The sequence below is a fragment of the Carcharodon carcharias genome, chromosome 1 (assembly GCF_017639515.1).
Source record: "Carcharodon carcharias isolate sCarCar2 chromosome 1, sCarCar2.pri, whole genome shotgun sequence".
Classification (NCBI taxonomy): domain Eukaryota; kingdom Metazoa; phylum Chordata; class Chondrichthyes; order Lamniformes; family Lamnidae; genus Carcharodon; species Carcharodon carcharias.
The window spans coordinates 112,385,165-112,457,253 of record NC_054467.1 but is presented as its reverse complement, the minus strand read 5'-3'; the positions used below and the strand labels follow the sequence as shown (position 1 = coordinate 112,457,253).

Sequence of the window (72,089 nt, the reverse complement as noted above, 5' to 3'; positions counted from 1 at the left end):
CTGAACTCAGCAGCATGAGGGACCACTCCCCCACCCCGCTGCCCCCACCAACACTATTAAACAGCCTCATCATCTAACTTGTAGGTTAGTTGCTTATTACTTTCTGTGTTCTCTGAGTTTCTGGAGGTACTGGGTATTTTGAGTAGTTGCTTAAAGATGATGCAAACTGCAGGAAGTATTGCTGCGTGTGGAACAGGCATTCATTGATACCATAAGGAGATCTTGCATAAGAATATCATGGATTTCTCCTTGGGTTGCAACATGAGAAAGAGATAGTACAGAAGCAGCAAAGAAGAGAACAAGCTGCTTGCAGAGGGAGGGTGGGAAGTGCTCTCAGCAAGGAGCTCTTATTCACCTGGAGTCTTTTGGGAGCACTTCACCTACCTCCACCTCAACCAAATGCGGTTGATTCACCAAGGAGATGTTCATCAAACTCTGCCACCTCTTGGAATCACACCTGTCACCTCAGAACCATGCAAGTATAGTGCTGCTAGTGGCAATGAAGGTCACATGGCACTCAAATTCTTTGTGTCAGGATGCTTCCAGGTTGGAATGAACAATATAACTACCTTCTCACAGTCTGCCATCCATCATTGCATTTAACAGCTCTGTATGCCAGGAGAGGGGACTTATGTGTTCTCTCTGAGCAGAGAGAAGAAGGCAATGCATGTGTGATAAAAGCAAAAAACTGCAGATGCTGGAAATCCAAAACAAAAACAAAAATACTTGGAAAAACTCAGCAGGTCTGACAGCATCTGCGGAGAGGAATACAGTTAACATTTCGAGTCCATATGACTTCAACAAAACTAAGGAAAAATAGAAAAGAGGTGAAATATAAGCTGGTTTAAGCGGGGATGGGACAGTAGAGCTGGATAGAGGGCCAGTGATAGGTGGAAATAACCAAAAGGACAAAGAGTTGTTGAAAGTGGTGATATTATCTAAGGAATGTGCTAATGATAACATTAAGGGTAGAAAGCAGGACGAGCAAGGTACAGTTGGCCCTAGTGGGGGTGGGGTGGGGGGAAGGGATCAAAATAGGCTAAAAAATAGATGGAAATACACTTAAAAATAATGGAAATAGGTGGGAAAAGAAAAATCTATATAAATTATGGGAAAAGGGGGGGATCAGAAAGGGGGCGGGGATGGAGGAGAGAGTTCATGATCTAAAATTATTGAAATCAATATTCAGTCCAGAAGGTTATAAAGTGCCTAGTCGGAAGATGAGGTGCTGTTCCTCCAGTTTGCGTTGAGCTTCACTGGAACATTGCAGCAGGCCAAGGACGGACATGTGGACATGAGAGCAAGGTGAAGTGTTGAAATGGCAAGCGACAGGGAGGTCTGGGTCATGCTTGCAGACCAAGCAGCATTTCACTTCCACTTCCCTCAGTTTAGTCTATTGTATTTGCTGCTCCCAATGCGGTTTCCTCTACATTGGGGAGACCAAATGCAGACTGGGTGACCGCTTTGCGGAACACCTTCAGTCTGTCCGCAAGCATGACCCAGACCTCCCTGTGGCTTGCCATTTCAACACTCTACCCTGCTCTCATGCCCACATGTCCATCCTTGGCCTGCTGCATTGTTCCAGTGAAGCTTAACGCAAACTGGAGGAACAGCACCTCATCTTCTGACTAGGCACTTTACAGCCTTCTGGACTGAATATTGAGTTCAACAATTTTAGATCATGAACTCTCTCCTCCATCCCCACCCCCTTTCCTATCCCCCTTTTTTCCAATAATTTATATAGATTTTTCTTTTCCCACCTATTTCCATTATTTTTAAATGTATTTCCATCCATTGTTTTATCTCTACCTTTTAGCCTATTTCGATCCCTTCCCCCTACCCCACCTCCACTAGCGCTATCTGTACCTTGCTCGTCCTGCTTTCTATCCTTAATGTCACCTATTAGCACATTCCTTAGATAATATCACCACCTTCAACACCTCTTTGTCCTTTTGTCTATGACATCTTTTGGTTATCTCCACCTATCACTGGCCCTCTATCCAGCTCTACCTCTCCCCCCACCCCTTAAACTAGCTTATATTTCACCTCTTTTCTATTTTTCCTTAGTTCTGTTGAAGAGTCATACAGACTCAAAACATTAACTGTGTTCCTCTCCGCAGATGCTGTCAGACCTGCTGAGTTTTTCAAGTCAATGCATGTACATAGATTTGCCAGAATAGTGGACATCCCCATGGGGCAGGAAGCCATTGGCTACATACATATGGCTTTGTGGATGCCACAGCTCAAAGGTGAGATCTACCATCTCCACCATTTGCTCAATGGGCAGTTTGTGTGCAATTATACTCAGCACCTCACACTGGTCAATGTCCACTACTCTTTTTTGTTATTATTCATTCATGTGATATGGGTGTCACTGGCTAGGCCCAGCACTTCTTGCCCATCCCTAACTGCTTTTGTTCAGGGGGCATTGAAGAGTCAACCACATTGCTGTGGGTCTGGAGTCACATGTAGGCCAGACTAGGTAAGGACAGCAGATTTCCTTCATCAGTGAACCAGATGGGTTTTTGCAACAATTGGCAATGATTTCACGATCAATGGACTTTTAATTCCCTCCCCACCTGCAACCTTCTAATAGATTTTTATTGAATTGAAATTTCACCATCTGCCATGGTGGGATTTGAACCAAGGTCCTCAGAGCTTTACCCTGGGTCTACTGGAATACTAGTTACTACAGTGCCACTGCTTCTCCTGACAGCAGTTATGGTGCATTCATCCTATATCAGTCCACTGTTCTATCAATCTTTCAGCCACCACCAGAGGGTGACTGCTGGACAAAAAAGGCTATCAGCTCAACACCTGCCTCATGACTCCTCTTCACAACCCAACCACTTGTGGCCAGCTCTCATATAATAAGGATCATGCTTCCTCACGAAGCCACTGAGCGAACAATTGAGATACTGAAGCAATGGTGCCACAACTCAACTTCTCTGAAGGAGCCAAGCAGTTCTTGCCAGTGCGTGTGTCCAGATTCATGATGGTTTATTGCATTACCCACAATCTGGCCCTCATGAGGGCACAAACCTTGTCACCACAGATTCAGCAACAACCTCAGGAGGAAGAGGATGAGGGAGAGAGGGAGGAGCAGGAGGAGGGAGGAGGCAACCATTCATCCATTTTCCGAACAAACTTTCCTTTAGTGCCTAATTCGACTCCAGTTCCCTTGAATACAACTCCAAATCCACATTGACCAAAAGTCTCGCACCTTACCACCTCTCAGTTGCAGTCTCAAAACCTCATCCTCTTGGCCAAATTCCTGAAATAAAAGCCACCACAACACAGCCACTATATACCAAATTTATGCAACAAAACATCCAATTATCCATACAAAACTGACTGTCTTGCAGGTGCCATGGCCTGTCTTAGTGCTGCTATACAGTGCTGCCCCAGTGGCTGCAGCATGGCTGGTGGAAAGCTGCTGACTTTAATTGAGGGGAGGCTACAGGCAGCCTAGTCAATGATCAAGCAGATCTGGTGCTAGAATACCAAGTTTCTGGCATCTCATAATGACCACCTGAGGTCAATGCCCCTGTGATGGATTGCAGGTCCGAGCGCAAGCCCAGGAACCCCTGATCCTGTCCCTGGAGCTGCCTCTCCATGAGAGGTACCACTCTCTCCATGGAGGAAGCTTGGCGCTCAGCCATGAGACTCAATGCATCAGCTATGGTCTGTGTAGACTCCTCCACCACTGACACCAAGCCAAACAGAGCCTCAGGTATCTCCAACAAATGGTCCCAAACACCCGACCATATCTCACGAGTTGGCTGCATCACGGACGACCCCAGAGGCTCATCATCAGCCACAGACTGAGTATGTGCTTGGGCCCCTACAGTCCTCTGACTGCTGGCACCATCAGCTCTCTCTGTTTCCGCCAGCTCCTCAAGCGACTGTGAAGTGCCCTCACTGCTGTGCCCCAGGACACTAGCCAAAGATCTGATGCCCATTGAGTTGCCAGTATCTGTGCTGGTGCCTGCCTGGCAGAGATGGTGCGATGCTTCTGGTGTTGTAACTTCATGCCCCTCAGGTGTCAGAGGGGGCCCCTGCTGCTCTGGCTCCCGGCCCTGCACCGAGTACGCTGAAAGGAAGAGTAAGGAAATTTGATCAGTTAGCCTGCGGGCAATGTCAGTGTACATGCCTGTCCCCTGGCTCATCACACGCTCATCATTCCACACACAATGGGCAAGCCATGTTGCTTACATCGCTCACTCAACAATCAGCACTGCCATAGCTGTTGGGAGACTACTGGTGATGTAAGTGCTGGCCACACGTACCTGCCTATGGAACCCCAGCCTCTCCGGTTCCGGTGGACCTGGCACATGGCGCCTCTCCAGGTCAAGGGCCCCCTGATCAAAGCAGCTAAGCTGTAAAACGTGGGCTGGCTCACCGCCAGTCCTCAGCCGCTTGGCAGTGTTGTGAGAATTCTCCTCCTGGAAATGAGAAAAGTGCATTGATAAGTGATATTAGCACCGTCAATATCCTTGCGGCCGGCCCACCCCAAGCCCAGTTAGCCATTGCAGGGATGCAGTGCTTCCTTACCCCGTTGCTGGCCAGCACTCAGACAAATATGCCAGGTGTGTCCTTCCACCACGCAACCCCCCCCCCCCCCCCCCCCCACCCCCCCCACCCCTTAGCCACCTGCTGCCTTCATCACACTTTGGAGCACACAGTTTAACCTGCCATTGCAAGGAGGCACAATGATGTGGAGCACAGAGGGCAGCACATCCATCTGTGCCACGCCACCTTGAAGATCCCCTCCCTCCATGTCATCACCCTGACTTCCACATGTCCTGGAGTTTGAGCACTGTGCCTGGGTGCAGATCCTCCAGGTTGCCCCCGTCTACAGTCATGTGGGTCTCAGTCCACAACATGTTGCAGGTGCAGAACCTATCTCATCACAATCCTCTCAGGCTGACCAACGCATACGGAATATCTGCTGGCCGGCCAGCAAAGGACACATGCCATCGATGACTCACTGCATTCAGGCCAGTTAGACATGGGTGGGGTGCCAGAGGCAGGAGAAGCCTACGTGAAGGGTGAAGTGAAGGATGCCAACATTCTACTCGCCCTTCCCCTGTGCAGCAGCTCATTGAAGCGCTTGCAGCACTGGATCCATGAGCGCCGCACCATGTCATGGGAGCTCACAACCTCTGCTACATCCTCCCACGCACATTTGGTCAAATGGGGCATCCTCCTCCACCCGTCCTGGGGGACGAGGACCTCCCACCGTGCTGCCCTCGAGGAGGGCAGCAAGGCACTCGTCTGAAAACCTTGACGCATATTGACCACTCATCCCACCCTCCTGTATGGCCAGCCTGGTTATGCCTTGGCCCTGACCTCTAGCCATGTACAGCAGCCTTGGAGCAACTGCAACTTGGCCTTTAAACAGGCCACTGGGTCGCCATTGGACCTGGTGGCGATTGCCAATCCACCACCGCCTGCCCGCTCCCGCTGTCCCCAGCAGCTGGCAAACAAGCTGGGCGGGCCTTAATTCGCCGACCCACGTAAAATGGTAGCATGGTCCTGATCGCCAACAGCGACGGGTCAGCGACTGCCCGCGCCCGCTCCCACACAGCCCGCCCGACATGAGGAAAATTCTCCCCAGTGTTAAGTCTGGAAGGCTGTAAAGTGTCTGATCGGAAGATGAGGTGCTGTTCCTCCAGTTTGCATTAGGCTTCACTGGAACATTGCAGCAGGCCAAGAATGGACATGTGGGCATGAGAGCAAGATGGTTTGTTGAAAGGGCAAGCAACAGGAAGACCTGAGTCATGCTTGCAGACTGAACGAAGGTGTTCCGCAAAGTGGTCACCCCAGTCTGTGTTTAGTCTCTCCAATGTAGTGGGCATTTCGCTGCATTGGGAGCACGAATAACGTAGAGCAAATTGACGGAGGTGCAAGTGAAGAACTGCCTCACTTGAAAGGAGCGTTAGGAGCCTTAGACGATGAGGAGGAAGGAGGTAAAGGGGCAGGTATTGCATCTTCTGCGATTGTTTGGGAAGATGCCATGGGAAGGGGTTGAGGAGTTGGGGGTGATGGAGGAGTGGACCAGGGTGTCCCAGAGGAATGCTGACAGGTGCAGTGAGGGGAAGATGTGTTTGGTAGTGGCATCATGCTGGAGTTGGCGGAAATGGCAGAGAATGATCCTTTGAATGTGGAGGCTGGTGGGGTGAAAAGTGAAGACGAGAGGGATCATATGGTTCTGAGAGGAAGGGGAAGGGGTGCGGGCGATGGGTCAGACCACAGTTGAGGGCCCTGTCAACCACAGTGGGGGGGGGGGGTCCCTCGGTTAAAGAAAAAGGAATACTTTGACCTCTCTGTCTCCGTTTCTGGTGATAGACTGTCTACCAATATTCAAAACAACTCCCACAGCTACCTTGACTACAGTTCCTCACACCCTGCTTCCTGTAAGGACTCCATCCCATTCTCTCAGTTCCTTCGCCTCCATTGCATCTGTTCTGATGATGATACCTTCCTAAACGGCACTTATAACATGTCTTCCTTCTTCCTGAGCCAAGGCTTCCCCTCCACTGTGGTTATTTTTATTTCAGATTTCCAGCATCTGCAGTATTTTGCTTTTATCTTAGCATTCAGATGTTGGTTGACTTCTGCCTTTGTTGCAATGAAAGCTGACACATTGGCCAATGAAAGCTGACACATGGTCAGGCCAAAAGTGTTTGCATGCACTGCCACTCTGGAACAGCTGGGCTCCAAGGTCTTGGGATAAGTTCGACGCCGACTCTTTCATGCTTCTTGACAGTGACAGCAGGTTTTCCAGCAGGCCTGCCATGCACCAAGCATTTCAGTGTGCAGGCTCTTTTCCTGTGTGTTTTCCTATTGAAGTCCTCATCTGAATCCTCTGCAGCAGAATCCGTGTGCAACCTCGACTCCCAAGGAGCTGGCACCCACGCTACCCTTTCCCACTGGTCCTGCCACAGCCTATTTGTGCTTGGTGACTCAGCGGGGGAGTTTATGGGGCTTCATATATGGAATACATGGCAAGGTGACCAAATTAGGCTGGAGTTGAAATTTTGTTTTTCCCAACAATGGGTTCAGATTTAGAGATTAATTGAGCAGCATATTTGTGGTGGGTCAAGCCTCACGTCGTCCTGCAGCAGGTTCCTACTAATAATACATTTGCAGGCCATGAATACTCATTGTATTAAAACGTTTTGTAATTCCATCCAACCTTCATGCTAAATTCAGCGGCACATGAGAATCTCGTTACATCCGGTTCATGTTTTCGGCATGCAATAGCTGCCTTTGTGCAGTTATGTCTGAGGTCAGCAGTTTGCCTTGTTGAACTCTGCAGCACAAGGGAGGAAAGCAGGAGAATGGCAGCTTGCATGGAGGCTGGTGACCAACAAGAGCAAGTCATTGGTGGGCGTGGTGTGGAGTGGGTTGGATGGCATGGAGGAGAGGAAGAGGGATCCAAGGGAGGAAAGAGGATGGGGTCAGGAGCATAGAGGAGTGGAAGAGGTAATAGCTTACCAACTAATGCTCTAATTGGGCAGGAGGCAAGTTTTAGTGCCCAAATGGTGACACTGAGCATCTCCAGGAGGTAGAAGCTGCCTTCCTGGCAACAGCAGCAAAGGCAAGGGAGATAGAGCAGGCAGCTCCTTTCAGGACCGAGGTCAAATGCAGTGGAAATTGGCCATTGGACTAAACATTAAGGTGCAACATTCCAGTTGCTCTAGGGGCTCTAGTTGGCCCCTCAAATTTGATTTTAAAATAGAAACAACCTTATGATGAACATGGCAATTGTGTATTAATGAACACGAGACTGTTTGGGATAGCCAGAAAAAGCATTGAAAACAGCATTTGTGAATGCATAGGTCCCTTAACAAGCTCCTTAAAAAACCTAAGGGACCATTAATTGGTTGTGAGTTCATTTTCCATTCTATTCTCCTAGCTGGCCTTTGAAAATTCAAAACTGTCCTGGAGATGCCGGGGTTCAGAGACGATTTTAAATTCCCACCCGTTCTGGTTTCTGGCTCTGCGACCCTTTGAAAATCCGGCTCATTGTGTTCATCCCGCCTTTTCCCCTAACCCTGCGATTTCTTTCTCTTCAGGTATTTATCCAGTTATACTTTGAAGACCTCAATTGTATCTGGCTCCACTACACTCAGTTCATTCAAGATCCTAAGCATGAAATACATAAAAAAAGATTTTCCTCATGTCATGTTGCTTCTTTTGCCAATCACCTTCAATCAGTGTCCTCTGATTCTCAATGTTTCCACCAATGGAAACAGTTTATCCCTATCTACTCTGTGCAGACCCTCATGATTTTGAACATTTCTATCAAATCTCCTCTTAATCTTCTTGTCTCCAAGAAGAACAGCCCCAGATTCTCCAATCTATCCAGGTAACTGAAGTTCCTCATCTCTGGGACCATTCTCGTAAATCTTTTCTGCACCCTCTTTGATGCCTTTACATCCTTTGGGCCACTTTATCCTGCAAGAGAGAACAGAATTTGTCAATTAATCTGTTGCATTGTGTTGGGCGATGTGCCCATCACAGTTGAATAGCTGGCAGCATGTGCAGATTGAGGGCTGTGACTGTGTGTGGCTGGCTGCAGTGCAATGTGTTTAAGAGTAAGATGAGTTTATGAATGTGAAACTTGAATCACGGTTGACAGAGATTGGGGGTAGACAAGTTAATGGAACAATGTGTGAGGTTAATGGAGCGGATGGTGGGATATGACATTTGAGGATGCATTCACTGACCTTGCCACTCATGTGAGGTCATTAGACTTCTTTCGGCGCTGCATCCTTGGGGTAAACAGCTGGCATTCACCACAATGGTTACCCTCTCCCAATACCTTCTCAGTACTGGTCTGGATGGCTCCTGGGCTGAGAGGACCTCTCTGCTCCTGTGTGCCTCCTCTGTCAAGATCTCTAGCACTGCATCAGAGAACCCTGCAACATGCTCTCTAGCCTGTTGCATCATTTCTGTAATTTCTTGCTTTCCTTCAAGTCTTCTGTAATCACTTCCAGTCCCTGGTGTAGACAGAAAGTCTTTAAGACATTTTAAGTGGTGTAGGCCTTGCATGAACTTGCGGTCTCCTACTGAGTCATGCAGTCATGCAGCAGCCTACTCAATACTGGGCTGCACAACGCAATCATTATAGCCGATGTTGTGTCCTGCCTGTATCATATCCATCAGATGGGGGAGTAATCTACATTGTAACCCCTATGCCTGAAGTTAGGGGCTATCCAATTTAGCCACGAGGGTTGTTTTTTTCTGTTATGTGCTGGCAGAGATGGACTGTTGAGTAGATTCAACCTTCTGAAGTAGCTGTTCCACCAAATCCAAACTCCAGATGACTGTTTCTATGGTAACTGCTGCCTATAAATCCACTGCTGAAAATTGGTTAGGGCCTGAGTTGATATGAGAAAGATTAAGTTTGAAGTGCATGAATACCATTTAAAAGCGATTAATGAGTGAATGCTTTCCTTTTTAAAATGAAATTTTGTTCTAAAGCTAACAATATCATTGTATCCACTGTTTTATAAAATTTAGTAGGACACATGTAAAATGTGATTTATTTTCAAAGTGTAGTGGAATGTTTGTGTTGAATGTCATGACAGCTGCCCGGGATATGAGACATGTTTCACTTGGGAGTGAAGGGACCCAATAACCCTTTCCATCTTCAGACAGACAGTTTACTGATTTCAGTGCATGTTACTCTTGATTTATTCAGATTGTTGGAATGGTTTAAGATCCATTGCAGAATTTCAATATTAAGTTGTGAACTTTCCAGCATACCAATGTGAAAATAACGAAAATAAAAATAAGCTATCAATGCATGCAACCATTACCGATTTGCATCAATGAATTCAGTGGCCAGCCCCTTGCCTTTTCCTATGTTTTAGCATGTCATGCTCACTTTAGCAGTCAGCACCTCAGCTAAAATCTATCAAAAACATTTACTTTCTTCACTAATGTCCAAATGGACAAACAAGTGCCGTGGCTACCAGGAAGGTCAGAGGCTAGGAATCCTGTGGCAAGTAATTCACATCTTGACCATCCTGTTCCCCCAACAACCCATAAAGCCTACCCACCCCCTACAAGGCACAAGTTAGGAGTGTGATGGAATACTCTCCACTTGCCTGGATGAGTGCAGCTCTAACAACACTCAAGGAGCTTGACACCATCCAGGACAAAGCAACACGCTTCATTGGCACCACATTCACAAACATTCACTCCCTCCACCACTGATGCACAGTGGCAGCAGTGTGTACTACCTACAAGATGCACTGCAGGAACTCACCAAGCCTCCTTAGACAGCACCTTCCAAACCCACAACCTCTGCCATCTAGGACAAGGGCAACAGATACATGAGAACACCACCACCAGCAAGTTCCCCTCCAAGCCACACACCATCCTGACTTGGAAATATATCGCTGTTCCTTCACCGTCACTGAGTCAAAATCCAGGAACTCCCTAACAGCACCGTGGGTGTGCCTACACCACATGGACTGCAGAGATTCAAGAAGGCAGTTCACCACCACCTTTACAAGAGCAATTAGGGATGGGAAATAAATGCTGGCCTAGCCAGTGATGCCCACATCCCATGAATGAATATTAAAAATATTCTACTAATTATTACGAGGGAATGGATGAACTTATTGTAACAGATTAGCGAAAATTCAGTGTCAAAGTAACAAATTAACCAATTTTACAGATTTAAAGAGGCCTAAAAGATTCAGTCCTGATCCACACTGATAAGTACTTTTTGTACAACACTTAGCAACAATAGTAATTTGTACTTTAACATAAAAAGAAATCTCAGGGCCCTTGACAACAAGTAACAGTTTCAAACAAAAGGGCCTGAACTTTCACTCCCATGTTGGGAGCCCAGAATCGGGACATCTCTCAACTCTGCAAACCCGACCTGGGGAAAAGTGCCCCAGAAATTTGGATTTTCAGTCCAGGGGTGCAACTGAAAACAGAAGTCATGGCAACCCCGGAAAGTGTTTGGAGACTGTCATATGCGAAGGCAGGCTGGGCCAAGGGCCGGCCTCAGTCTATCCACAAGCTGTATTGCAGGAATTCACCAAAGCTCCTTCAGCAGCACCTTCCAAACCCACAGCCACTACCACCTAGAAGGACAAGGGCAGGAGACACATGGTACAGCACCACCTGGAAGTTCCCCTCCAAGTCACTCACCCTCCTGACTTGGAAATATATCTCCGTTCCTTCACTGTCGCTGGGTCAAAATCCTGGAACTCCCTTTCTAACAGCACTGTGGGTGTACCTACACCACATGGACTGCAGCGGTTCAAGAAGACCTCTCACTCCCACCTTCTCAAGTGCATCTATGGATGGGCAATAAATGCTAGCCCAGCCAGCGAAGCCCACATCCCGTGGATGAATTTTCAAAAAGTGCTCCGACACTTTGTCAAAGATATGAAAAAATTAATAAAACAAAAAACAGCCCTCCAGCCCTCCCCCTCAAACCCCTCTCACCTCTTATACACTCATCATGCCCCATCCATGCTAACCCATGTCACCTCATGCTTCCTGCCCACCTCCCATGGCCCTTCATACCATCCATGCCAATCTATGCTTCCACCTACCTCCCCCATGGCTCTTTACAGCCACAATGCCAAAGTATGTCCTTCTACGCACTCCCATGACCCTGTATAGCCCCTATGCTATCTCATGCCCCTCTACCCAGCCCTCATGGCCCTGTATGTTGACTTAGTGCCAACTCATTCCAACCTATGCCCCAAGCCACCACCCTTTGCCCTTAATCTACCATCCAACTTACCCACTATTCAGCATAGGCAGGCCTCAGGAGCCATGCTGATATGAAATTAAGTGCTTAAGTGTCCATTAATGAACTCACTATTTCAAAACAAGAAAAACTCTGATTGATGAAAACCCCTTGACGATATTTAACTTCCTTTTATCCCTTATAAAAACAAGCATTTGTATTCACTGTCCCACTTCAAATACTTTATAAGCACTTGGAGCTGTCAATCAAACTGTGGACTGACAGGCATGCCAGTGTGATAACGAAAGGCTGTGAAATCAGTCATGCAACACTAATCTTGTAATGATAACCCTTCGGCTTATGTCAACAGAGAGAATGAAATAGCAAGCACTGATTTTTATTTAACAATGTCGGTAATATTCAAATTTTTAGTACAGGAGCTTTAAATCTTTTGACAGCTTGACAGTTTTCTTGACAGTTCCAATGAGTTTATGTACTTTTTATGCACATTCATGTCTAATTTTAACAACCCCAAAGGGCAACTTACCTCTCCCAAAGGGCAGCTAACCTCTCCTAAATCCTGATCCCATACCCTACCTCTCCAAAGAACTCCAGTAGTACTGAAGGCCATGGAAACATGTGCTCTTGTGCTTACAGAGGCATTCAAAGCCCACTTATCATGATCCAAATCAGAGTAACATGTAATGTTAACAGAAAGCCAACAAGGCAGCAGCCCCTTTGAGGAACCAGGCTGGAATTTTCTCATAAAGGGGGAAGAGAGAGGCAATCCTGAAGGGGGAGGGGAGGGGGGGTGGTGGTTCACAGGGGATCCTTTTAGAGGTAGTAAGATTTTTGTAAGACCAGAGGGAACATTCATGCTTCCTCCTCCTGGCCCTACAAAAACCATGCGGAACATTTTTAGTGAACGCTTTTTTAAGCAGAATTGGAAATTCTTTATGATTGCCAATTTTGCCACTTTACACTCAGTTTCACTGCGTAGAGCACACAAACTCTGCCCTATGGAAGATCAAAAATCAATTGGTATCCTAAACATGTACGAAGATCCCAATTGAAACATATTAACGAAGGGAGCGCCTGCTGCAGGTGAGAACACCATCCCCCAAGATCATGTTGCACCTTAATATTGCACCAGGCAGGCCTCAGGTACTAAAGAATAATAAATCTTTACAATTATATTTTCACTATGCTACTGCCCCAATGCATTGAAAAACAAAGAGCTATTGAGACAAATATGGTCCCGAGTATGTTTATATTGTTAAGCTGGGAGGTTTTGTGGTTCAGTCAGTAGCACCCCCCCCTGCCTCTGAGTCAGGAGCTCTGGGTTCAAGTCCCACTCCAGGACTTGATAGTCACTGTTCAATATGTGGGACAAAAGGTTGATAATCAGCCTGCTAATCCTTCCAACATTTCCCCACTATTCCCCAAGCTGGTGTTAGGCAGGGGGAAGGAGAAGAGAGAAGCTTTATTGATGGACAAGACCAGAGTTACATTTCATTGAGATACATTTAGGAAATTAAGGAAAACCCCACTCAGTTGATCATGACAATGGAGAACAATAGAGAGCTCAGTGGGTACATACATCTTGTGGTGTGGTAATGGAGCATAAAGTCCTAGATACTGTTGATTCCTTAGTTGGTACACATTGAATTAGTTGACCTTAGCCAAGGCAGTGGAAGGGATGCAACAAGAAAAATTATTGAGAGACTGGATTGCAGAAAGGCAAATGGATGGTCAGTAGGGAGGTAGCAATACAACAACAACATGCATTTAAATAGCATCTTTGACATAGAAAAGCATCCCAAGGTACTTCAGAGGGGCAGTATCAAACAAAATTAGACACCAAGTAACATAAGGAGATAGGAACCTCGAGTATCTGCTATCGACTAACTCAGAAATGAAATTACTAAATACTACAAGATGAAGAGAAAATAATTAGAAACTGACAGCACAGATTTCAGAAAGGAAGATCATGCTTGACAAACATGATAGAGTTATTTAAGGAGGTGACAAACATTGGGAAAAGGCAGTGGGTGTAGTGAACATGGACTCTCAAAGAGCTTTTGTCAAGGCATCACACCGGAAACTACTCGGGAAGATTAAGAAGTATGGGAGTAGGGTGAGAGAAGAAAGCTGAATTGGTTAGAGGGGAGGAAACTGAAAGCAGGCAGAATTTCAGAGCAGTTGGAAGTAGCTGGCAGTGTTCTGTCTTGGCACCATTTCTATTCACTATGTATATTAACGAATTACATGCTTACATGTCTTTCTTAAATTCATAACCTTATAGCTCAAAGGCAAGAATGCGATCACTGAATCAAGGCCGACACTTAAGACGTGAGGCAAACAGAAAGTTTATATGGGTAGATTTCTCAGTACTTTGGTTTGCAGACTCAAATATTTGCTCCTATACATGTCAAACACCAAGCTGACAGGCAAAGATTCACCAAGGAAAAATACACCAAGAAATTTCACCAAGGAAAGAATAACAAAAGAAAGTGACAGTAAAAGTGAAAAGTAAAGATTTGTCCCCATCAAACAATGTAATCAAAGAGAGAATAAGTGATTAAGATTGAGAGATTGGTTTCACTATGAGAAAACTGCTAACGCCTTTTAGCACCAGATATTTTTGTGAAGAAAGTAACTGACTAGAATTACATTTGCACAGTGAAATTAAACTTCAAAACAGCATTTATTACTTAAATAACTAATTCAAATTGGAAGAATATTGGAAAACAGCTAACCTGATTGATTCAGTCACCGAGAAATAAGTAGAATTTTAACATTATAAATTGAAACTGAAATTAAATATCTTCCAGTGTCTAATATATACTCAGCTCAAACTGTGATTTATTGCATTAGCACAAGGTGGCCTATAGAGAATTAAAGAAAACTCAATTTTCTCAAAAAAAAAGATTTGCAGATAAAATGGAAAGCTTTCTTATCACTCCTTTCTTATTTGATATGTTATCACACAAAAAATAAAACATGCACATTCTAAGAAATGTAGTTCTCTAGGCACAGGCTTTCAATATGAATCAATGTCAAAACCAGGAAGAGTTACAATGCTTTACAGATCCAATTTTACTGGTAAACAAAGTACACAACAAAATCTAAACATAAACCACCTTGGGTTGAAATTACTTTACTGGACTGAAATCATTTACAATTGAAATTGTGATATAGATATACTGAAATAAGCAATACCCAAGTCCTGTATGACCAAATGACTATTTATATAGATATACATAGTTACTTCAAACACTCTCTAACTCACATTATAGTATAACCTGACTTCTAGATAATGATTTAATGTGGATTTTTGATTTTGTTGGACCGTTGTTTGAACCACATTAATGAATAATTTCCAGACTTCCTAACTGCAACATGTTTGACATATCTACTAGAACAAAAAACAAAATAGTTAGGGAATATTGAAATGTTTTATTCAGTATTTTTAAAAAGTGTAACATTGAGTCTCAGTGATTCTCAGGAAGAACATTTTTTATTGCATATCTTGCTCTACATCAAAAAAACACCTCTCTATTTAACAGCTTTGGGTTTAAGGTTTGTGTTGTCTTAAAAATTCTCAGCAGTTTTAGTGCTCTTGCATTATGGAAATTACAATGCAATGCAGAAGGCAGCCATTTGACTCATTTCTTCTCTCCTGGCGCTATTTTCACGGGAGAGATTAGGTAGGTACTAATGAATACTTAACATTGTGTTTTTGCACTTCAACCATTTTTTTCCCTCTACAGACTCTTTCTGTTTCTTTATCTAATTCAGATATAGGATTTTTTTTACACAGAATGTCTGGGATTCTGATTATTTACGACTATCTTTCTGCAACTAGAGAAGACACTATTAATATGCTTTAATATATATTTCGATATACTATGCTTTCTAAATAACATCTCTCATAATAGAGTGCATAGAAATATAATCCATGTATGTGCTGTGTCATGATGCCACAATGATAAAGGCATACCAATCCAATCTTTTGTATTTAATTGTTTTCAGTTACAATGGTAAAATACAGCATCAGTTTTCCCAATTAGATTTGTTGTTCTTAGATTGTGCAGCAGTGGGACTTTTATAATTACCCTGGAACAGGGTAGGATAAACAATACATTATCAAAAAGAAGAATGGCCTACTTCAACTGGTAATGTGCTTAGAGAAGTAGAGACATTGGCCTCAGAGGCGGACAGTGAAAATTCCAGTCCAGCAGATTTTCACCACTTTTCTCATCAGCTTTGCTATGTGATTAATGCTGCCAGATGTTTGCAATGGAATATGTGCCATCTGGGCAAAACTCTAAGCTACATGGGTATAAAAGTCTCCGAGTTCAAGGGCATACTAATGTTAAAACTCCAATATTACTTGTTATTGTTGTGCTCTTAATTTAATGGATGGTTTAATCTATTTATCACAAAGATACTTGAACATGGTTAGCTAATCCTGTCTTGTGTAAAGGTGCGTGACATAAAATTTAATAAAGAAATTCTATTTGTTGAGAAATTTTATTTGCTGCCTTCTGCTTAAATGGAACCCTTCAGTTGTTGAAAGGCTTGAGAGACATTGGCTGTAGCTTGATCCTGAAATGGAGCTTTGAGAATTTAAGCACCAAAACCATCAGATTTGTTGCCTCTCTGGGATCATGTTTTTGAAGAAAATTTTTGACTTTTTTCATCATTGGTAACTATTGTAATTTCCCTTCAAACTTAATGCTCCTTAGCTTCTGAATTCCCAGTTTTCTGAGCTATAAGGTTCTTCGGTTTAAACTTTCTTTTATCAAAATGGCATAGGCACATGGAAACAGAGCTGAGTCATTCAGCCTCTTGAGTCTGTTCTGCCATTCAAAAAAATCATGTTAGATCTAAGATCTCTGGCCTAACTTCATTCATCTGCCTTCATTCCATATTCTTTAGTATCTTTGGCTAGCAAAAATTTATCGATCACAGATTTTAACTTATTATTTGGCAGCTACTGTAACTTTGTGGAAAAGAGTTCCACACTTCCGACCCATTACATGAAGAACTGTTTATTAACATTTCTCCAGAATGACCTGGTTCTGTGGTTATGTTCACTTGTCCTAAGCTCCCTCATCAGCAGAAAATTTTTCCATTTACCTTATGAATTCCTTTCAAAATCCTAAAAACCTGAATCAAATCCCACTTAATCTTCTATATTCCACGAAATACAAGCCTGGTTAATGCCATTTCTTCTTATAATCTAATACATACCATTCTGGTGAATCTTTGATGCATTAATTTCAAAGCCAATATATCATTTTTAAAATCTGATGCCGAGAACTGTATACAGTATTCCAGATGTAGTCTAAGCAGCACTTTGTATAGCTGCAGAAAATTTCTTCCTTTTTATGGTTTAGCCACGGAGTTATAAAAACTAACATTCCATTAGATCCTGTGATCAATTTTTGTATCTATCTCTTACATATCAGTGATCTGGGTACATGAATCTATTTGCATCCCCATTGTTCTTAGTTTTTCAACATTATGCTCAGTTATACTCTTTTTTGGTCCAAAATGGCCCCTCGGTATTTCTAGATTGGCCATATCCCTGCATTATTTCTGCTTGGGTTGTAGCTTTGCTGTTTCATTGTCTGTTTCTTAAATGTAGCTTCTGATTTCTGACCAACGCTCTTTGTTCCTTTGTTTGCTCACTCAATGTAATTCTGCATTTCTCTGAAGACAAGACAAGCTAATGATTCTAGCTCCAACCCAGATGCCTTTAATCAACAAGTGGCCTTTTGTAAATTGGGATATTGCCTAAAAGACTCACGCTAACCTTTTATGAAGTATGCTGCCTGCAATTTTATTTGGACACTCATTATTTAGTAGGGGATGACCTTAATGGGTCTATTTTGAGTCCATTCATAAATAACCAGTTTCTTGAACGGAGGTGAATTTGGAGGGATAAAGGAAATCAGAATCTTGAAAAAGAATCAGAAATATGAAGAGGGGAGGCAGTGCTCCAGTGGTATTATCACTGGATTAATAACCCAGAGACCCAGGGTAATGCTTTGGGGATCTGGGTTTGAATCCCACCATGGTAAAATTTGAATTCAGTAAAAATCTGGAATTCAGAGCGGATTGGGCGGGGGCAGTCGGGAAGCCGACCACTGTTCACAATTGGCAGTGCACCACAATTTTACACTGGCGGGCCAACTAAGGCCCGCCTATTGTGAAACGCAGCTTGTGAATGGGTGGGCAGGGGCATGATGACCGCCGGGTCCAATGGCGACCCGGCGGCCGATTCAAAAGGGCCTCAGCAGCCCTTGGAGGGCTGACATGGAAGAACGCTGAAGTTTGCACAATGAAATCCATTGCAGGTGGACATGGCATAGAGGAGGACAGGTCAGCGGGGCAGACGGCCCCACGTTTCTCGGATGAGTGCCTCCTGGAGGAGGTGGTAGTGAGGAGAGAAACCGTTGTCCCCAGAGATGGGAGTAGGAGCCCCCCCCAACAACCCACTGAAAAGGCCTGAGAGGAGGTGGCATCCAGGGTCAGAAGCCATGATGTGCTGAGGCACACATGGGTGCAGTGCCAGAAGCGCTTCAACAATCTCCTACGATCAGGAAGGGTGAATAACCTGTTGGCATGGGTCACTTTGCAGAACAGCTAATAGCTGCCCATCCCCCTGTGGACCTCAGACATGTTAGAGTGTGAGTGGCAAATGTCAATGAGGCAGGATCTGGCCAAGTGGGTGAGCCCTGGCTGCTTAGACTGAGAACCTTACAGCTCCAGGGTCATGAATCGCTGAGCCCTGCAAGGTGTTCCTCGGTGTGATTGGCCAGGCTGCAATGGTGCTGCAGGTAGAGAGTGGACTAATCAATGCTCCTCTATCCTTTCAGGAGAAAACATCCTATAACAATGTTGAGAGGTCACGGACTGGTGGGACCCCCACACATCCTCATCCTCAGGCGGTATGGACAGGAGACCCTGGAGTGGAGAGGCGCCATGCACCTTAGTCCATCAGTGACTCAAGCAGGGGTTCCCGGGGATGCGCTCAGGCCTGCAAGCCTTCTCACCGGCAATGACCTCAGCTGGTCAGTGTCAGTGTGGGAAATGGATTGGGTATCCAGTATCCCAGCTATGTGCCCATCCATCAATGGTGAGCAGCAAGGTCCAGAGCGACCTCTCGTTGGTGCGCGAGTTACCTGTCATCGCTGTTCCTCTCAGGATATTCCAGATTATGGCAGCAGCTCCTCCACACCTCTGCCAGTGACCATGGCATCTAATAAGGCTGCAGTGACTGGGGAGATGCCAGCCATGGCAGTAGCTGCTCCCTCCCAGGCGGGGCCGGCACAGGCTCCACAAGCCAGAGGACGTCCGCCAAGGTAATCAAGGTCAACAAGACAGCAGAGTGAGCAGGCTGTCTCCAATGCCGGTGCCAGAGAGGGGGGAGCACCTAGATGTAGCACCTGCAAACAAAAACTGAAAGCACTGAATGGCCTTATTGCCGGTGATATCTTGTTCCCCCATTTTTCTTTACATTTTTTCATGGTGTGATTGGAAACACCAGTTAATGTTAATTTCAGCAATCTTTATCATTCACAAGTAAATGAGGTGTTATTTTGTGCAATTGACCTCTGTTATGCTTCATTTGTTTTGTAGGTGCAGGGTAGGCCATGATGATATGATGGAGTCTCCTGAAACTTTATTGCAAAGGCACGTAGTGGATGTTGTTGACCTAAAAACTGGTCCTTTCAGATATCAAGTATGGGACCTGCGGCCCTGACATGTGGTGGTGGTTCTTATTTGGTAGGATAACTGAAGGGGCGTCGGATCAAAGCTTCCCGGATGTACCTGCCTCCCTCAAGGTTACCCAGGTCAGCGGTCGTGCCCTCAGTGTTCTCCTCACCATGCTCGTCCTCATCATCTGTTGTCTGTGCAGCTGCATCAAGATCTTCTTCCCCCACTGCGTCCTCCCCTTTCCAGCGCCAGATTGTAGATAGCAGAGCGTGCAACCACTATCAGTGACACCTGATTTGGGGGTTTTGGAGTGCACCCCTTGAACAGTCCAGGCATCTTGAGAATACCTGTGGTTCTCTCTACCACTGCCCTTGTGGAGGCATGCTCCTGTTGTACCTCTGCTCGGCCTCTGTTATTGGGTGGTGGAGAGGCATCATGAGCCAACTCTTCAACGGATAGCCCTTGTCACCTAGCAGCCATCCATGCAGCCGGGCTGCAGCACTGAAGAGCCTTGGCACCTGGGAGTGCCTCAGGATGTAAGCATCATGGGAGCTGCCAGATACCTTGCATAGACTTGCAGAATCTGCCTGAACAGAGCTTCTGTCACTAGCTTTACATAACTGTGGACAGCTGATTGGGAGACTTCACATAGATCCCCAACTGAGCCCTGGAAAGAGCCAGAGGCATAGAAGTTGAGGGCCACTGTGACCTTCAACACCACTGGCATGGGCTGTCCACCCACATAGTCAGAACTGTCTCAGGGCTGATCCTCTGACAAATGGAGGTCACTGTCTCCCTTGAGAGACAGAGCCCCCTTTGGCATTGCACCTCGGACCTATTGAGGTAGCTGCATCACCGCCTGTAAATCCTGGCAGCAGGATAATCTGCAGCCCCTTCCACCTTACACTTCTTGTTGGCCCTGCTCCCCTTGTACCTGCGCCTCTCCTCCCACAGGTCCCAGCTGGAAGCTGCATTGCGACAACTGGCCTCCTCCCCCTTCTGGCCCTCTCTTCCTCAGAGGAGGAGGTTCCTCCAGCAGAGACCACAATCCCCATTGCCAGGGTAAGGGAAGGCTGATACCTGGAAGAGCCCACGCGGTGTGAATCTTCCGGGGGCCTGGAAAGGAACACTGAGTCCTGAACTGAAGCCTCAAAATTCTCTGAATGCAGCCCCGAAGCAAGATAAAGCTGTCCCGTTCACAGAAACAACCAGCAGCAAGTGATATCCTGCAGTCCTCACTAATCGCTTTGACAAGGCCACTGACCCCTCTTATTCTGCCCGTAGATGAGGTTTTGCAAATTGTGACCTGCCTCTCTGCCCGTTCTGCCAGTAATTAATACTAAATGTTTGGATAGGTCTTACCCAAAGGGTATGATCTCAAAAATGTTATCTATTAATTGGTTAGAAGAGCAAAGACAATTGGGATTTATTTTTTCAAAGTGCTCCCAGCGTTAAATTGCTGCAGGGCAGAAGTTGAGATTGTGGCCAAGCTCCCCACTGACATCTTAGTCAGCGCCCTGTAAAATCCAGCCCTTGGATAAGGAGAACGGCACACCTGCTATGGACTTGTCCATTCATTTAATCGGAAGGAATGTCAACTGGGTTCTGTTGGGCACACACAATTCTCCTCACTGGGTCTTTCTGCAATCTGGCCAAGTAATTCTCAGTGCCCTGACAGTAGAGATGGGAATCTATTCCAGAGATTTGTATTGGTTAATGAGATTAGATCTTTGGTTCTCAGTTTCATTAAGACTTCAATTATGCAGATGCCGAGTATGACCTAAAGCTGTATTTCATAGAAACTCAAAGAGTGGAATGTTATGTGGCATAGCAGCAAGCGGGAGGCTGATGTGAAAATCAGTGGATCTCTGACTCCCACCCCCACATTTGAAGACAGTGCATATGTGTCATGGCTCTTCTAGCCAGTTAATAGATAACACTATGGACACCTAGCAGAAACTAGCCACCAGCATTGGGAGATGGTGGGCAGCATGTCCAATTAGAAACTAAAGGACAGAGGGGGCAGGCCATGAGCCGGAAGGAGATCATGGCTACCCATTTAAAGCGCCCCTGGCATGAGACTGTGGCAGCCACACCAGCAAACAATGTTTGGGCATCAGAGTTATTTGTGGTGAAGATTTTGATTTAGAGAAAACTGTTGCAGAAGGTAAGGGCTTGTTTATAAATGTGTATGACTAATCACCTAGTTTGGAAACAGTCTGGACCTTTACCAGGGAAGAAAAAACATTGGAATGTAGCTGACCCATTCCCTGATGAATAGCAAGAGTTTAGTGAGATACTGGAAATCAGTATCTTTAACCTTTAACTTCTCTTTGTCTCTCTGCAGATGGCAGAGAGAATGGAGCCAGGAGCTGGCGAGGGCCGCAGACCAAGCACGGCCCCAAGGTTTGATGATGACACCCTTCTCCAGGCTGTAAGTGATAGGTGGGAGGTCCTCATTCCCACTGGCATGAAGAGGAGACCTCCAGCCAGAGAAGAGCAGCCTGGAGGGAGGTCGCACTGGAGGTTAGCAGCCTTGTGGTTATCCAGCGAACCTGGCTGCAGAGCCGCAAAAGGCTCAATAACCTACTGAGATCTGCAAGGGTGAGTGTGTCACCATTTTGGAGATGGACATATATGGAAGGTGTGATGTGGTTTCAATATGGGATTGTCTTGTTGTAGTAATCTGATATGTAATATGCCTTTAAGACAAGTGTTGTATTGTAAGATCACTTGATATTGATACCCAATAGCAGAGTAGCACAAGCTACTTCTGTGACAGAGCCTTGAGTTAGACACTGAAGAGTGAAGGCAGAGTTTTGAGTTGTGAGCACACAAATGTAGCTGCTGAATTTGGCATATAAATAAATATCATGTGTTTATTTTAACAACGATCTCCTGATGTTCTCTGTCCTGTACCAACTCGGTCACCCCAAAACAAGCATGCAACCCAGATCTTTTAGCCTCAACAAATCAAAGGGCACTGGATCCAACAGTTGTGTGTTGTCCAAGTGTGTAAGGTGGCATGATGCACACATGCCACTCTGTATGACAATGGGGGTCACGAAGGGGAATGGGAACTACCTGTTAGCAGGCAAAGAGCAGAGAATAAATTGTGCTGCTGACAAAGTACACAATGGCTACACATTTGAAGGTATGATTGTAGCAAAGCATCATCATTGCAATCTCCCTCTTTTTTGCAGGAGAAATGGACGCACAATGCCCGAGAATAGAGCAGGACCGGAAGTCGTGTCCTAAACGTCGCCATCCTGACAGCCATCGAGGAGGAGGTCCTGGAGGCGGCTGCCAACCAATGGAGCCAGACCATAGGTTGAGGTGAGAAAGGAGGAAGACCCCAGGGTGGTGAGAATCCAAGGCCACTTTTTCATAATTTCAGCAAACACTGTGGAGGAGAGAGTGCTTGAAGCATGTTAGGTCAATATTTGTTATCCATTCCTGATTGCCCTTGAAAAGGTCTAGTGAGCTGTGCCTTGAGCTATTGCAGTCCATGTGGTGGAGGTACACCCTGTGTAGGTACACTAGTGGTGTTAGGGAGGGAGTTCCAGGGTTTTGACCCAGTGACAATGAAGGAACAGCGATTTAGTTCCAAGATGGTGTGTGGCTTAGAAGAGAACTTGCAGGTGGTGATGTTTGCATGCATCTGCTGCCCTTGTCCTTCTAGGTGATGGAGATCATGGGTTTTGAAGGTGCTGTTGAAGGAGCCTTGGTGAGTTGCTGCAGTGCATCTTGTAGATGGTACACACTGCTGCCACTGGGCATTGGTGGTGGAGGGAGTGGATGTCTAAGGCGGTGGATTGGGTGTCCATCAAGCTTTGTCCTGGATGGTGTCAAGCTTCCTGAGTATTCTTGGAGCTGCATTCATCCAGGCAAGTGAAGCGTATTGCATCGCACTCCTGACTTGTGCCTTGTAGATGGTGGACAGGCTTTGGGGAGTCAGGAGATGAGCTACTTGCCATAGGATTCCTAGCATCTGACCTGGTCTTGTAGCCACAATATTTATATGGCTAGTACAGTTCAGTTTCTGGTCAATGGTAACCCCAAGGATGTTGATAATGGGGGAATTCAGCAATGGTAATGCCATTGAATGTCAAGGGGTAATGGTTAGATTCTCTCTTGTTGGAGATGGTCATTGCCTGGCACTTATGTGGTGCAAATGTTACTTGCCACTTATCAGCCCAAGCTGGATATTGTCCAGGTCTTGCTGCATTTGGACATGGACTTCTTCAGTATCTAAGAAGTCACAAATGGTGCTGAACATTATGCAATCATCAGTGAACATCCCCACTTCTGACCTTATGATGGAAGGAAAGTCATTGATGAAGCAGCTGAAGATATTTGGGCCTAGGACACTATCCTGAGGAATTCCTGCGGTAATGTCCTGGAGCTGAAGTGATTGATCTCCAACAACCACAACCATCTTCCTTTGTGCTAGGTATGACTCCGACCAGTGGAGAGTTCTCTCTTTGATTACCATTGACTCCAGTTTTTGCCAGGGCTCCTTGATGCCACAGTCAGTCAAGGGCATTCACTCTCACTTCACTTCTGGAGTTCAGCTCTTTTGTCCATGCTTGAACCAAGGCTATAAGGAGTGGCCCTGGTGGGCAGGTTATTGCTAATAAAGTGCCACTTGATGACTCCTTCCATCATTTTACTGATGATCAAGAGATGGGGCAGTACGTGGTGATCAGCAAGAGGTTTCCTTGCCCATGTTTGGCCTGATGCCATGAGACTTCATAGGGTCTGGAGTTGATGTTGAGCAACTCCTTCCCAACTGTATACCACTGTGCCCTGTCCCACCAGCAGGATGGTGATGGTGGTGTCTGGGACATGATCTGTGAGGTGTGATTCCATGAGTATGTTAGGCTGTTGCTTGAGTAGTCTGAGATAGCTCTCCCAATTCTGGCCCTCAGATGTTAGTAAGGAGGACATTGCACTTATCAAGGGCTGTGTATTTCCTTCCCTAAATGACATTAGTGAACCAAATAGGTTTTTATTCAACATTCCAGATTCTTATTGAATTCAAATTTCACCCTCTGCCATGGTGGGATTTGAACCCAATCCCCAAAGCATTACTCTATGTCTCTGGGTCACTAGTCCAGTGACAATATCACTGCGCCACCACCCCCCCTCATATCATCATAGTATTAGTACTGCTTGACTGCTTCCACAACCTATCATTATCACACAGGGGGGCCTACAAGTTCACAGTTATATTGACCGCTCAGAGAGGTTATTGAGGAATTAGTTGTCTTCGATATGGGGCTATGAATATAATGTTTTGTTTTCATTGAAGGGATTTAAATGTATTGAATGGGCTTTTATCAACAAGAGGGTTTATATATACACACATTATTTTTACTGGAATAGATACTTAGAACTTTATTTTATTTCATCTCTGGATGGCTCCTGAGGTCTGCCCAAAGTGGATAAAGGGTGAGTTAGCATGGAGGGTGTAAGGGAAAAGGGTGGTGGCTGGGGGTATGGGTTGGCATTAGTTGGCAATAAATTGTCATTGGGGCTATAAAGGGCCATGGGGGTGAGTGAGGGGCATGGTTGGCATAAATTGACTCTAAGTTGGCATAGGGGCTATAAGAGGCCATGGAGGGTGGGTAGAGGGGCATAGGTTGACATGGAGAGTATGAGGGGCCATGGAGGGCATTAGGTGGCATGAGCTAGCATGAATAGGGAATGGGGAGAGTGTGAATGAGGCGGTATGAGACATGTGGCCTCGGGTGCCTAATTCCTTTCATTACAACTGGGATCAAGTCCCAGACCACCAAGGCAGACCTTTTAAACAGCCTGCTTCGGCAATTGGCAGTCTCCTGTGGCTGCTTCCGCACTGCTCCAGGGGCTGGCAGGCTCAACTCCAGCATGCACCCCACTACCCTGGAATGAAAATCCTGCCATTCAGGGAAGTTACTCCCAAGTCGGGTTCAGAGGTTCAGGAAATTTCCCAACTCTGTGCACCTGACTCTGGAACAAAAATTCGGGCTATAGCTTTTGCTTTCTCATTTCAGTTTACACACATGTTGGAAACATAAAAGAAAAAAAGCGTACAACTGATCTATCAGCATTTGGAAAGAAGAGACAGGTTGAAGTCTTTATTTAGAACCTTTTCCATCCTCAAGCCATCCTAAGATGTTGATAGCCAAATAAGCACATTAGATATGCATTCAGCAGAATGGTACTAGATGAAATGCTCGTCTAGAGAGCTGGTGCAGATATGATAGGCCAAATGGCCTTCCTCTGTGCTGTAACAATTCTGTTATTCTTTAGCAATTGTTGGTATGCAGGAAAACAGGGCACACAGCAAAGTCTCACAAGCAACAGTGAGATAAATGACCACATCATTTTAGTGTTGGTTGAGGAACATATTTTGGGCAGAAGAATGCCCATACTCATCTGCAAAAGATCAACTTTTATGTCAATCTGAGAGGTGAAATAGAGCTTCAGATTTTCATCCAAATGACCTCCTCCTCTGAATGTTCAGTACCCTCTCAGTGTTGCACTGAACCATCAGCCTAGATTATGTGATCAAGTCTTTGGAGTAGCAGTTCAATCATCAACCTTCTAAATCATTGTCAAGACTGCTACCACTGAGACAACAAGAATTTGCAGGAGTGCTTCTTGCTATCCTTACGGTATCAACCTTAAGGGGAGTAAGTATTATTCCTGCAAATAATTTTTCTGGAGGTATGAACATCCTAGAAGATGACATTGGGATCTGGACATCATCCTGCCCTCGTGTGGCTTTTTCCAGGTCAGATTTCAAGTTCTGTGGGGATCCATCCCTGTGTCTTGCAGGAAAGCGATTGAGGTATTCAAAAAGGAAATTAAGAGATGTTTAAACCATGGATCCCTTCTTACCAACAGCGCATGGCATCCATGTTACGTCATCAATTCGCCAGGGTCACTGAGGTTAGTGCACAGGGGGAGAATTTCTTCAACAAAACTGAAAAGCTGGGAAGGCTTTGATCAGTTACGTTGAAGAGCTCCAGCCATGGCCAGGTGAAAGGCTGCTATCCAAAGTGATTTTTCTCTCAGAGAGAATGTTTCACTGCTTGACAGATGATTGCCAACTTCCTGGAAGACACTTCACATGTCTTGCACTTCACTCACTTTCAGCTGTACTTCCTTGCTCCCAACCTTCATACATTATTGGTGCAGCCTATGCAGTTCTATCTTGTACCTCTGCTGAGGTTCAGGAGCAGAGATCACACCACTGTCATCTGCACCCAAAACAGCAGGAACAAAACCAGCAGCACCAGCTGCCTTCTCCTCAGCCACCTGCCACTCTGAAGAGCAGAGGGAATGAACATCAAGGTACAGCTGGAAGGAGGCAAGTCTCTCAAATCAGGATTAACAGCATGAGGATCAGCTCTCTCAACTTGAGCATCAGTGCCTCAGGAGTTATAGGCAGGTAGCTGCTGACATTTGCAGCCTCCTGAAACAAGATCTCCTTCCCAGTGGAACAGATGGACACTCATGGCCAATGGTCGTCAAGGTATCTGTGACTGTAGGGCCAACCCACCCCCATCAGGTCTCTCCCCCTCATCAGATTCTGTGTCATTTTCTCATGCGTGGAGGAGAAAGCAGAGCTGTGAGTGTTCATAATGGCTTGTGTGGAGAGGAGAGAAGAGTACCATTTGTGGAGGGTGTCTGAGGCATGAGTGCAAGAGGCCAATAAGCTGAGGGTCAGTGTGAGCCTATACTGTTCAAATGAGGTGCCTGGAGAGGAATGGGTGGAGCTGCAATGTGTGTTGTTCTGAGGAAAGCTGTGCAGGAGAATACTGGGAAAGTCAGAGTGTTGGGTTTGGTAACTGAAAGTGTTACGTTACTCACTTTTCCCACCCTCCGGAGGTCCTGGAGCCTCTTGATGAACTGTCTCCAGATTGGAGGGACCACACTTCTGCTCCTGACTTCCCCGGCCACTTCCTCCACGTCAGGTTGTCCTCTTCATTGGAGCTCTGGGGGCAAGTTCACCCCCCTGCAGGGCCTCAGATCCCACAGCAGGACTTCTAGACAAGAGTGAGAGACCGGAGAGTGTGGTGCCTTTAATTAGAAATCATTCCTTTGACAGAGTGGACGTTTCATTCCACCCGCTCTCCCTAATTAGTCGGGGAGCCCGGAGATGGGATGCTAATACCGTTGATCTGGGAAAGAGCCTTGGCAAAGCCCGCCCATTAGGAAACTGAATTCCTGAACCGAAAATTGGCCCGCCGTTCTGGCAGGGATTTTTGCCCAAGACATTTCCCTTTACTGACAGTCATGTCTTCCGGCTGTATTGCTTCCCTAATGTCAAAATAAACACTCAAATTGGCATGGTAATAATGAGTTGATTTTATTTTTACCCCCTCCAGAATATTCCATCAAAGAGTTACAAAGTAACACAAAAAAAGGCACTAAAATGTATTCGTGACAATCTGCTTACTCCCTCTCGGGGCCATCTAGTGGTCAGTTAATAATATGCAATTACTCTAATTAAAACACCCAGCCACTGCTCTCCACCCCAGCACTTTTATTTGAATCAATCAGAACAAAAGGCAACAAAAGGTACCTCACACAGTAACAATTTGCAGGTTAGAGCTCATGAAGTGCAATGATAATCTTTTAAATGATGAAGTGCAATGATAGCAGCTTAACAAGTGATTTAGCAGTATTGCACGTGTCTTCAATTTGGCTGTTCAGTTGATTATGTACCATCCAATATTGCAAAAAGCAGAGTGAAACCGTGCTTCCCTGCAAGGGTGTTAAAAATAGAAAAAATACTTGAACCCTCATTGAGCACACTCTCTGTAGCTAAAATCAATTTTAAGTCAAAATATATCTTGCAGTGATTCAAAGAAAACAATAAACCTAATCTCACAGATTTTCTTAATTCTTTCTTTGGATGTGAGCGTTGCTGGCAAGGTCTGCATTCGTTGCCCATCCTTAATTGCCCTTGAGAAGGTCTAGTGAGCAGCCTTTTTGAACCACGGCAGTCCATATGGTGTAGGCTGCTGGGAAAGGAGTTTCAGGATTTTTATCCAGCGGCAGTGAAGGAAAAGTGATACAGTTCCAAGTCAGGAATGGTGTGTGGGTTGATGGGGAACGTGCAGGTGGTGGTGTCCCGATATGTCTGCTGTCCTTGTCCTTTCAGGTGGTAGGGGTCGTGGGTTTAGAAAATGCTGTCGAAGGAGCCTGGGTGAGTTGCCCTCCTGCACTCTTCATTGAACCAGGGTTGATCCTTTGGGTTAATGGCAATGGTAGAGTGGGGGATATGCCAAGCCATGAGGTTAAAGATTGTGGTTAAATATAACTATATTGCTGCTGATGGCCCACAGTGCCTAAGGGATGTCTAGTTTTGAGCTGCTGGATCTGCCTGAATCTATCCCAGTTAGCACAGTGGTAGTGCTGCACAACACGATGCAGGGTGTCTTTAATGTGAAGATGGGTCCTTGTCTTCACAAGGGCTGCGATGGTCACTCCTTCCTATACTGCAATGGGCAGATGCATCTGCCACAGTTGATCGGTAAGGACAAGATCTGATAAGTTTTTTCCCTTGTTGGTTCCCTCACTACCAGTATTGCAGATATGTCCTTCAGAACTTGCCTGGCTCAGTCAGTGCTGATGCTACCGAGCCACTCTTGGTAATTGACATTGAAGTCCCCCACCCAGACTACATTCATGGGCGATAGGTGATAACCAGCAGGTTTCCCTGCCCATGTTTAACTCAATGCCATGAGACTTCATGGGGTTCAGAGTCAATGTTGAGGACTCCCAGGGCATATCCTGATTGTTTACCACTGTGCTGCCACCTCTGGTGGATTAGTCCTGCTGGTGGGACATGACATTCCCAGGGCTGGCGACAGTGGTTTCTTTCTTTGCTACAGTCATTACTACTCCCTTTGCCTTTTGTTACATGACATCCTTGTCATTTAATCTCCCACTCTCTACCCTACGCAAGACCTTCCCTTTTGTTCTTCTTCCCTGTCCCCCCTTTCAATGGCATTAATCCCATCACATTTCTACAGTCATACAGACTCGAAACGTTAACTCTGTTTCTCTCTCCACAGATGCTGTTAGATCTGCTGAGTTTTTCCAGAATTTTCTGTTTTTGTTTCAGATTTCCAGCATCTGCAGTATTTTGCTTTTACATTTCTACCTTCCTTCAGTTCTGAAGAAGAGTCATATTCAACTTGAAACATTAACTCTGTTTCTCTCTCGACAGATGCTGACAAACCTGCTGAGTATTTCCAGCACTTCCTGTTTTTATTTATTATTATGGTGACGGTGGTGTGTTGAATATTGTCTGTAAGGTTTGATTCTATGTGTATGACTATGTCAGGCTGTTGCTTGACTACTCTGTGGGACAGTTCTCCCAATTTTGGCACAAAACCCCAGATGTTAGTGGGGAGGACTTTGCAGGATCGACAGGACTGGGTGTGCCGTTGTCATTTCCGGTGCCTAAATTGATGTCAGGTGATCCCAATATGGTTTTATTTCTTTGACTTTGCTGCAGTGGCTCGCTAGGCCTTTTTATAGTTGTCCACATTGCTGAGGGTCTGGAGCTACATGTAGGCCAGGCCAGACCAGACCAGGTGAGGATGATAGATTTCCTTCCCTAAAGAGGTTTTTTTTTCATCTTTCATTTTAAAACTTTATTGAAATATTTATACAGCTCTTCCTGAAATCAGTTTAGATGATGCCAATCTTATTAGCAACATCCAATGCATCATAGTCTGGGGCCAGACGGACGTAAGCTTTCTTCTCACCTTCGGGCCTGATAAGAGTGTTGACTTTAGCTACATCGATATCATACAGTTTCTTGACAGCCTGTTTTATCTGATGTTTATTGGCCTTGATGTCAACAATGAAAACCAAAGTATTGTTGTCCTCGATTTTCTTCATAGCAGACTCAGTGGTCAGAGAGAACTTAATGATAGCATAATGGTCCAATCTTCCTTCTTCGCCTTCAGAGCCATCTTAGAAAAAGAGCTAAAGAGATATTAGTGAACCAGATGGGTTTTTATGATAATTAATGATAGTTTCATCATGCCATCACTGATACTAGCTTTCAATTCCAGATATTTTAATCAATTTAATTTAAATTCCGCCAGCTGCTGTAATGGGATTTGAGCCCATGTCCCCAAGGCATTAGCCTGGTCTTCTGGGTTACAATTCAGTGACATTAACCATAGAACCATAGAAAAGTTATGGTGCAGAAAGAGGCCATTCAGCTCATCATGTCTGCGCCAGCCAAAAAAAAGAAAAAAGAGAAACGAGGCGCTCCTTTTAATACCACTTTCCAGCACCTGGACCATACCTTGCAGGTCACAGCACTTCAGATGCAGATCCAGGTACCATTTAAATAAGTTGAGCATTTCAGCCTCAGCCACCAATTCAGACAATGAATTCCAGATGCCCACCACCCTCTGGGTGAAAAAGCTTTTCCTCATTGTCAGGAAAATATAATAATTTTCATAATTGTATTGGGATTTATTGTAAAGTAGGAATAGTGTGTGTCTGTGTGTGTGGGGTCACTTAATTGAATTAAAGACAGCTGGTCTAAAGGCTTTGATATATCAGAAGAGAAGCTAGGTTTGAAATGCTAAATAGGTAAATATGGTTGAAGTTGCAGACATGAGGTGTAAAAGGAAATTTGCATTTTTAGGTAGACCAGAGTAGTGAATTTCAAAGAGGTGGTAAAGTGTTACACCTAGCCAACAGAGGCTAAGCCAAACAGTGTGTTTATTTTTCCCAAGGTTTACTGATAAAATTGGTACTATGGAAGATTTTTATTATTAGAAAAGTAGAGTTGAAAAGACATATTGGGACAATGGGATTTACATTAAAAAGGGAGAAACCTGTATAAAAGAGATGAGATTATGTGTAAGGAAAGAAGGCATTCTAAGATCTAGCAAGTGTGAAAAGCCTCCAGCCTCTAAGCCTCAAGTTGCTGTCTACAAGAACTGAGTTGAAGAAAACTCACTTTGTATTCAACCGTTCAGGGTATCATGTTACTTTACCTGGGCCTTTTAAAATCTGAGTGTTACTGTTGCCTTAACGGAGGTGTAACCGGGAGTTAGATTAATTAGGGGAGCTAAGAGTTATCATAGTAGTAATTTGTAAACCTATGCATGTACTTAAAATCAGTTTTTAAATTAATAAAGGTTTAATTTAGCTTTGTAAGAAACCTATAAGACTTGGTGGTCTTATTACTATTGAATTCAAGGCATGCATCTTGAAATAAATACAAATTGTAAAATAGTTTTGGCAGTTGTTTCAAGTTTCCCTCTGAGATTTGAACAGCTCAGTATTTACAATGTGCTATTCCATAACACTCATGTTCCCTCTAATCCTTCTACCAATCACCTGAAATCTTTGCCCCCTGGCAACTGACCCTCAGCTAAGGGGAAACAGGGCTTTCCTGTCTGCCCTATCTAGGCCCCTCATAATTTTGTACACCTCAATTAGGTCACCCCTCAGCCTCCTCTGTTCTAAGAAAAACAATCCTAGCCTATCCAATCTTTCCTCATAGCTGCAATTTTTAAGCCCTGGCAACATTCTTGTAAATCTCCTCTACACTCTCTCCAGAGCAATTATATCCTTCCTGTAATGTGGCGACCAGAACTGTATACAAAACTTCAGCTGTGGCCTAACCAGCATTTTATACAGTTCATAAGAACATAATAACATAAGAAATAGGAACAGGAGTAGACCATTCGGCCCCCCAAGCCTGCTCTGGCATTCAGTAAGATCACGGCTAATCTTCTTGTGTTTTGATTTCCATCATCCCATCTGCCCCTGATAACCTTTCATTCCCTTGCCTAACAAGAATCTATCTACCTCTGCCTTAAAAATATTCAATGACCCTGCCTCCACCACCTTCTGAGGCAGAGAGTTCCAAGGTCGCACAACCCTCTGAGAAAAAAAAATTCTCCTCATCTCTGTCCCAAAAGGGTGACCCCTAATTTTAAAACAGTGTCCCCTAGTTCTGGACTCACCCACAAGAGGGAACATCCTTTCAACATCCACCTTGTCAAGGCCATTCAGGACCTTGTATACTTCAATCTAATCACCCCTCACCACTCCCAGTCTGTCCAACCTTTCCTTATAAGACATTCCAGGTATAAATCTAGTAAACCTCCTCTGAACAGCCTCCAATGCATTCACATCCTTTCTTAAATAAGGAGACCAAAATTGCCCTATTCGAGGTGCGGTCTCATCAATGCCCTATGTAACTGAAGCATAATATCCTTACTTTTATGTTCAATCGTAATAAAGGATAACATCCATTAGCCTTCTTAATTACTTGCTGTGCCTGCATACTAACTTTTTGTGACTCATGTACTAGAACACCTAGATCCCTCTGCACCTCAGAATTATGCGGCCGTTCTCCATTTAAGTAATAAGTTGCTTTTATTTTCTTCCTACCAAAGTGAACAACTTCACATTTTCCCATGTTAAACTCCATTTGCCAGATCTTTGTCCACTCACTCAAGCTATCTATATCCATCTGCAACCTCCTCATGTCCTCTTTACAACATACTTTCCTATCTATCTTTGTGTCATCTGCAAATTTAGCTACCATGTCTTCGCTTCCCTCATCTAAGTCATTGATGTAAATCGTAAAAAATTGAGGCCTCAGCACAGACCCCTGTGGGAGTCCACTCGTCACATCCTGCCAATCTGAAAAAGACCCATTTAAGCATACTCTCTGCTTTCTGCCAGCCAGTCAATCTTCTATCCATGCTAATAGGTTACCCCCTATACCATGGGCTTTTATTTTCATTAAGTGTTCAGAAGTAGAGATAGCTTAAGTAAGTTATACTTGTATTTGTGGGTATTAGGAATGAGTTTCAGCTTTAAAGTTTAAGTTTGATTTGTATTTCTATATCTGTGTGTTAAGAAAGTTCAAATGGAATTTTAGTTTCACTTTAAAAGGCTACTTGTGTTTCTGAGATGTTTACGACCCCTATAAAGTAAAAGCAAACACAAGAGTAGGAAGAACAGTGCAGTTGTCTAGCAACAGGGGGGCCAGATAGGCAAGTTCCTCCAACAGACACACACAGAGAAGAAAGACAGCAGCTTGTTTTAGAAGGTGTTTGAGTTCAGTTGGTTTGAAGGCAGCGGTGAAGCAGAAACAGCCTAAAAGGGGACAGATACCAAGTCCCAAGATAAGAAAAACACCAAAAGTCCAGGGCAGTGGAAGAAGAGAAAGTCCAAAGAATACCTTCTAGTTAAAGGAAGGACAGGAACCGGGGAAAAGTTAAGTGAAGTTAAGAATGAGAGGCAAAGAGAAAGGCTCCAAGCATCAGATTTAAAGTGAGAACAGCTTGCAAGAAGCAAGAAGGTTCAAAGAGACAACTGAAGGTCTGTAATTCTTTGCTATGGGCATGTGAAGCAGGGGTGTACTGTTAAGGCTGAGTTGGTGAGAGTGAGTACATGGAAGATAGTTTGAGTGCATGTGGTGACCCAGGGAAGAGGAACATCAGAAGGAGAGTTCGAAACCCTGGAGATGAACCCTTGTGGAAGGTGTCTGAGCAAAAAGGTCAGTTTGGGAGAAGATTCCAAGGCGAGGTCCTGGAGAATGGAGATTGGAATCCCTCGTGTGAAGGACAGAATTCAGTGAGACTGGCTAGCTCATGGTGTGATAAGCATCTGGGGGGAGTTGAGGAGAGCATCTGGTTGAGGTGGCATCTGTCACTTGGTTTCAGAGAGTGGTGTGTCTGACCACAGGGTGCCATAGGTTTACATGGACTGTACTTTCTGTGTACATTAGAGTATAAGATAGCTTTTGTAACTTGTGTTATCCTTACAAATCTGTTTATGTCTGTAAAGGTATTGTTGTGGGTGAAGGAGTATATAATATGGTTCCTCTTTTCTTGTTGAATAAATGTTTTATTCCTTTGTTAAAAGCTCATCAGCTGACTTCTATGCCTCTGTTCAGTTGCTACTTTCCATGTATCTGAACAAACAACAATTAAAGTTAGGATCTATCAAGCTGGGTTCCACTCTAGGATCAGGCTTGTCCAGGGGTAACCTCAGCTTGGATCATAACAGTAAGTTCCAGCAAAATATCCCTGCTTTTGTATTCAATATCTCATCCAATAAAGTAAAGTATTCCATATGGTTTCTTTGTCACCTTATCCACCTGTCCTGCCACATTCAAGGACCTGTGGACATGCACCTCAAGGTCACTCACTTCCTTGACCCCTCTTGATATCCTCCCATTTATTGAGTATTCCCTTGCTTTGTTTGCCCTCCCCAAATGCATTTCCTTACACTTTTCCAGATTGACTTCCACTTGCCACTTTTCCGCCCACTCAACCAAACCACTACCACTACCATTACACCAGTGTCTCCCCGATCTAAGCAATATTTGAGTTGCTTGTATAAATCACTACATTACAATAGTTTCCAGGTATATATCATGATTATTTTTTGATAATGAAAGTACATTTCAAAACAGATTATAGTTATTATAGACAGGCAATGACAGGCAATGAAATAGTCATAAAATAGGTTGGTCATTACTGTAAAAATATATTACAAAAGTGATTGAGTTCAATCTATTTAATTTTACAACACTGAGAGCAAACCCAAGAATGTCAAAGGTACATGTTTAGAATATAAATGCCCTTTATACAACAGAGAATTTTTTTAAAAACAAAAAACTGCGGATGCTGGAAATCCAAAACAAAAACAGAATTTCCTGGAAAAACTTAGCAGGTCTGGCAACATCGGCGGAGAAGAAAAGAGTTGACGTTTCGAGTCCTCATGACCCTTCAACAGAACTAGGTGAATCCAAGGAGAGGGGTGAAATATAAGCTGGTTTAAGGTGGGGGGGGGGAGAAGTGGAGGGGGGTGGTGTGGTTGTAGGGACAAGCAAGCAGTGATAGGAGCAGATAATCAAAAGATGTCACAGACAAAAGAACAAAGAGGTGTTGAAGTTGGTGATATTATCTAAACGAATGTGCTAATTAAGAATGGATGATAGAGCACTCAAGGTATAGCTCTAGTGGGGTTGGGGGGGCAGAAAAGATTTAAAAATAATGGAAATTGGTATGAAAAGAAAAATCTATATAAATTATTGGAAAAAACAAAAGGAAGGGGGAAGAAACAGAAAGGGGGTGGGGATGGAGGAGAGAGTTCAAGACCTAAAGTTGTTGAATTCAATATTCAGTCCGGAAGGCTGTAAAGTGCCTAGTCGGAAGTTGAGGTGCTGTTCCTCCAGTTTGCGTTGGACTTCACTGGAATTTTTTTTGTAAGTTCAAAGTTTTACACTAACTTATAGTAAATGCTACAATGTAGAATAAAGAAACAGAATGACAGAAAACTGTGTACAATGGCATCATTTTCCACAAAGAAGAGTTCAAAATCATAGAACAGTGAGTTTGCTTTTGACTGTTATAATCTGAGGGCAAGAAGTGAGTTACTCTCTCTGTCCATATCATAATTTTCTTACTCCCTAGCAATGTAATGGAGTTCATTTTCTGTGCTTGAAACTTCTATGTGTAATGGGAAGATAAATCAGGCACAATGGCAACTAGAGGTGCTGAGGTTTTGTGTGAAATGTGCAGGAAGATTTTAAATAGAAAATGCCAGAAGTACTCAGTAAATCAGTCAGCACCTGTGGAGAGAGAGAAAAGAGAGACAGAGTTAATGGTTGAATTTTAGTTCCAGGGTCCCTTTCCCACTGTGGTCAGACTTTGGAGGGGATTTTCGAGGAGGCAGCCAATTAAGAGGCCTCCTCTGGGAGCCTTGTCCAATTAAGGATGGTGGGCAGGCTCCACAGTCAGCAGGGTCAATGGGAGCACCCAAGGCTCTAGGTAGCTGGCAATTGCACTAGGGGAGGTGGGCGTTGACACTGTAGGTGGGAGATGGCGAGGGCACCTCAAGATGGAAGCGTCCTCTGAAGACATATAAATAGTACAATATATACTGTGGCCACAGCTGCCAGGTCATTATTGTAGAGGCGAAGCACCTCCAGAGGATGGCCTGAGGCCCTGGCTGTAGCTCGCCCAGCCCAGAGGATCCACGCTGGGCTGCTTTGTAGGGTGCACCTCTGGCAATGCCCCAGCCTGCCACCGGAAGGCCACCACCATTCCATCTTTGGGTTCCAGCCACATTGGAGAGCTTATCTGTCAGCTGGAAAAACCAGCGTAGAGTGCCCACAATTGACATTTTAATCAGCCTAATTGATAGGTGGGTAGCTATCCCTCCCCAGAAGCTGAAAATAGGCTGGAGGCGGGAGCATGCAGTAGACCAGCATGTCAACCAGTTGCGAGAAATTGCCTGCATGCCTGCCTCCAAACCTGCCTCCACATCAGGGTGAAAATTCAACCCAATGTTTCAGGTTGATAGCCTTCAATATATCATGCCTCATACATTTAATTTCTCATCTTAGACCATAAGACACAGGAGCAGAAATTAGGCCATTCGGCCCATCGAGTCTGCTCCGCCATTCAATCATGGCTGATAAGTTTACCTTGCCCATTAAATACGTCTATATACAAAGAATCACCGATCATGCTCTTCAGATTGGCAAACATAGCTACAATATGTTAGGTTAACAGTACTGACTGGCTCAAATACAAACAAGTATGAAAAACTACCACTCAGGACCAATTCAATCACTCAGATATTTTTCAAGGTTTCAATCTGATAGCAACAGCAACCACACAACAAACCAGGCATATTGATCCATTTATTTTTCAAGTCTGTTTCAATCATTATTATGCTTTCTGACCCAGCTGAATTTAAAGTCCTATAAATAATATTTATGACATCATAAATAGATTTCAAATTTCTCAACAACACTCCATAAAAGTTAGCAAGTATATGTTGGTAATGCCTCCAAGGAGTTTACTCTGTACAGGCTCCCCAGGTGAGATTTGTGTACTTGAGACTTGCCTGCTGGGTGAAGAGGATTAAGCAAGAAGCAAACTCTTAGAACAAACAAATGCTGCTGTACATACCACTTGACTGCCGGGATGCTGTGTTAAGTCTACTGAATATAACACAGTACTGAACGTGAAAGATGTGCCTACAAACACAGTGGTGAAATTCTTCTTGTGCAGTGGAGCAAAACCAGCAACAGCGAATTGGCAGCCCATTTTACAGTTGCCCCAATCTTCTTTTCCAATGCAACAGAAAATCAGGTGGAGTGAAAACTGAGTTGATCCCAATAATGTGATGGGCTTTGTGATTGGCCAGTGATTTTCAGCCATGCAAATATCTACTGCTTAATAACCACAAATTTTAATTGGAAAAATCAAAATAAAATTCTCCTGGGTACTGCGTTCTTAATAAGTCAGATACAGGGATAAAATAATTCTCTCCGAACAGCAGCCTTCAAACACTCAAGTCTTTACATCTCTCAGGGTCCACTGTTTTAATTCTGACGTTTTGTATTCAATGTGCCCCATCCCTGCTCCTCACCATTGGTTGCACTTTCCAACACTGCTGTGCTTCACTGCCCAGGCTCTCTTGTACTGCTTTGCTTCCAGCTCACTGTTGTCCTTCTCTAGCCAGCATGAAATAGGACCACAACATTATACTGTGCCCCAGATACCAGACTACCTCCATTCAATGTCATGAGGGAGCAGCTAGCTACATAATGCCTTTGGATAAATGTAAGGTGCCAGAGAACATCAATCTTTATAACCCCTGAAGTTTTTTTTAAAAAAACTGCTCTGTTCTATTTTTTTAATTTTTGTTTAAACTATGCTCCAGTCCTAAGAGGGTTAGGAAAATCATATTGAAAATTGTCTGTGCAAATAAATGAAGTCATTTTTGGCAAGAAGAAACTTGCTTCACAATTTATACATTTGAATATTGGCAGAGACCAGGTTCGGTGCAGCAAAACTCCCAGTCAGCAATTCCATGAGCTTTACTAATGATTTTAAAGCTTTATTTTCTGCAACATATTCTAACTAACAGAAATTAGATTAATCTTAACGATAGACTCACTGAGACTTCATTTTATATGTAGGTCATTTCAATATTAATGAGCATCATTCTTAATCTTTAAAGGAAAACTTTTCTATATCAAATTCAGATTCCTGCTCCTCTCATTTCCAGCTGAGATCAAATTAATGCATAATTTTGTGAATCAGAAAAGGTTTCATAAGCTTTAGGTCATCCAAAACACTGCTGACCATATCTCAATTTGCAATAAGTCCCATTTACCCATCCGTGAGGTGAGGTGAGAGTGACTGCCCTTGACATCAAGGCTGCATTTGAGTGAGTGTGGCAACAAGGAGCGCTAGCAAAACTGGAGTCAATGGGAATCAGGGGGAAAATCCTCCATTGGTTGGAGTCATACCGAGCACAAAGGGAGATGGTTGTGGTTGTTGGAGGTCAGTCATCTCAGCCCCAGGACATCACTGCAGGAATTCTTCAGGGTAATGTCCTAGGCCCAACCATCTTCAGCTGCTTCATCAATGACCTTCCTTCCATCATAAGGTCTCTGTAGGGATGTTCGCTGATGATTGCACAATGTTCAGCGCCATTCACGACTCCTCAGATACTGAAGCAGTCCATGTCCAAACGCAGCAAGAACTGGACAATATCCAGGCTTGGGATGACAAGTGGCAAGTAACATTCATGCCACAAAAGTGCCAGGCAATGACCATTTCCAACAAGAGAGAATCGAACCATCGCCCCTTGATGTTCAATGGCATTACCATCACTGAATCTCCCACTATCAACATTGACCAGAAACTGAAATGGAATAGCCATATAAATACTGTCGCTACAAGAGCAGGTCAGAGGCTAGGAATCTCGCGGTGAGTAACTCACCTCCTGACTCCCCAAGGCATGTCCACCATCTACAAGGCACAACTTGCCTCTTGCCACTTGCCTGGATAAGTGCAGCTCCCACAACACTCAAGAAGCTTGACACCGCCCAGGACAAAGCAGCCCGCTTGATTGGCACCACATCCACTAACATTCACTCTCTCCACCACCAACACACAATAGCAGCAGTGTGTACCATCTACAAGATTCACTGCAGGAAATCACCAAGGCTCCTTAGACAGCACCTCCCAAATTCACAACTACTGTCATCTAGAATGACAAGGGCAGCAGATAGATGGGAACACCACCGCCTGCAAGTTTCCCTTCAAGTCATTCACCATGCTGACTTGGAAATATATCGCTGTTCCTTCACTGTTGCTGGGTCAAATTCCTGGAATACCCTCCCTAACAGTACTTTGGGTGTACTTACACCACATGGATTGCAGTAGTTCAAGAAGACAGCTCACCACCACCTTCTCAAGGGCAACTAGGGATGGGCAATAACTGCTGGCCTAGCCAGCGATGCCCACATCCAGTGAATGAATAAAAAATAAAATTATGCTCAGTGGCCTATATTGGCTCCCAATTCAGCAAAATGTCAATTTTAAAATTCTCATACTTGTTTTCAAATCTCTCCATTTCCTTGTGCCTCCCTATCTGCAACCTCCTGCAGTCCTACAAGCCTTCAAGATTCTACATTCCTTCAAATCTGGCCTCTTACCCCATTTAATTACTCCACATTGGTTGCTGTGCTTTCAGCTACCTAGGCCCTAAGCTCTTGAATACCCTCCCTGAATCCCATCCCCTCTTTACCTCTCTCTCTCCTCCTTTCAGGCACTTCCTAAAACCTACCAAGCTTTTGGTCATCAGTCCTATTATCTCCATATGTCGCTTGGTGTCAAGTTTTGTCTGATAACACTCCTTTGTCAGTATGATAATTGGAAAATCCTGACAGAGGGTACTTTCATGAAGGATTCTGAACCTCGTGATCAGGCTGAATTGGGAGTTTGAAGCCAGACTGTTTGGGAAACAGTCACTCACCTGTGATATTCCCTGCATTGGCCAATTAATGGCCAGAGGGTGGGTTCACCATCCAATTAAGGATGGTGGATGGGCTTTTGAAGCTGGAGGGCTAATAAGAGGCTATTCAGTTTGAAAGCAGCAGCAGGATGCCATAGCAGCTAAGTGAGGAAGAGCATTCACCAAAATGAAGGCAAGCTCTTTCCAGCTCATGGGGGCTCAGTGGCCAAACCTCTCAATAGGGCTGCCAGCGCTCCTGCTGAACCCAGGTATGGTTGGGACTTCTCAGTCTGCCTGGAGCACTGGCACCGCGGTCTGCCACCAGGGGGCTACCTCCAGGCAGCAAAGCTGTACCCCACCACGTGAGGATCTATAGGCCAACTGGGAAGTCCCATGTCAGCCTCTGACAGTAGGCCTTAATAGGCCTCTAATTCATTCAATTTGTTACCTGCTGCTTGTGAGTGGGCAGCCTTGCCACATGTCCCCATCATTATATCTCTAGAAAAATGGCCCGGGTGTGGGATGGAAACGGGGAACCGGCATGCTGGCCGGCACTGTAGTATAAAGGGTTTATAGATGGAATATGCTAATGTATGATGCAGATGATGATGTACACTGACATCAGTCATTCTCGAGAGAGAGAGAGATTGGAATCATGCCTAGGAGCAATGTGCCTACTCCGTAACCTATTTAAATGTAGCAGCAATAAACAAGTGTTACAGAGTATGTCTACAGTCTGTCTAAGAACCAAGTCCCACACCTACAGTCCTGGCTGCTCAGACAGGAATCATAGATTTGGAAGGTGCTGTCAAGGAGCCTTGGGGAGTTGCCAGCTTTCTTATTTCATCAAATACTTTTAAATTTAATTCCACTGCACTCTTATTTCTCAATGGTGCCACATTTACTTTGTTGTTACTTACGTTGTTGGCTATTTCTTTATCACCACCGCCCCACCACCACCCCCGCTCTTCCCTGAGTTCTGCCATAAAGCAATAGGCCCTTCTTCTCCTCACTCGCATCAGAACTACCAAGGAGGCGGCATCGCCTGCAGCCTGCATTCTACACTGCTCTTTGGATCTTTGGACAAATAGAATGGAGAGAATAAAGCACCTTACCCTGGAATGCTCTCCCTCTCCCTCCATCGACAAGCCACGAAGCCGGTGTGAAACCCTAGGCCAGCCCTCATTTCTGACATATCATCCCCAAGCCACCCCTTGCAGCTGAAGTACATCCTGAAGGATCACAAGTGGCTGAGCATCCCCCTCCGATGTGACTTCACATTCACAAAGAGCTTTGATCAGGCTGAATACAGCCATGTGTTCTTATCTTCAGTCAGGCTACTGTCAATCTGCCTCCTTTAGCCCAGACACTAGCCCAACCTCACTCCAATTTCACCATTGCAAGGGCTGTGGCCAATAAGAAATGACCACTGAAATGATTATGTGAAGCCTTGTCTAGAGCTTGTTGCTTATGAACAATAACCAAGGCCCCTTAATTGTTTGCACCCCCTTCCCTCTTTAGATGCCTCCCTTACTGACATGTGGGCAATTAGGGCCTGTCCCCCTTGGCAGAGCTCAGGGAAGAACGTCGCCCTGAGGAGCAAGAGCCAGCAGGGGCTGAGGAAGACCCAGATGCTGACGAGGAGGGTCCACATCCATGGAGGCGTTTGGTGTGAACAAGGCTCTACAAAAGACACCTATCATACATGGAGGGGAGCGAGAGTGCCAAAGACGTCTTCACTTGTTAAGGGATGCGGTGGAGCATAATCTGCTATATCCTCCATGAGGATCTCACTCTGCAAGGACTGGGAGGCCATGCAATGCTAGTCATGCTGAAGGTAACTGCCACTCTCAACTTTCTTGCCAGCAGATTGTTCCTGGGCTCTACTGGGGACCTCTACGGAATATTGCAATCATCCATAAAGGGGGGCCTCCATTGCCCTTTTCAATAAGACACACATTAAAATCCAGTTCTTCCTGGATGAAGCCAGCCAGGCTGCCAGAGCAGTGGATTCGCAGTGATCTCCGGCTTCCCAGAAGTGCAGGGCACCATCGACTGCACATATGTGGCCTTAAGAGCTCCCTGGCAGCAACAAGATTTATTAATAGAAAAGGATTGCACACTCTAAAGGTGCAGCTAATCTGTGATCTATGAAAGCAAATTATGCATGTTTGTGCAGGATAGCCTGGGAGCTACACTACTCTTACATCTTGAGTCACTCGCAGGTTCCACAGTTCTTTGAGGGCCCCTAGCGCATTTAGGGTTGGCTCCTTGGTGATAAGGGTACCCCCAAAAGACATGGCCAACAACGCCCATTTGGCGGACACAGAGCGCATCTGAGGAAAGGTACAATGCAGCACATTCTGCAACACGATCCTTAATTGAGCAGACCATTGTCATGTTGAAGATGCATTTCAGATATCTGGACTGATCAGGTGGCACTCTCCAGTACTCTCCACAAATGGTATTGTGAATTATCATGGTTTGTTGTGCCCTACACAAGCTGGTGCTGCAAAAGGAGAATGAGTTACCACATGGAGAGATGGAGAAGGTGCGCACTTGGACAAGGAGAAAGCAGAAAGGGATGAAAGCAAAGAAGGCGTGGATGATAATGCCCCACAGGCAGAGGCCCATCTAATGTGACTCGACTGGAAGATTTTGTATCATCACCTAAGGAATTGATGCCATCTCTACGTGCTGATTTCATCTTACGACATCAACGCCACCTGAAAAAGTGAACCTTACAACACCAGTCTCCAGCCAGCCGACAATCAAATGCCTATGTGAAAGACTTCCTCATTGGACTCTGACTTTGGGACTCTTTGAATCAATATTTAGTTCTTCTGTGATCTTTGAATTGTAAAACCTCCTTTCCTGTATCCCTCCCTTTACTGTGCAAATGCAGAGTGGGACGTCGCTAACACTCGTTTTCGTGGATTTTGAATGTGTATAATGAACTAACCTGCTGAGTTAATCCTAACTTGAGTTTGTTGTGCGATTATTAGGAAAATTGGATTATTAGTAAAATTGGATCACACAAAAGCCAATGGGTTATTCATAAAAAGCAAACTAATTCAAAATACCTTCTATTTATGGACAGATGATAAGAGGAACACAGTGTTGTTTGAACTGATCCCTTCCTGTCCATAACACTGGTTATCACTTGAGGTCTGAGGACAGATCTAAATCCGGACAGTGGCATCTCTCCATTAATCATGCATGATTAATGGTGAGGCCTCATCTTGATACTGAGCCCCCAGAATGACATTGCTCTTCAGGACGCTGTGATCTGTCACTCTACAGCATGGAAGCGAACCTGCGAGTTAGGTTACCTTTATATGCACAGAGAGTGCTTCAGCAGAACAATCATGTGATCACTCAAGACCAAGCCTTCATTGGGAGCTTCCCAGGTTCACACCCAGCATTGGCATGGCATCTAGGAGACACATGGCACAGTCAGTATCGACACAGCATTTAAGGATAACTTAGTACCTTCATAAATACTAAGGACCACTCAGGAGTTTCGCTCTCATCCCATTCTCCTCTGCATTTTCATTCTAACAGAGTATGATATGTACAAGGAAGCCTAAGACACTGATGACACTGTCAGGATCGGATAACCATGTCAATTGCCCTTATGAGACTTAGCACGGCGATTCCATCAAGCCACGCTAGCCAGACCTCCTGGTGCAAACCAACATCCTCATATGTAACAGGCCAACATCATGAGGTAAGGCACTCACTTATAACATCGCAGACTCATTGCCGTCTAAAAGACATTTCAAAGGTCAACAAATGCAAACTACTTCCATTGCTCTGCATCATGCACATGGAGAGTGGGAACTAATAAAGGAGTAATATTCAGCGGTAAACACGGTAACGAGTTAATGCTGCAGACAGGGATGAAAGGTTTAATTAAACCTTAAACTCAACCTAAAAGTCATTACATGGAGACCATTAAAAAGTGGACTTGGTTGGAATGACTCCAACACGGGTCTATATTAAATACAGATAACATACACGGAGAACAGACTTAGTGCAACTGAATCAGGATAACCAATAACCTTCCAAGAACTATGCTCATGAGGCCGCATTATATGACCTCCAGATGCAAGGCATCGTCCACCATCATGTTCATATAGGAACTTGCTTTGTTCATGTCACTTATATGAACTTAAAGTGATTGATTGAGATAACATAGAACTGGGGGACACGACGGAAAATAATTGAGGAGGGTGGCATCTGTTACCCTTGGATGACAGTGGAACATTATATCACATGGAAGAAGCACTCAGTAGCTGAGACTTTGATGGAGAGAAGCAAAATATATTTACAAAGTATAGATAATGACTGAACACCCATGCTACCATTGTGTGATTTCATAATTTCCCTTACCCTACCACCATATCGAGGTGCAGCCCTGACATCCATAGAAGATGTGGAAGCAGCCAACTGACTTCTATGCCCTGTTTTATGAAATGGTTTTGGCGTGCATCCACTGGTGGCTCAAGGCCTGGAAGGTCCTGGCCTGATAAGGGTCTCCTGCTCTAGGGCAGATGCACCCTCCTCGGTCTGACCTGCTGGAGTGGATGGGGGCACAGGCAGAGGGAATTTGGTGTGGCTGGACACCTCCTGTGTCCAGTCCTCCTGGACCCCTCCTGTGTGGAAGCCCCCCAGGGGTCCGGTTGACACTCCTCCTGCCTGTGGGTGCCTGATGACCCATCCCTGACACCTTCAGGAGAAAGTGCACCTGGAGGGATTTCGAGGTGCCCTGTCCCCCTCTCACCTAGCCACTGCTGGAATGCACTCATGGTTAGTGTGATGGTGAGCAGGTCCAAGTGCAAATCCGGCAGAAACTGCCAGACCTCGTCAGCAACAGAGACTTCGATGTGCTCACATGCTGGAGCAACAACATCAGACAGAATGTGGATGGGCTCCTCCATCCATTGTTCCAATCCGCTGACAGCCTCTGACAACCCTGCCTGATGTTCTCCTGCCTGCTTTTGCAGCCCCAACATTTCTCTGAGGGCCAATTCCAGAGGTTCATCTTTGGACTCGGACTCAGCAGGGGCCTGGTCTCCAGCAGTACTAAAAGTGTCAGAGACCCTGGCTGCCTCTGCCTTCACCTATTGTGGACATGTGTCCATGAGGTGCTCACTAGATAGTGACCTTAAGCACAGTCTAGAAATAGGTGCCACTGAGACGTGTGTATCTGTGCTGGTGGAGGGTGGTGGTGAACACAGTGACGGGTCTTCGTTGGATGCCTCCTCAGCCTCCTCATCTGGGGTTGTCCGGGGGTTGGAGCTGGCTGATGCTCTGCCTCCACCTTTTCCTGCTGGTGGCTGGAATAGAGGAAAGGGATAATTAGTCATTGGTTAAACAGGCACCTACATTATAGGTCACTCACAGACATTGTCAGCTTGTGGCTGATGTCTACTGCATGGACCTGCTCTGGCTTGTTGGGGGATTCTGTTCTCGCAGGAATGATCTCTCCTCACTAGCCAGCTCTGCCGCCTGCTCCTTGTAGGGGGAGAGTGGCCTCAACTCCACCATCCACTTCCGGTCTGGGATCTCCCCTTTCTGTTGTGGGAGATCTTGTCCTGCATAAAGACAGATGGATTAATTGTGAGCATCACCGATTAAAGAGATCAGATGCATGCCCTCTTGCTGTGTGTGATGTGTCCTCCCCATTAAGGGATGAAGATGCCGTTTGTGCAGGATTTACATGAAGTAATGATGTTAACATGTATGTCAGACAATCAGTGGTGATGTCCCTTCTGCTGGTCCTCTGTGACATCCCTGTGGATTGTAACTCTTAGAATGTCTGATGCCCTTTAGAGAGTGTGAGTTTGGAGTGAGGAACAGGGTGATGAGATCATTCATCCTCTTCCTGGACTGCAGGGCAGTCTTCTTCTGGAGTCCAGCTGTGCTGACCTCCCTGGAGACCTTCTCCCAGGCTGCCGTGGTCAGGTTCATGGATCTCCGGCTTCCATGCCCTGGAAAGAGGACCTCTCACCTGTCCTGGACTGCCTGGAGGAGTTTCTCCAGGGAGGTGTGGCTGAACTTTGGGACAGATGGTTTGGATCTTCTGGACATCATTTCCAATAGATTCCCCACACACCTAGCCTGCAGAGAGTGAATGGGTGCCATTTAGACAAGAACCAATAAGGTAATGGGGGGCCAAATGAATCGCAGCCCGTCCCGCCACGAGATTCGATGAACTCCTTGCTAATACATAAATAATGAACTGAAGAGCGGACCATCTGGCACAAGAACCCACCCTGCCGCCCAGCGGGATTCACAGTGACTTTCCCACACTTATCTCCAGAATGGAAAATGCCGCCACTGGTTTCATGTTGTTGTTAAAAAGTAGGATAGCATACTTGGGAGAGGTGGAATATAAAGGGTTAACAGATGGGATTTGCAACTGTATGACGTAGATGATGAGGTACCACTGACATCAGTCAGTTATTTGTTACACTCCCTCTCAAGAGGGATGTTAGAATCATGTCTAGGGGTAACGGACCTACCCTGTAACCTGTTTAGATGTAATAAACAAGTGTTACGTGGTTACCACAGAGTATGTCTACAGTCTGTCTACAAACAGTCATGTTATTATAATCATATAATACCTTGGGCTTATTTACTGTATAAGATACAAGGCATCAATCACACACAAGGGATTGGGTAAGCACGTTGTCAGTTCATTTATTAAGACTAGGCAGGTGAGAACAGTAAAACATAGGTATAAAGCTTGGAGACATCATAGCTGTGTGTGAACTCTGCTAAAAGCAAAAGTGAAACTAAGACTGGATCACATGACACAATTCCCTTCTAGTGATGTCATTTTACTATCCCCTAAAGGCATATTACAACACTAACCAAGTCCAACACCTAGGGCGGAATTTTCCATTTATGAATGTAAGTGCGTTGGTGGGCAATTTCACCGGCACCCAGCCCGGTGGCCAGAATGGTGGAAACTTGCACCTAGTTCCACCCTTGGAAACTCATTAATTATGCACAGGTGAGTATCGGGCTGAATCACCTAATGGATCAAGAGCTGATTCGTCTGCCCGCTGTCAACTGGCAAGGTCGAAGGTCCGGTTGCCACATTTAAATGCCAATCCAACACATACATCTCATTCTCTCCAGCTCATCTGTCTTCCGGACATGTGCAGAGATGTTTTCCAGCCACAAGAAGAAGGACGAGAGCCTCAAAAAGAAGGCAGCACCCTCCAGACCATGCTCAGAGGAGTCCGGGTGCACAGACATGCCCTGTATCCCAGGGATGGCTCCAGGAAGCACAGCAGATTCACATCTCCAGCCTGGGAGGCCATCACACAGCAGGTCACCACAACTGGCAACCATGCCCGAAATGTCATCCAGTGCAGGAACAGGATGAGTGATCTCAACCAGTCCGCCAGGGTAAGTCATCCCTCAACTCCCTCCAATATCAAACTCTCATCATGGCATCATGCACTCAAAGCTACTCCCTTCAGGGACTTCACACAACCATTAGCGGGTGACACATATCAGCACTCATTCTCTCACTAAGTCTTTTACGTCACCACTATCCCATCTATCATGTTGCTCACACTCCATCCTCTGGCCTTTCTGGGGAGGGCTCACCACACACAAGGGACATGCATCTCACCCAACCTCTGCTCCATCCCTTCTCATCTCATGCCTTTCTTTCTTCTTCATACAGGCCAAGCTGGCACACAACAGGTGTGAAAGATCACAGGCCGGGGGAGGGATGGCCGACATCATTGACGTCATTGAGTTTGAGGAGGCTGCAGCCAAACTGGTTGGGGAGAACAGGAAACACTCCTGCGGGGAAGGGGAGATTGGCCTTGCCGAGCAACCTAGTATGGATCACAGCTGTATCACTTCATCAAATCCTGACAATCACAGTGACTCACATGCAGTCTTATCTAGCTCATGCTCATTAACTGAAACTCTATTTTCTATTTTCTAGGCACCAGCAGATTGAAGCCCCCTAGCCAGGTGAGCATCAGTGCAAGCCCACAGACCATGTCTGAAAAGGAAGCTCTGGAAGAACCGTCACGGTGCTCACCCTCCACCAGCTCAGAGACACATACATTAATGGGGCACAGCTGTAGATTAGGGTCAGGCTTATTTTATGGAGAACACCTCACTGACACTTACCAGCAGCAGTTGGAGGCATGGACAGCCCAGGTCTCTGGCACTTAGAGACCAGACTCCACTTGGTCCGAGTCAGATGATGAGCCTCTGGAAGCGGCCGCGAACTCAGTGCTGGAGATGCAATGATAGGTGGTGGAACATCGGGCAGAGATTCGAGAGTCACTCAGCAGACTAGAGCAAACAATGGAGGAGTCTGTCTGCATTCTGTCTGATGTCATGGCTCTGACATGCGAGCGTCTTGAGGTCACCATGGGAAGGCTGACGACAACCAGGGAGACCTTGGTCCAGCAGGTCCCACCGGATTTGCACTCGACCCTGCACTCCATGGCCACATGCTGTGCTGGACACCATCAACATGGAGGCGACATGGGAATGAGGCACCTTGACCTCCCTCCAAGTGCACCATCTCCTGCAGGAGTCAGGGCGAGGCCCTCGGGCACCCACAGGGAGGATGAGTCATTCAGACACCCTGGGGTCCTCCTCATAGGACACTCCAAGGGTGTGCAGCCGCTCACAGTCCCCTCTGCCTATCACCCCATCCACTCCAGCTTCTCAGGCTGCCGAGGGCGCTCCTGCCTCTGAGCAGCTGAGCCTTATCAGGCCGGGGCCCTCCAGGACTCAGGCCACCACAGGACATCTGCCAACGTCATCACAGATGTCAGGACGTAGCAGTCAGCAAGCTGCCTCCACCTCTGCTGCAGATGTCGGAGCTGCACCCAGATGTAGCAGTAGGGACAGGAAAGTTTTAAAAAATTGATGCCACTTTTGGGTCACGGATGTGCTATGCATGTAAAGAAATTGCACTTTTATGAATACATTTGATGGCTATGTGAATGTTTTGGTCAACTGAAGGCGTTGTGAATTTGTACAGTGGAATCCTCTTATGTCGAGGTTTAGCCATCCTCCCATTGTGAGATTCACGTTCCTGTGATGTCATCTTCAATTGAACAAGTCTCCGCACCCTTGTTTGATGTCAGGGAGATGTGTTTAAATCTTTATTTGAAGTTTGTGATGTAAGCGTTTCTAACCCTTCTTCTTCAAGGAACACCATTGAGTGAAGGCTTCCAATCAGCATTGTTATTCTAGCGGATTTGTGTCTCCTCAGTGGTAGTGGCAGAAGACAAGACATGCACAGGAGGAGGAGTTCCCTAGGCATGTCCACATCTCAGTCGCAGTAGTGTTTGCATCATTAGATGACGACGAAGACTTCAAGTCTTTTCTCGCATCGCTCTTGTTCCTCAGTGGATTCTCAGTTCCCAGAGTAAGGGCATCGCGGACCAAAGCAGAGATCATGGCCTGGCAATTCATGAGGCCAGAACGCACAAGTGTGAATGTGGAACGCGTTCTCGCTGCAGGTGGTTGGTCATCCCTTGAGAGGAAAGAAAATGGCATTGAAGGGTAGGAGAGTTGTGGCCATATGACCTCACTTAACTTTACTCTTCATGGAACTTGTCAGTAATTAAAGTATCATGGACATGTCTCCCAAGTTTTCCTTCCTCCAAGGCATAATCACACTCATACTGACCCTCAGCAGCCTCGTAAGGTTCCTGGGCCCCCGGATCGAAATCCTCCGGCAAGCTCTCATCCTCCTGCAGTTCATCCTCTGGCAGGGGTTCACTTCTTTGTAATGCCAGACTGTGATGGGCGCAACACACTGCAATGATGCGGGAAACTCTATCAAGAATATATTGTAGTGAGCCACCTGAGGGGTTCAAGCATCTGAAGCACATCTTCAGAAGCCCTGTTGTCTGCTCTATAAGAGAACGTGTGGAGCTGTGAACGGCATTGTACCTCTCCTCAAAAAAACTCTGAGGGCAATGCACTACTGTCATCAGCCAGCATTTCAGTGGGTAACTGTTATCCCCAAGCAGCCATCCCTGCAGATGTAATGGCCCCTTGCAAATCTTAGGCACCTAGGAGTATCTTAGGATGTAGAAGTTATGGCAGCTCTCAGGGTGCCACGCATAAATGTACAGTATGTGCTTCCAATGATCGCACATCAGTTGTCCATTGTTGGAATGGTAGCCCTTACAGTTTATAAACATTAAGGGCTGCTGCCATGGAGCCCGTATAGCCACTTGGGTGCAGTCTATTGCACGCTGCACTCTTGGGAAGCCTGAGATGCCGGGAAGCCAGTGAATCTCACAGTCTGGCTATCTTCGTCCAGAGCAAACCTGACAAAATGATGGGCCTTCCTATAAAGGGCATCTGTGACCTCCTTTATGCATTGATGTGTTACGCACCCACACAGGTCCCCTGTTGATTCCTGGAAAGACCCAGAGGCAAAGAAATTGAGTGCTGCGGTCAACTTCAAAGCCACTAGCAGGGGTACTCTACAACTCCACGTGGCATCAGGTCTTCACGAAGAATGAGACATATGTGATTTACCAGAGTTCGGGACAAGCGCAGATCTGCACTGCATTACCTCTTGCTCATTTGTAAATAGGGGACCCTGCAATGATAAACCCTAGATCTGGAAAATCACATCCGTTGTCTGGGTCTCTCCTCCTGACCCTCCTGTTCGTGCTCTGGCTTCGCTTGAACATGTCCCTCAAGCATGGCATCCTGCTGGAACTGTGCATGACATCACCTCTCCCTCCTTCGCCTCCTCCATTGCATTAGGACCCTGACAAAGCCAGCATTGACCCCTGGATCCATATGTACTTTTGCCTTCTCTCTGAAAGGAAATAGTGAAAACATTAATGACTCAAGGGGCAAGAAAGTGAAGCTCAGAAGATGAAACTGTAAGGGTCCATAGTTTTCCCTGCCCTACTTTATTGGTGGCTGATGCCGCCTTGTCCCTGAGACATTAGCATACACACTGAGGTGACCAAAATGGCATCACAGATACGTAACATCTTGAGTCCTGCATGGGACGCTAATGTTCCACTGAGATAAGTGACCCAACCTAGCTCTGTGCTCCAGTCCCTGATGTAGCATATTAATGACCAATCATGTTCAATGAATGGATGCCCTTTGGCTCATTAGGAGTGTCAAATCTGGCGACAACCTTCACTGATGGAATGCCATATATGATGCAGCTGTGCTTCCTTCAATATTGCCTGAATTCACAAATTCTACATTCCTACGCATTACTCTTGAGACGTAGTGACTGTGATGTGAAGCCACTGAGTTCTGAATAGCCCTTTGATAGTGTTAATGAAGCCATTAGCTTTCAGTGGCTTTCATCACAAGGAGATCTTTCTCCTTTCTTTCTAAGCAGACTCTTGTTCACTCTTGTGACAACAACAAGTAGAGGGTGATCCCAGAAATTCCACCTCGTGTTTGCCCTCCCCCTCACTGCCATTCCACAGCATTCTCTCCCCTTTTCCCCCCTATTGTTTGCCCTCCCCCTCACTGCCATTCCAGAGCATTCTCTCCCCTTTTCCCCCCTATTGTTTGCCCTTCCCCTTCACTGCCATTCCACAGCCTTCCATCTCCTTTGCCTCCTTCTTGTTCGCCCTTCCCCTTCACTGCCATTCCACAGCCTTCCCTCCCCTTTTCCCCCTTCATGTTCGCCCTTCCCCCTGATTGCCACTCCACAGTCTTCCTTTCCCATTGTCCACCTTGTGTTCATCATCCCTATTCTCACCTCAGCCCACCCCAGGCTGAAGTGTTAGTTTCTGAAAGTGGAGTTCTGCCTGACTACCACTGCACAGTGGTGTCCTTGTGTACAATGGTCTCAGACACCGGGAGTAGACGGCCCCTGCACTCCCAGCCCTGGCCACAGTACTGGTCACCGTCTGAAAGTGGAGGCCTGCTTGAGTACCACAACTTACGGGTGTTCTTCGGGACACCATAGGCAAAAAGCAGGAGCAGACCAACCCTACAGTCCCATCAGTGTGACATGCATCGCAACAAGACTGGTGCAGCGCTATGGCAGGTAGACTATGTATGTTGCACTCATCTCAAAGTTATCAGCGAATTAAGGTCCAATTTGTGCACGTCATCCCTTTTCAAATGGGTTTGAGGCCAACGTAATTTCCCACTGGCATGATGCAAGATTGGAAGGTGTGACAAGATTCCGGTGAGCAGCTGTTTTAATGAGCATTCAAGAGATGTTAATGAATGCAAATGGCGTTTACGCCACTAGTTGGCGTGGGATAACCGACCCGCCATTGGGAGAATTGCAAACTGTTTTTATGCTGGCGGATTTCCAACTCTTTGCCTGCCGCTGGAAACCGTCATGAAACCCACCACGGGCGGGATGGCAAAATTGTGCCCCTTGAGTAGAAGGACATATCTCAGAACAGGCGCCACTATTTTTCTGGCCACCTGCTTCCATTCCTGGCCCCAGTGAGCCCTAAAGATCTTACCACAAGTCCAATATTGTCAGCCAAACATACAGAAATTAATAAAAGAGGTAAACAGAGATTTGAGATTTTATACTAAATGCAGTCTGATACAAAGCGCACCATAAAAAGCAGGTTATTTTATTGCAATACACCAAATTAGAAAAATAACGTTGGAGATGTGACCCTGATTATTTGGGTTACAAAAGTGTCTGGCAATATGACTAAAAGGGTTTAATCTAAGTCCTTTGATAATTGAAATGAATTTGTGTTCTGCTCCCAATCAAATATATTTTATAGTAGAGCTCTCCGCTATTACAATCTCTGATATAGTGCACATCTATTTTAATGGCCCATTGCTAGCATAGAACATACAGAATAATCACCTTTGAACAGACTGAGGGTGATTTTCACATGCCTATACTGGAAAGTGGGGCAAATATAGCATCTTGTTAAAACATGTCCTGCCCATTGGCTGCTCAAGCCACATCTGAAATGATGTTCAAAAAAACCTCAAAACAAGCAGTCTGCCCTCCCAGGTGAAACAAATGGGTGCTTTATTTCAACATTTAAGTTGGGGTCCCATGCCCGTGTAGGACTGTGATGCAATTTTTGTGGACTAATAGGTGTAGCATGCATTGTGTATGCTACTCATCGGTCTCTGCCATGGAATAACCCTTAAAGGGGAAACGGCAAACTACTCTAAAACATGACAATTTTTTTTACACTTTATTTTAATCATGTCAGCAAGGGTTCATTCTCTTCATAGTCCTACAAAAATACTTTGGCTCACAATTGGTCCCTGTGACCATCCCTGGATTATGTTCCCTGCCAGCACACAAGCCCAGCTCTGGGTCAACTGTCCATCACCTTGAAAAAGTAGTTGGTTGATACCCCTATCCAAGTAAGCTGCCACATAGAATCTGTTCGGCATCCGCAGCTTGCCAGCCACATGCTGATACAAGTGGGTGGTGGCACGAATGCAACACTTTCCATCTGGCCAAATCATACTTCAGACAACATCAGCCTCTCTATGTTATATACAGTTATACAAAGATCATAAGATCATTGGATCATAAGAAATAGGAGCAGAGTGGGTCATTTGGCCCATCGAGCCTGCCCTGCAGGCATCGAGCCTATTGATCCTGATAGGATCATGGCTGAGCTGATTGTGGCCTTACTCCACTTCCCTGCCTGCTCCTCTCTTGCTGATCAAAAAATCTATCTAACTCAACGATGCAAGAGGACATTGTGCAAGGATGAACAAAAACACAAAAGCTGGTCAAAAACGGCAGATCAATCACCATCTAAAAAGACAAGTGTCAAGATTTCAGGTGCAATCCTTTGCCAGATATAATTTAATAATTATATAATAACTATAATAATTTAAACATTATTTGGGATATTTTGATCAGAATTATAAAAGGTAAATTTTTGGAGTTTGATGCAGCCTTCTTTGCTGAACAATTGTTTAAAGGTTGCCACTCTAAACAGTAGATTGGAGTGAAATAATACGTGACCAAAATGTGTAGAAATGCTATAAACAGAAAAACAGAGAGATGGAAACCAAACTAAAGACTTAGCAATTTGAAGGGCACAGCAACATGCAGAATGGATAAATATGGAGTCAAAGCATTGTTCAAGCAAAGCCTTGAAATACACTAACACAACACACCCTTGTAGATACCTAATGAGATTTAGTGGTTTCAGCTGCCTGAGAATTTTTCTTTCATGTCAGTTGACTCACACTATCTAATATCTGTTGTGTAATAGCATAACCTGAGGGGTAGCAATCGTGCCCCTTTGTGACCTGAACTGGAAATTCATATATTTCACCATAAGGTAAACAACAACTTGCATTTATATAGTGTCTTTAACCAACAAGACATCGGCACTTCAAAGGAAAGTTATAAAGCAATATTTGACATCTAGCCACATAAAGTGATTTTAGGACAGATGACCAAAAGCTTAGTCAAAGGAGTAGGTTTTAATATGCTTCTTAGAGGAGGAAAGAGAGGTGGAGAGACAGAGAGGTTTAGGGAGAGAATTCCAAAGCTTAGGGCCTTGATAGCTGAAGGCACAGGCATCAATGCTGAAGCTATTAATGTTGAGATGCTTTAAAGACCAGAATTAGATGACTTCAGAGATCTTGGAGATTTGTAGTGCTGGAGGAGTTTACAAAGGAAGGCTAGGCCATGGAGGGGTTTGAAAACAAGAATGAGAATTTTAAAATTGAAGTGTTGCTTGACTGGGAGCTAATGCAGGCCAGTGAGCACAGGGATAATGGGTGAACGGGCCTTGGTGCAAGTAAGGACACAGGGAGCAGAATTTTGGTTGATCTCACGTTTACAAAGGGTAGAATGTGAGAAACCACCAGGTGTGCATTGGAACAGTCAAGGCTAGTCAATGAAACTTACATAGCAACATTTATGATCATGTTCATTTAGTTCAATAAGTCAACTTATCTATACATAATGATACAAAAATAAGAAATTCATCTCACATCCACACATCTTGGTTGATTTAAATAACGTTGTTTGGATTTTACACGGAGGCAATCAGACTTCTGCCTTACCTCCATCCAACGTGACTCCAGTATCAGTTTTAAGCCAAACTTACTACTTTCTATCTCAGAGTAAAATCTATCAGTCTAACTTGGAAATGACATCTGCTGAGTTTAAAAGAATGGAGTTGTTGCAGCAGCAATAAGCATGAACAATAATTGGATATTTTATTATCTTTCATTGTCAGCAAATTACTGGCTCAGATAATACCATCTGCATTTTAATCTCTATCTCCCAGCCCTGCTCTCCTGTGAATTTAAACCCTTGAAAGATAAGCCTAGTTCAAAGCATTTTTAACATTCATTGCATCGAAGTCCCCATGTGCTGGCACAGTCAGAAATCCAAATATGACTGTTTATGTGCATGTAAAATTCACAGTGAATACAAATACCTCATTAGGTATCTGGATAAAAAAATCTAATGATCAAACTCTGTGCATCAAAACATAGATCTCTCCTGACTCCTTCAGCCTGCAAGCATATAATATGTACTATATTATCATCACATTGCTTCACTTTTAACGCTCAGAATTTGTGAACATTTGTTCTCTGAAGCACTGGTGAAGGTGATCCTTAGATAAATGACAGGCTGTATCAGATCTATTTTAATAAAAGTTCTACGTGCTTCATTGGCACTTCAAAGGTCTTTCCACAGACATTAAAGCTAGTGATTGCTGCTACCCAATGGACCCATTTGTTATCAATTGGGTCCAAACTGCACCAGCTGTTAAGAGTTCATTAAACATTTAAATACACAGATGATATGTGTTTTGTCATTTCTTATGAGACCGTAACAACCTGATAGATTGCCGTGGAATCAAAAATCTTTTATCATTTACAGACATTTTGGTGCAGTGGTGACAATATTATAATTGAAAGAGGATAAGAATCACAATATTTGGATAATCTTGCTGGTGCAGACTGTTTATTCTATTATGGTACCATAGCACTGAAGACAGTTGTCCTTTAAAGACAAAACATGTTGTAGGATTTACTGGAAAATGAATCATACCCACCTCCCCCCACCCTCGAACCCCACAACATAATCGTCAAACTTTTCTCTCAGTGACAGCTTTACATCATTGCTTACTAAAGACACTAGTCTGCTTTTTATTATTGCTCTGCGGCAGCGGTTGTGTGGCATTAAACCAAAACGTTATATTGTCCCTTTCTAATGGTGATAGCTTAGGATGTTTGCAGAGTGCTGAGGTTGCTATGGAGAGAGCCAGACAAGTATCAATGCAACAGCACCTGGTGCTACCATCACAATTATAATTACATTTAGAGCCTTGGCTCCTATACCATCCATTTGGCAACTTGATCTGGTTTGGCAGTGCCAGCATTTTTAGAATTTGTTTTGTTTTAACAAATTTAAATAGCTTGTATAACAAAAAATCTTTGTGTCATTACCTCCTGTTTCTTTATTTACAGTCACTATAAATACAAATAAAATCACTATGGTAAAATGATCTCTTACATTATTCCTGGACCATGTGACCATTTTCTCATCAACTCGCAGACATAATTCTGGCATGGTGGTGCTAGCATGGACTTGAAGCAAATTTGTAAACATTGTACACATTAATTTTGTAATGTGAAACAGCAGTTTATACAGATGAATGTAATTGTGATTTCCTGGACACCACTCATGAAACTGTTTTGTATCAGCATGGTGCAGACAGAGATCAAAAAATAAATCTCATTCACCCCATCATTTGGTATTAATCCAACTCTGGACTGCTTGGCCCTGAAAGTATGTCACTGCAATTTGTCAGAACTAGGCTATTTTCATACTGGTTTATTGACATTTGGTAGTACAATCTATTTTTTCTTCTGACAGTGATCTGTTGCTCAGGCTGTTCTGTTTATTATTTGGTCAGGAATTCCTTCAAGAGTTCATCTAATTTAGTTGCCATAAGATCAGCATACGATCAACATTTATAGGTCCATCCACGGTTTCCCCACCAATCTTCCACTTAATGAACACCGCTGCCATTTTGAAATTCAGGCCAAAACCCAGGAAGCACGCGAAAATCCCTTCTTCATCGATAACCAGCGACACCATCTTGAAACCCTCTTCTCTTTTAAAGCTACATCTGCACTTTAAGAATTTTAAAGATGGATCACAATTCTTCGCTCCCACCTCCAATGTGCTTTATCCATGGCCCAGATCAGCCACAGATTCGGAGCCCTTGCACAAAAATTTATTTAAGGGACATCATTACTCTGGACTTCAGCACAGAGGCTGCAAGCCTGCTAGCCACAGGTTTCTTTACCTCGACAAGACTATCTAGCAAAATAGACTGTTGGAGCTGCACAAACAAGGTGCGACCATCCTATGGGGAGTCAACACTTCATGGGGGAGAAGCCGCACTTCAGTTCACCATATCAAGACATAGAAGGGCAGGGACCACCCCAATTCAGGGTAAGCCACCCCTGAACCACTCTGCCCAAGGACCTTGCCAGCGCTGCAGTGTGAAACACCCTCGCAGGAAAGACCAATGTCTTGCACATCATTCCCAGTGTTTCCACTGCCACAGATAGAGATGTTTCAGTAAGCTGTGCAAGTCAAAACTCCAGCACCACACAGACAACCCAAAAGCCATCCACAATGTCGAGGCCGGCGACCCAGGAGAGACACAGCCTTTCTTCTTGGTTGAGATCAAAGAGTGCAGCTCTTTGTTCTGGAATGTGGACATCATGTTGAATGGCCATCTAACCAATTTTAAATTAGACTCTAGCCCCAGTGTAACCATCCTGTCCAACATGGTTCCATGGCTTAAAGACCTCCAGCTTCAACCGACGGACACTTCATTCCATGCAGTGGGGGGGATGCTGTGTGCCAGTAAAAGGCACTCTGCATGCTACTCTGCAATATGGGAGAAAAGTAATTCAAGCAACCTTCATGGTCCCCAACCAGGACTACAAGCTGCTAAGCACAATGCCTGTATCGACCTTAACCTCCTGCAACATATCGCTGAGATCAACCAGCAACACGCAGGCTCAAAAAACAGGCAACTGTTCCCGAAGCTCTTCACAGGACTGGACCGCCTTAAAAATGCCTACAAATTAATACTCTGGAGTGAAGCCTAGCCAGTGTGCCTTTTCATTCCATGAAGGGTCCCTCATCTCCTCATGGATGAGGTACGGTGGCAGCTTGATGATATGGTCAACATGGGAGTTAATTCCCAGTAAAGCAACCCACCATTTGGTGCTCGGGCATGGTTCTGGTTTGGAAACTGAACAGCTCTCTCCAGACCTATGTCGCCCTCAAACAGCTTAACAAGGCCGTGGCCAGGGATTTCCACCCACGGCCTTGTTGGGCGAGAGCCTGACCATCTTTCATGGAATACTGCTTTTTTGAAACTAGATGCTAACAGTGGCTTCTGGCAACTTCTGCTCAATGAGGATTCCTGGCTCCTAACCTTCATTACCCCATGTGGTATATTCTGCTTCAACCACTTACCCCTTGGGATTACGTCAGCACCAGAGATCTTCCAACGCACAGTGTCAGGGCCCAATTTGCAGTCTGCTGGCCAACCATTTCCAGGGCAATAGAAGAGACCACTGCTAGTTGCCACACTTGTGCGATGCACCACCAGGACCAGAGAGGACTATCCATTCCCATAGAGTTCCTCAACAGTTCATGGGAGTGGCTGACAGTAGACTTGTTTATCTACAACAACAGATCCCTCCTGATCGTCATGGACTATTACTCCAGATGGGTGAAGGTAAAGTAGTCCTGCGCAACCACCACTGGATAGTCATTAAGGCACTCAAATATTTTTGCAAGTCACGTCATTCCAGATGAGCTCATTTCGGATAACGGCCCACAGTTTGCGAACAAATACTTCTCACACATCACACTGCAGCTGGCTTCCACCACTGTACCAGCTCCGCAAGGTACCCGCAGTCTAACAGCAAAGCAGAATGAGGAGTCCACACAGTAAAAGCCCTCTTGAAGAAGAACAACGACTTTCCCACCAACTTGCTTACTTACAGTGCAGCCTCTCCCTATCAGAGCTCCTGATGGGCAGGAAACTGTGCACTCAACTTCCAATTCTGCCAAAGAAACTCCGGCTAGGGTTGGTAGTCAAAGCCTACCAGACCATATGGGAAAAAGAGCAAGCCTACAGACAGAAGCAGGCCTCCACCTACAATAGGCAACACTGCATCAGGGGCTTCAGAAGACAAGGGACAGTCCTTTGCCTAAAAAAGGACCAACCCCATTCCTACCAAATTGGTATGCTAAAGGGCACAGTCAGGCATAACAGGAGGAGTCTTTACCCTTTCTCTAAACAAGCTTCCCCCATTGCAAGATGGAGTGCTATTAATGGGATTGGCCAGACAACGGAGCCATCTCCAGAGCTCACCACTCTCTCGACTGAACGATGAACGAACGAGAAGCGGAAGGGTTGTAAGACCTCCAGACTGCTTGAATCTCTGATGCCAAGGACTTGAAGGGGGAGATGGGGTAGTAAGAACTCTGTTACTACATGCCATTAATGTTATTGTTGTTAATGCTTATAGTGAAATAGCATAGGATTAGAATAGTTTATAGCTCTAACCTCAATGGTGGTACACAAGACTTATAGTAATGTAAAACTTGAAACAAACTGGAAGTAAATTAATATCAGTGTCTATCCAGGGGATAAAGACTTGGGGGAGATATAGTAGAAGGATCTATTACCTAAAGGAATAACATGAGGCTGAGTACAGTACCACCCACATGGTAATGTAAGCAGGCACATAACCTAGAACTGGGGCTAGTCTAGAGATGAGTAGCAGTGTAAGGACCTAATATAGAGTCCCCTTCATCCCTACTGTAAATATCTATAATTAAGTATTGTTAATAAAGACTTCCATGTAATTTATATAAGACAGCTTCATGGTGTCCAAGCAGTATCCTTCAGGTATTGTGACAACAAAATATATCCTGGTAACAGTGGTAGAATCCATCAACATTGAGATTAAAACATTCATACATGTGCAACACTCAAAGCTCTCAGAGCCTGCTGAAGATACCTAAGTTCATGCAATAAAATGGGCTTCCATTTCAGGACTTGCATACAGATTTGCAGGCTCACTTTATGGCATAAAATTTGAGAGCACAGTATTTCTTGATTGAATAGGACCTTGACCAAATGTCAAAGTAAAAGCTTGTACAAGGAGGCTATGAAGTAAACAATGTAAAGGGAAAGAATGGCAACACAGAATGCCTTCAACTTACGTTGCCCTGTTATTAGATGAGCACTTGTGCCATGAAAAAGAAGAAATATCGGCCTGACTGGATATTAATAGTTTACTGTTGGCAGTAATTTTGAACATGCAAACTATAAATATTTGCTTTTTGTAGCAATGCAGCTGGCTTTTTTTTTGTCTTCATAGGTTGAAAATATGCTAAAGTTCTGAGAGGGCTGGGTTTCAGTTTTTAAAATTTCTTTGCTGTGTCTCTTGAAACATTCTTTGACCACATGAATGAAGATTAGCTTTATTGAAATGAAAATTCCGGTTCCATCTAATATAAGAAAAGCCTTTTGACCAAAAAGAAAACAATTTGGAAATTATTGATCTTATTCTGCTGAAATCTAAAAGTAGAAAATTGAATTTGTTAGCTTATTCTATCTCTGTATGGACAGGAGGGAGGTTAACTTAAACAGCCTCGATTTCTCCTCCAACCACCTGTCTATAAACAGAAAGTTGTTTTGATTTGCTTCCCACTTTATAAGCGGCGGTGTGTTTCCCAACCCTTCAGTTTTAGTGTGATCCAATTTTCTACAAATAACCCCACAGCAAATGAGATAGGATCAACTCAGAAGGTTAGTTTATTTGCACACACGCAAAACACAGGATAGGGGTCACTGTGTAACCCCCCCTGTGCATTAATACAGTAAAGAGGGATGGAGAAAGAAAGATTTACAAGGCAAAGACCACAGAGAAAAGAACTATTGTTTTACATGTGTCCAGAGTCCAGAATCAAAGTCCAAAGGCTTATTCCTTCACAAAGGTTGGCAGGCTGAACTGATGCTGGATAATTTACTTTTCCAGTAGAGTTGACTTCCACGATGAGATAGGCACGCAGAGATGCATCAGTCTTGTAGGCGATGGTGCAGGAGTTCCAGTTGAAACAGTGCAGATGATTTCCAGGCATTCAAGCCAGTTCAGAACCCCTTTTCTGTGCTGCTGTTTGCAGATGGTAAAAGTGGCAGACTGAGCTTTGTAGCTCCACAAGGCAATTCCTTTGGTTCCCCCAGCTAGGGATTTATGTCACATGACTCCCACCTCCCCACTCTGGCTTTGACATAGGCTGTGTATCCCTTTGTCTGGGTCCCTGGGATTGTTAATGTTTCAACCATTAAGTGTTAAAGGGAAAACAAAAACAAAAACAGAATTACCTGGAAAAACTCAGCAGGTCTGGCAGCATCGGCGGAGAAGAAAAGAGTTGACGTTTCGAGTCCTCATGACCCTTCGACAGAACTGGAGTTCGAGTAAACACCTTGTCAAACACCAGGAGGGAAATGGAAAGCAAGGAAGGTGAGCAGGGCAAAAGAGAGGAACGGAAGTTTGCAAGGTCTTTTGTCCTAGCAGATGAATTGACTCCAGTTGGCCAGGCCTGGCTTATAAAAGTAAATAGCCTTTGTATAACTCCCTTTGAATTTGGTCTATGCAGCCCACAGGGGGTTGTTAGGATCTCTTCAGAGATAACAAGGTGTCAATTCCTACAAAACTGCCATATTAGCCCTTATTGTTTGAGGATCACAGACAGACATAGCTTTAGCCATTTTAAAAGGGTCTTTATCCAGTTTTTTAAATTTTAGAAATTAGCCATGAGGATATATATATGCATTAGGGATGAAGGAAAATCTGTAATTATGTGAAGAAAGGCAGAAGAACAGTCTATAATACCTGGCACTAACTCATTGCTTTGGAATACTATCAAGACAGAAATGCCAAGCCAGTGTCCTGAAAAAGGAAATGCCTTCCTATCACAGAATCTTAAATGTTAAAATCAAGCATACCGTAATTGAAAGAGTCCATGGCTTATTCCTTGGTGAACAGAATAACTGTGTAGATACATATTTCATCCTTCATCAATGACCCTGCCTTCATAATAAAGTCAGGAGTGGGGATGTTTGCTGACGATTTTATAGTGTTCAGCTCCATTCACCACTCCTCTGATAGCGAAGCAGCACTTGCCAGCTGACAACAGGATCTGGATACAGCTGCCAAGAAGCAGGTAATATTCATGCCTGCTAATTGTAAATAATGACCATTTCCAACAGGAAAAAGGCCAACTGCCTTTTATGTTCCTCAACAGCACCATCATCACTGAGACCCATGCCATCGGCATCCTGGAGTCACCCCATTAAGCAGAAGCTGATATGGACAAGACATATCAAAATTTTTGTAGAGGGCAGAAGTGAGGTATTCTGTTAGGAGTGGCTCATCTCCTTTTCACCATCCTCAAGTTGTCACTTACCTACATGGGTGCAACCTTAAAAACACCACAATAGTGCATTTGATCAGCAACTTTGCTACTGGGCACAGTTTCTACGGTCTTCATCACTGGGCATACTGTGGCAGCAGTATGTATATTATCTACAGGATGCACTGCAGCAACTCACCGAACTTACTTCACTAGCACCTCCCAGCCTTTCAAGCTCTATTACTGACCAGAACAAGAGTAGCAATATTGGGTATTATATCATTCCTTCACTGGGTCAATATCCTGGAATTTCTTAATTAACAGAATTGTGGGAACACCACCAGCACAGGAATTGGCCAGTTAAAGAAGAAAGCCCATCACCATCTTCCTAAAGCAACTAGGAATAGGCAATAAATTTAGCCATGTCAGTATCACCCACACCCCAGGAACAAATAAAAGTAAATCACAGGCACATAGATTACGAGAGAAAGTTGCAGGCCAGCATTTATTGCCCATTCTTAATTGCTCTTAAGAGGGCTGTGGTGAGCCGCCTTCCATCCATGTGGTGCAGGTACACCCACAGTACTGTTAGGAAAGGAAGTTATGGCTTTATATATATGTGATCACCACTGTTGAATCATGTAAGTGCATTCCATGTTTCTGAAGAGCACACACATCTCTATTGTTACAAAAATATCCTTTGCGCAATTATTCAAAAGTAAGGCAGAATTGAAAGGTTACATTCCAGCAGATTTAGCACATGCCCTAAAATCCCTGGCTGAACACCTTATGGGCAGAATTTTCCAGTCAGCGAGCAGGGGCGGGGCCCGCTCGCCAATGTGTAAAATGTCACACGGTGACGTCGGGCGTGTGTCCTGACGTCATCCCGCATCATTTAGATTTTCAGTTCGGAGGGTGTGCAACTGACTCGCCTGCGTGCCCGCTGACCTGTCAACGGCCTATTAAGGCTATTAAAAAAGTAATTAAAATGATTAATGGACCTGACCTTAAAGTTGGTGGGCAGGCGAAGAGCCCAGGCAGCCTTCTGAAAAAGCATGAAACCTCATCCACGGGCATGATGAGGTTTCATGAGGGATTTAAAATGTTCGGAAAATTTTTAAATAAAAGTGATGGACACGTCCCAGCTCATGTAACAGTGTCACATGAGGGGACATGTCAGGAAAATTTTTTCTCACCTTTAATAAATTTTTAAAAGTTCAACCGATCTCCCTGAGGCCTCAGGGAGATCTGTAAGCTCATCCACGCGCGTGTACATAAGAGCGCACAGACTTGCTCACGGAATCCCCCCCGCCCACACAGGGAGTGTACATTGCTTCCGGGTGGACGTCATGCTGGGCGGGCCATAATTGGCCCGCCCACGTAAAATGGCAGCCCGATCGGGAACCCGCCCGCTCCTGCACAAGCCCCCCGCTCCCCCCCCGCCCCGCCGACCAGGGGAAAATGCTGCCCTATGTTACTGTATTACACCCAACTGAATAGCAATCTAATGAAGCCTATATCTGAGTTCTAAGGTCATTTATTGCTAGAGCCAAGATGCTAGATCCAATGCAAGTGCTATTGCTTCCTATTATTGCTGTTGGCATTTTGACAATGAGGCATACAATGAAATCTCCTGCTGAAAAGAGTTTTGGATTTGGTTATCATGCTACCATGGGCTTATTTATGTTACAGTTGCCTCCAATAACACTGCTGCATTGAAGGTGACCTGGTGAAAAATGATCCACACTAATAAGTGGGCTAGTAAAAGTATGAGCAATCTGTTCCCTTTCTCCATAGATTTTCTGGAAGACTTCTCCACCATTTGCAAATGTTTTCTTCCTTAAATTTTTCATTTTACTCTAAATCATTTAGTATTTATCAGAGATGAAAGAGTAGTATTTTCTGCTTAAAATAGGGTGAATTAAGAAAAATTTGGGTTGTAAAACAAAATAAGATTATTATCCTTGTTGGTCCAAAAGTCCACAGACACTTGTCAGGGTGGAGGTACAGTGTGTGGGATGCTGAGGAGGAAGACCTTAGACACTTGCCAAGCCAAAGAATTGATCCACCAAAATATCTCTGTCTCTTTTCTTCCTCAGCGCACTGCCAAAGTTTAGCACGTAGCTGTGAGGGAAATTAAGAAGAGGTAGTGTTTGCAATATTAAGTATTGTCAACAAGAATTTACAGGACACCATTGCCTTTTCCAGCTTGTGCTACTAAAGCCCTAAATTTGGTGGTGTTTATTAAATGCATGTTGCACATTTACATGTGCAAATAATTGTGATTCCAGACAATGTGGCATTTTTTTTACCTTGCAACTCGTGTTGTTAGTAGCTGTAATAATACAATTCTGCCCAAAGAAGGAAAGATGTGAGCTGAGGATAAGAAAGAAGAAACTTATGATTTAATACCAAGTTGCTTAAGGTGTCATTGGCATTTCAAAAATATCAATATCATGTATTAATTAATCACTTGAATGTCAGACATCAATGAATTGTCATCTTAGCCTGTAGTTATACTCTAACTCAGTTCTTCCTGCTGAAATAGTTGGAGGCATTTAAAAAAAAATTATTTGTTTCCACATTATTATGCACTGTGTTGATAAAAGAGGAATCACTATATTCAGAAAAATGACCAAATAGATTTTTGGTTCCCCCGCCTGGGTATTAATGTGGTGGAGCAGATGGCCACTTGTTGTGAAACCCACTTGATTTACATTGCATTGAAATCGAAGAAATAGAAATTAAGCAGGTTTTATGAAGAGCAGGTTGTCAGCTCCATTATATCACACACTGGCCAGGTGGTGAAGTCAGAAATCTATCTCGACATTTGAAATAATGATCTAATCTGTACTAACAATTAAAAAAACATTCTGGTCACAATTCTATCAATGAAGGTGGAAGCTAGAGAGCTGAAATTCTTTGGGTGGCGAATGGGGAGTGGCTTTTGCTCCCCCCCACCCAACCCCCATAAATCCAAAGGGAGACCAGTGAAATGGCAGAGTTCTTGCAGTTTCAAATTTACCTTGTAATGGCGGAAAATCCACCCACATTTTTATGACAGATGGGGCTGAGCTAGGGATGGGGAGACTCTCTACACCAAGATTTCCTGTTCCAGTGGCTCAGTAGGGATTGAGTGCATCAGTGGAAAGCAGCCCAAAATAAGTCCATTAAGCATACGTTTGTTATTATCCACACCTTATTCCCTACCCACCCCTCACACACCAGTATGATTACAAAGCCAGAGTCATATGTGACTGAAAAGAACTTTGGTTACATAAAGGGTTTGCCAACTTTGTTAAAAGAATCAAATGTTGCAATCGGTAATATCCTACAAACACTTCTGCGATGGCAGTTATGTCCCATGTTTATATTGTAAAACACTGTCTGTTTATTAAGCTTGTAGGATTTTATGCTGTGACATTCTGTGCGGATATTGTGATGCTGACAGAGATAGCAAGGAATCCATCATCTTGTCTGCTGTACAGGAATGCATGTGCACACTTCATTGTGGGCAATGGAATATTAACCAGCTAAATAATAAAATTTCCAGAGTTTTGAAACTGCTGAACCACAAAAGTCTTTTATGAGCAGGCAAAACGTAGTTAAATCCATATTCACATATGCAGTTCCCACTCAGTTGTTTTCCTGGTTTTAACTGTACTGCCATGGAAAATGTCAAGTAAAAGACATGGGATTCCCCACTGAGAGAAAGTGAATCACGACTATGTCAGTTGGTCATACTTCCTTCACTGTTGTTTGGAGAAGCACTGTTGGAGACTGAAGAGTCTACACCTCCTAAATTAGTTGGCTGGAGTTGATATGTATCACAAGACCAGAGAACTAGTGGAAAAAGGAAATGTTTCCCTTGATTTAAAATAAAATTAACCAAGATATTAATCTGGAGCAAGCTGTGAGAATAGGGCCTGACTCCCCACAAACCCTGAGAGAAACAACATGAACAGCTGATAATCTATTTTCATGTTTCTTGAGGATTTCTGCAAGTCTCATTCCCTGGGTACAGAGAGAGATCAGGCAAACACCCACAGAAATTTCCTACCATCATCTCCCTTAACTCTTCATTATATTTTCTTCAGTAAGTAACTCTTTTAGAGTATTGTAACTCTTTTAGAGTTCTTCAGTAAGTAATGGTCCACCATTAAGCACATTACTGATTGAACTCAATCTATCAAACACTGTGGCTAGGGATTTCTATAGAGCTGTTCCCATTTAGCCACTGTAAGTTTGATGGAACTGTGTTATGACCACTGCAGTTGGCAAAGTGGAGTTATTTAAAATTCCCAGAGGAAAACTTTAAACAACTGTCATAACCTATAATTCTTAGTGTTATGCTTGAGATGTGACTCTAAATTCAGGAGACAGACTACCAGTTCTCGAAGCGTAACATTAAGTTAATTGGAACATTTTATTAATTTACACAGGTTAAACTATATACACATGGCTACAAATTACTATCATGAATTTTAACAAATTCCAATAGTAATTTCCATAAAGGCAACAGCAACCCATAGAATTAACCAAACACCAGGCACAATATTTTCCTTACCTTACGAATTCAAAATTAGGTCCTTTTCACTCTGGAGCCAGCTGGAGGCTTGCAGCTGCCTTTTGATCTCACATTGGCTCTGCCCTGCCCAACTGAAAACTGCTGAAGTTATACCTACCACCACTGATTGAATTCAAATTCTCATTGTCTCACCAGCCTCTTTGAACTTCACCTTTTAACAATGAAACCCCTTTCATTGTACCAATCATATTGCTTGGTAGCTGCTAGAAAAGCGTCAAGCTTTCACCCCACTTCTTGAATGCTCTATTCAAAAAATGGAAATGCACACTATCTCTCTTACATTTTAAAACTAATACACATCAAAGCACCCAGACTAGCTGGCTTTAATCCAATTAAGACACAGCTGCAGAATAAGCCTCTATTTTGAAAGAAAAATATTTTCCAAAATATTACATACACTAGTAGCTTCATGACAACTGCAACAAAAATTATGTTTCTGCTGCACATTCAGCGATGTTACGCTGGTGAAGCGGGAATGGCTCTGAGGAAATTCCTGGCACATTTGATAATCTAAGATACATGAACTGTTTGCATGTTGAGAATTTGTTAATAGAGTATATTTACATATTTCATACATCTGGAGCAGAGCTGTAAACACATTGAGTACAAGTTAGAAAACTTCAAGATTCTCCATCCATTCAATTTAACTTACATCAATATATTGCTGAAAAGAGAGACGTGTTGCTAAAGCTTTTCATCTTACGCTCATCAAGACAAATGCAAGAATGCCAAATTTCAAACAATCACAATAATTTGGGCCATAGGATAAAAAGGTGCTAATTGGTTGACAAGTGGACTCTGATTTATTTTTTATTCATGCATGGGATGTGGGCTTCGCTGGATGGGCCAGCATTTATTGCCCATCCCTAGTTGCCCTTGAGAAGGTGGCGGTGAGCTGCCTTCTTGAACCACTGCAGTCCATGCAGTGTAGGTAGACTCACAGTGCTGTTAGGAAGGGAGTTCCAGAATTTTGACCCAGTGACAGTGAAGGCCTAGGTCGATGCCGGGTGGTCCGTCCAGTTTCTTTCCTTTTTTGTGACTTTGTAGTGGTTTGTTACAACAGAGTGGCTTGCTAAGCCATTTCAGAGGGCATCTTAAGAGTCAACCAGATTGCTGTGGGTCTGGAGTCATGTGTAGGCCAGGCCAGGTAAGGACAGATTTTCTTCCCTAAAGGACATTAGTGAACCAGATGAGTTTTTACAACAATCGACAATGGTTCCATGGTCATCATTAGACTGTTAATTCCAGATTGTTATTGAATTCAAATTCCACCATCTGCCGTGGCAGGATTCGAAGCCAATTAGCTGAGGCATTGCCATGGAGGAAACAATTGAGAAGTATAAGCTCCCCAAACTCCTGGATAATTCCCTTTTTTGTGTATTAATGCTCCTCTTGCATATTCATGTATGTCACTTCTAACAAGCATAAATGAGCCATGTCACGAGCTCAACTTAATTGGTTGTTAGTGTAGCTATTAGTGTACTCAGGATTGTTCAGCATTTGCTGCCCAATCATGGAATCACATCTAACAATAGGCATTTTATTTTGCGCTTTGAAAGTGCTAGTTGGTTGAGTATTATGAACATGCTGTTTGAACTGATGAGCCAATGATTGGGGTGTGTGGCCTACATACCTGGTATTGCAGGGGCGCTGAAATTCAAGCACAACTTTGTCCAATGGTGTGATAGGCAACTTTGTCCAATGGTCTGACATCAGCATCCTGTTAGTGGAAATTATCACTTGCACAGTCACTGCATAGCAGCATCATGAGATGGCTTGTTTAACCGGTTGTTCAAATGTTTGAGATAATTTGCCTTTCCAGTGTAATTTGAACTAGGTTGGACACTTTTTAGGTATGAAAGTGGTGGCCTTTGGCTCATTTGTGATTTCGCATGATGTCACAGCGGCTGCCCTCTCACTCCAAGACCCCTTTGCCTTTGAGTCCCACAACCTCGTCCACTGTCACCGTAGAGAGAGCAGATGGCCAACAAGTGATTCTGTGTGCTGCTCTGGGCTGCATTTGAGCGCTTCAGTTGGAGTTTGGTGAATGATGGTGTTTGGTGAAGAGGGAAGGAGGTGATCCTTTCAGTTTCTACCTTTCCCCAGAAAAGAGAGCAGCAGCCTGGGTAAGTAGGACTTGGTGAGTATTTCTACTGTCCTTAATATTCTCTAAACTAGAGGAAGTAAAAGTAAAGGGAGTAATTTAAGGGTAAGTCATGATAGGGCAGCTCAGTCATGTGGAATGCTCCTCCTGTGCAATGTGGAAAGGCAGGGACACTTCCAGTGGCCATGGTGACCACAAGTGCAGGGAGCATCTCCAGCAAAAGATACTTGAAATCCGTGTTTTGGATCTGCAGCAGTGGCTAGAGCCACTATGGAGCATCCGCAGGGCTGAGATATTCGTGGAAAGCACGTACAGTGAGGTGGTCACACCGCAGGTAAAGAGTGCACAGGCAGAAAGGGAATGGGTGACCACCAAAGAGAATAAAGACACTAGGCAGGTAGTGCAGGAGTTAAAAACAAAAAAACTGCGGATGCTGGAAATCCAAAACAAAAACAGAATTACCTGGAAAAACTCAGCAGGTCTGGCAGCATCGGCGGAGAAGAAAAGAGTTGACGTTTCAAGTCCTCATGACCCTTCGACAGAACTTGAGTTCGAGTCCAGGAAAGAGCTGAAATATAAGCTGGTTTAAGGTGTGTGTGTGGCGGGCGGAGAGATAGAGAGACAGAGAGGTGGAGGGGGTTGGTGTGGTTGTAGGGACAAACAAGCAGTGATAGAAGCAGATCATCAAAAGATGTCAACGACAATAGTACAATAGAACACATTGGTGTTAAAGTTAAAGTTGGTGATATTATCTAAACGAATGTGCTAATTAAGAATGGATGGTAGGGCACTCAAGGTATAGCTCTAGTGGGTTTATTTTTAATAATGGAAATAGGTGGGAAAAGGAAAATCTTTATAATTTATTGGAAAAAAAAAGAAGGGGGAAACAGAAAGGGGGTGGGGATGGGGGAGGGAGCTCACGACCTAAAGTTGTTGAATTCAATATTCAGTCCGGAAGGCTGTAAAGTCCCTAGTCGGAAGGTGAGGTGTTGTTCCTCCAGTTTGCGTTGGGCTTCACTGGAACAATGCAGCAAGCCAAGGACAGACATGTGGGCAAGAGAGCAGGGTGGAGTGTTAAAATGGCAAGCGACAGGGAGGTTTGGGTCATTCTTGCGGACAGTGCAGGAGTTGCCTGGGCCCATCTCCCTCTCTAACAGATTTTCTGTTTTGGGTACTGCTGGGGAGATGGTTTCTCAGGGGAATGCAGTGAGAGCCAAGTCCATGGCACTACAAATAGCTCAGCTGCATAGGGTGGGGGCGAAAAAAGGGTGAGAGAGCAATAATGATAGGGGATTCTATTGCAAGGGGAACAAAAAGACATTTCTGTGGCCACAGATGTGACACCAGGATGGTACGTTGCCTCCCTGGTGCCAGGGTCAAGGATGTCACTGAGTGGCTGCAGGACATTCTGAAGTGGGAGGGTGAACAGCCAGAGGTTGTGGTACATATCGGTACCAACAACATAGGTGAAAATAGGGATGAGGTCCTGCAAGTAGAATATAGGGAGCTAGGAAATAAATTAAAAAGCAGGACCTCAAAGGTAGTAATCTCAGGATTACTCCCACTGCCAGTGAGATCAGGAATAGGAGAATAGACCGGATGAATGCGTAGCTGGAGAGATGGTGTAGGAGGGGGGTATTTAGATTTCTGAAGCATTGGAACCGGTTCTGGGGAAGATGGGACCTGTTTAAGCTGGACAGGTTGCGCCCCAACAGTACCGAGACCAATATCCTCGCAGGGGTATTCGCTAGTACTGTGGGAGAGGGTTTAAACTAGAGTGGCAAGGAGATGGGAACCTGAGAGAGGAGAGGGAAACAAAGATAGAAACAAAAGACAGAAAAGTAAAAAGCAAAAATGGAAAGCAGAGGAAATGGAGGCTAGCAGCAAACAGGGCCATAGTACAAAAGAAATGTGTAAAAAGACAAGTCTAAAGGCACTGTAGCTGAATGCATGGAACATTCTCAATAAGGAATTAACAGCGCAAATAGATATAAATGGGTACGATATGATTGCGATTCGAGACATGGCTGGAGGGTGACCAAGGCTGGGAACTGAATATCCAAGGGCATTCGATATTTAGGACGGACAGGCAAAAAGAAAAAGGAAGTGGCATGGCGTTGTTAGTTAAGGATAACATCAGTGCAATAGTGAGAGAGGATATTGACTCAGAAAATCTAGATGTAGAATCAGTCTGGGTGGAGTTAAGAAGCAACAAGGGTGGAAAACATTAGTGAGAGTTGTCTATAGGCCTCCAAACAGTAGTGGTAATGTAGGGGACAGTGTTAAACAGGGAATTAGAGATGCATATAACAAGGGTGCTACAGTAATCATTGATGACTTTAATCTACATATAGACTGGGCAAACCAAATTAGCAATAATACTGCGGTGGATGAATCCCCGGAGTGTATACGAGATGGTTTTTTTTAGACCAGTATATTGAGGAACCAACTAGGGAACAGGCTATCCTAGATTTGGTTTTGTGCAATGGGCAGGGGTTAATTAATAATCTTGTTATGCAGAATCCTTTAAGGAACAGTGACCATATCATAGAATTCTTCCTTATGTTGGAAAGTGAAGTAGTCCAATCAGAAACTACGGTCCTAAATCTAAACAAAGGAAACTATAAAGGTATGAGGTACGAGTTGACTAAGATAGTTT

General features: G+C 44.5%; 1 protein-coding gene and 1 long non-coding RNA gene across 2 annotated transcripts; both read right to left on the bottom strand.

The window, feature by feature from the left end:
* Positions 1-30,111: 30,111 nt before the first annotated feature.
* LOC121274750 (60S ribosomal protein L23a-like) lies at positions 30,112-30,789 on the bottom strand. The gene is made up of 2 exons (XM_041182127.1): positions 30,768-30,789; positions 30,112-30,450 (listed from the first exon to the last, which is right to left on the bottom strand). Exons 1-2 carry the CDS (start codon positions 30,787-30,789, stop codon positions 30,164-30,166), a joined length of 309 nt encoding a protein of 102 aa, XP_041038061.1. The 3' UTR covers positions 30,112-30,163.
* A 5,235-nt stretch (positions 30,790-36,024) lies between these two features.
* Positions 36,025-65,093, bottom strand: LOC121280974. Its single transcript, XR_005943776.1, has 3 exons — positions 65,051-65,093; positions 43,624-43,727; positions 36,025-36,101 (listed from the first exon to the last, which is right to left on the bottom strand). It is a non-coding gene; the product is annotated as an uncharacterized LOC121280974 (long non-coding RNA).
* Positions 65,094-72,089: the final 6,996 nt, after the last annotated feature.

Excerpts from the sequence above, each read along its gene's own strand:
- LOC121274750 (XM_041182127.1), bottom strand. The coding sequence starts at position 30,789 with ATGGTCCAGGTGCTGGAAAGTG. Across the intron at positions 30,451-30,767 it reads GGTCCAGGTGCTGGAAAGTG|ATGGCTCTGAAGGCGAAGAA; the intron begins GTATTAAAAGGA and ends TCTTTTTCTAAG.